Source organism: Strongylocentrotus purpuratus, unplaced genomic scaffold, assembly GCF_000002235.5.
Source record: "Strongylocentrotus purpuratus isolate Spur 01 unplaced genomic scaffold, Spur_5.0 spur5_scaffold_7, whole genome shotgun sequence".
Taxonomy (NCBI): Eukaryota; Metazoa; Echinodermata; class Echinoidea; order Camarodonta; family Strongylocentrotidae; genus Strongylocentrotus; species Strongylocentrotus purpuratus.
In genome coordinates, this window is record NW_022145613.1 from 4,526,031 (window position 1) to 4,598,119 (window position 72,089).

At 37.6% G+C, this 72,089-nt stretch overlaps 1 protein-coding gene across 1 annotated transcript; it reads right to left on the bottom strand.

The window, feature by feature from the left end:
• Nucleotides 1–23,298: 23,298 nt before the first annotated feature.
• LOC115919774 lies at nucleotides 23,299–40,705 on the bottom strand. The gene is made up of 4 exons (XM_030973946.1): nucleotides 40,319–40,705; nucleotides 38,950–39,183; nucleotides 38,170–38,457; nucleotides 23,299–23,447 (listed from the first exon to the last, which is right to left on the bottom strand). Exons 2-4 carry the CDS (start codon nucleotides 39,179–39,181, stop codon nucleotides 23,299–23,301), a joined length of 669 nt encoding a protein of 222 aa, XP_030829806.1. The 5' UTR covers nucleotides 39,182–39,183; nucleotides 40,319–40,705.
• Between the last annotated feature and the right edge of the window lie 31,384 nt (nucleotides 40,706–72,089).

Below are 72,089 nucleotides of genomic sequence, written 5' to 3' on the forward strand. Positions count from 1 at the left end.
GATGACTTTCTGAAGATCCTACTAGTATGCATAACAGTTCAGTTGTTTGCCCATAAAACGGCTTAACGGGGGAAACAGTGTTTTTAATGTTATACGGTAGATGTACTCCTCTGGTGGTGTGTCATAGTATGACAATACCCTAAATGTTTCTGTCCTTGTCAGATTTAAAAAAAAAAAAACGATTTACTGTGTGTAGGACGAGGCTTAAATTTGAACTATGGCAATGTAGGTCATAATGCATTCATATACCGCCGACTCAGTCGGAATAATTTAAAATCAAACCTACAAATATTGCTTAATATCAAGCTCTGCCCACTAACATTGTTAACTCAAGTCCTCCCACTCACAGACACACAAGCACAGGGGTGTCGATTTGTATCCGTGGTTGGGGGGGATGATAGGTGCCAAAATATTTTCGGCAATGGATCAAAGCACCCAAGAGGTAGAAGCGTGTAGCAGGTTGCACCCCTCCCTTCCAAGTTATTAACTTTTTCAATTCACCCTCAATAAAGATAAAATTTCAGAGAATATAAGAGTGGTAATAAAATTAATAACATGCTAAATGTTAGTCCAGACTCTTGCCTGCAGTGTATATAGGCCTACCCAGGGGCGTCGCTAGACTTTTTTTCAGTGGGGGGAGGGGGGGTGGAGGGGGTGTAGAGCCCAACGATTACCGACAAAATTAAATGTCCCAAAATCTACAAATTTAACCCTATAAACCCGGGGCCGAAGGCTAAATTGTATTTCGAATGGACTATCTATAGTACTTGCGTATGCGCAAATTGCCATTTTCCTCGACGACATAAAAATATACGATGTATTTCGTTAACTTAGTCAGCCTCATAGCTATATATTTTAATGCAGGCGCGGAGCTAGGATCTTATATTAGGGAGTGGCGGTGGTGAGCAAGCGAATCACTTAAACATACATGCCAACTGTTCAGATTAAAGAGGAACATTCCTCTTTTTGGGAGAAGATAATTATCATTTTAATGCAGGTGTTCCTCTTCCTGTACAAATTTGTCTGTAGTATTGAATAGGAGAGTTAGGATTGTTCCTCTTTTTTTTGAAAATATCATAATTTGTACAGATTTCTGATTTTCAAATGTTGGCATGTATGCTTAAAGAACGCGCGAAGCGTGCTCATTAGGGGGTGTGAGTGATAGGCCTCCCGCGCGAAGCGCGGAAGCTTATAGACGTTTCCTTAACCCTAATAAGGCCGGGCTATTTGGGGTCTTAGTAGGGCCGGGGGGGGCCATTATGGCCCCCCCTTAAGATCTCGGCCGCGAAGCGGCCGATCACCGCGAAAATTTGCACGCATGTCAAGTGAAGTGTATAGAATAATATGATAATTTCAACTTTTTGAAAAATTCACTCATTTGCATATTTATGGTAATTTATGCAAATAAAGTCATAAAAATCACATTTTTACCCATAAATCACATATTACTCATATTTAAACATTCTTTTTCACTACATATATTCATTAGACCATTCTGAATAATAATATGCCAAAAAAATTTGGAAGAGCCAGCTTATTTCTTATGTTATCCCTTGTTTTGATAATTTCTTATGTATTTCATTGTTTTTTTAACTTATGTATTTTATTGTTTTTGTTGTTTTATTTCATTTCTTATTACAATTCAACTATATTGACTCCAAAACAACTACCTAAACTTTAAACAAGACCCAATAACCCATTTTTGATCTGTTTTTAGGAAAAATGACTTTTTCATATGTTTTGTACACAAATCACGAAAATGAGCGATTTTCGGGCTGACATGCAATGACAAAAGGTCACGTGACCTTGTAACCGTAGGTCCGATTTTCAAAAAAATTCTTTTAAAAGTTGCGCAAGACTCGAAAGAAAAAAGTCAGCGAGCGGCGGGGCGCCATCCATATGCGTTCCCGAGAAATTGGAAAAATCGTGGAGGGGGGGCCATAATGGCCCCCCCGGCCTTATTAGGGTTAAATTATTAAGAAAAGAAGACGATTTGCTATACCGTTCTCGACTGTTAATCCTTGTCTGAATTCAGTTTCTCCCCCTCCCGCGCAAAGCGTGGAAGCTTAGACGTTTCCTTAAATTATTAAGAAAAGAAGACGATTTATTGTACCGTTCTCGACTATTAATCCTTGTCTGAATGAAGTTTCCCTCCTCCCGCGGATTGCGCGAAAGCTTTGACGTTTCATTAAATTATGAGAAAAAGCAGACGATTCGGTGAACTGTTCTCGACTCTTACTAAGCCCTATTTATCTGAATTCAGTTTCCCCCTCTCGCGCGAAGCGCGGAAGCTTCGACGTTTCATTAAATTATGAGAGAAAGCAGACGATTCGTTGTACCGTTCGCGACTATTAACCCTAATTTGTCTGAATTCAGTTTACCTCCTCCCGCGCGAAGCGCGGAAGCTTTGACGTTTCCTTAAATTATTAGAGAAAGCAGACGATTCGTTGTACCCTTCTCGACTCTTAATCCTTATCTGAATTCAGTTTTCCCCCCTTCCTCGCAAAGCGCGGAATTTTCCGGCGTTTTATCGAAATATAGAGAAAGGAAAACGATTCTTCGTACCGTCGTTGACTCTTAATCTTTGTTTGAATCTAGTTTCCCCGAAAATGTTAAACCTCTGATTTCTTTAGCTGATATTATAGGAAAGTGAAACTTCGAGAAATACAAGTATTGTAGTTGTTGGGTAGAATATGAATATGCCCATATGGGTAACACATGGGGAAAATCTGGGTTAATCCACATGGGATATTATCTGGGTTAATCAATCTGGGTACCAGATGGGATTAAGCTGGGCATACCCATTTAGGCCCAGTTTGGTATGGGTCCCATCTGGGTCCCATCTGGGTCCCATCTGGGTCCCATCTGGGTCCCATCTGGGTCCCATCTGGGTCCCATCTGTCTTATATGGGTTTACCCATATGGGTCCCATATGGGTCCCATATGGTTCTTGGGTGCAGATGCCTTAAGGCCCCAGATGGTTTTCCATATGGGGCCCATGTTTCAGAGAATATGGGACCCATGTGGGTCCCACATGGGCTTGCTACCTGGGTTATTATCCTCTGTCTCTCTACTTCTTTTTTTGCACTTTTGCGCTTCGCGCTTAACATTTAGCTCGTTGCTTTTTAAGGATGCGGCTTTGCATTTGGCGCACTGCATTTCGATGATGCTGTTGATTAAATAAATTTAATAACTTCATTAATTCCTGATGAAGCCGTATGAGCGAGAATTTAATTTATTCTTGTCTCATATACTTCGTTTTCTATTTATATATGTATGTATTATGAAAATGAGATAGCAAAGTGTGTATATTGATGGTCAACTTGCGAGTAATAACCATTAACTACTCTCATCGGGCTCTCATCATTATTATTTTTTTTTTTTGATGGTGAATTATTGGGGGGGGGATGATTGTACAGGCCATCCCCCCCACCTGAAATATTGGGGGGGGGGGGATATATCCCCCCCCCATCCCCCCGGGATCGACACCCATGCACAAGCATGACAACAAATATATATTGATCCTAGTGTGTACGTTCCATCTAACTTGTAAACATCAAAAGTTACTTTATGTTAAGATAGGCTATAAAATGTGCAAGTTATTTCAAAGTGAAAAACCCAATCTGCGACGAATCGAATTGTGAAAGCTGTTATGATGAGCTACCTGCCTGCCATGTGTAGCGTGTCTCTCCTCAATAATGATATTTCTCATTGCAATCTAAAGCTTATTACCAGTATCTCCTCTCTCTCTCTTCTCAATACACCCTCCATCTCCATCTCTTTCTCAACATTTTTTTTCTTTGAATACCCGTTTTTTTCACTCCCTATCCTTTCATATTATTCTTTTCATTTCGGAATAATGTTGAAGATGCAAAAACTGCCTGTTTTTATCCTCAAATAATTATGCATGCACTAAAGAATGACAAATTCGGGATTTATATACCGCCTACGGGATTTAGTCTCCTTTAGTATTTATTCCAGCCTGTACTCTCGCTATATATTATCTTGCCGGCCCTATTCTATCTTCCATCTATTTCACCTTTTATATTTCATGTCATCCATCTCTGACTCGCCCACGTTAATTCGAGCCACCGACAAGATAGGTCGACTCTCACCCCCTCACATAAGCCTATCTTTGCTCTTATTATTATTATGAACGCTGAAAAACATACACACCCCTGTTCATTTTTTTCACGCGAAACTTGCACGTACTGTCTGAAAAACGACCTTATGATGCAAATCTTCTCTTCATAAACGAAAATGTCACGCTAATTACGTTTTCAACTTTACAATACACGCAGAGCGAAAAGTACAAAACATCTATTTTCAAATGAATCATCATCTATACCGATTAAAATTTGCACAATGGAAGGATGTACTTGTATTTAATAAAGGAGAGTTCGAATTATTTTGGGTTATCTACTAACACTGCATAAGAAATTATATTGCTATGCAATTGTTGTTGAAAAATTGCGTAACATCAACAGGTTTTACAACTTACTCTGTTAAGAGCCTTGAGAATCCCATTTAATACACGTAAGTGAGTCATCTAACACCCACTTGTTTGTGTGTTATTCCTACAGACAACACATCTAAATGAAAATATTTTGTCAAAGGCATTCAAAGAATATGAGGTGTTTAAATTATATATTATCTATTCTCTCAAACCCGTCACCCCCCCCCCCCCCATTTTCAATTATGCTCTTTTTTATGAAGACAAAAAACAATATAATAAATACTAATGGATCAATTAACTGACTGATTTAAGGAAGGGATGTGGCAAAATGAAATATAAAGTATAGCGCAGTCGGAGGCGATGAAATTAAATGAAAATGTTATCAAAATAAGTATGACTTGATCACAGTTGGTTACTTTGCCTACCAACGTTATTCTTATTTCATTAAATGCTATGATTAATTTGTCAAAATTAATAGATGTAAAATTGTATAAATAAAAGCTATCGAAGGCCGTGAAGCAGGGTTCAATTATGAACACTGTGTTAATCGTGATAATAAGAAAACGTCCCGTAATTCGGCAACTGATTATAACCATGTGTTTGCGTTGTGCATGAGGAAAGAAAGAAACATTTATATTTAAAATAAAGATGATGAGAAGGAAGAAAGTATTAATCGCCCGATACATCTAGATAATCTATACCGGCGGCAAAAAGATATCTGCTGCAAATCAACACTTCCAAGATTTCAGAGGGATGTCAAATCACAAAAATGTCACTGCCAAAGAGAAATTTCAGGATTTCATCCGACCAGTTCTCGGAATCGGTATTTGGTAGGATTGTATTTCTACTTTTGTTGGAAACTACACTGTAAACAAATAATAGTCGAAATAACTCAATAAAATTGAGGAAAAGAATTGCCTTATTCTTATTAAGTAAATATTACCTACGGCATCTTAAGTAGAATTTACTTATTTTGCTGAATAAATTTTTACTCAGTTAAATCGAGTTACATTAACGTAAATAATTTAAGTATTGTAATCATTTTAGATAATTAAAAAAAAAAAGCTATGATAGGATTACATATTGCACGATTTGGTACCCATCTAATCTAACAAGTAACATCCACTAATCATTCACTACTTCTATTTAAGATTAATCCCTAATCACTAACACTACCTTCTATTTAAGATTTAACTGTATATATATATATATATATATATATCTACCACCATCACAAACTATTACATACGCTTCAATTCGACACATATTGAAAGGCTCCAAATTTTATATATACTTGATCGTAAAATTGGTTGACAATTTCCTGAAATATCAAGTTTTGATTTGTTTTGAACTGGGTAACAATTAAAAATTGTCTTGTCTTTGCTTAGCCATGTTAAATGAATTAGTAAATGTTTTAAAATCCTTAAATTTTCATTCAACCACAAAAAAAGAATTGTTTTATTTAAAAAAGAGTTTAATTTGGTCTTAATGAATATTCATAAATTATGTAAATATTTCTATTACGCACTGCATCGGTCCTTACTTTAAAAAGATAAGAATAATCAACATAAATTGTTTGAGTAATACGTATAATTTCTGATATTGAGTTAAAATTACTAAATTAATACAAGCTGAAATTACTTAAAGTTCTTATGTATTTGATTTTACTTAAATATTCCACGTATGTTTTACTAAATTGAAAGTTTGAGTTAGCAAGACTTAAATTTAGTGCGTAAGTGGCAAAACTAATGTTTTCAAGTAAATTCTACATGGAAAAAATACGTAAAAATTACCAATGAACAAATTCTTTTTTTACAGTGTATGGAGGACAATATATCTGTTTACTAATATCTTGTTTGGAAATATACGCAACATATCAAAATAGGTCGAAATATTCATTATTATTCGGTAAATACAGGTGCAATAAAGGTTATTCCAACCTTTTATTTTTTTTAAAGGTTTTAAAATGTTACTCAAACAAACAAACAGAAGGAAACTTGTGTCTCAGTCAAATATATAGCATGCGTGACCAAGAAAAGACGTATAAAAGGGTGGTCTTTATTTTTAGATTGGACGTCCGTTTTCAAGAAAAAAGGTTCCCTATAACTTTCGGTTACGTAAGCTTGCTAATTTAAAAATGCATAAAGAAGCCCCTATATACTTCGCTTATACCAGCATGTGAATTGCTTCTTTACGACAGGGGTTAACGACGACGATGAAAGTTCATTATATATTCTTTTTCAAAGAAAGGACTCATGAACCCATTTGGAAGTGTACAGGTCGATGTTATTGCTTCTCTATTGAAATACATTTTTTACACTGTGAATTTTACATCAGAAGTGCAAATAAATTTATTTTACATTGTCAACAACTCAACTGATAATCCCTATTGCACTTCAAAATGCTCAAGGGGTTGCAATTCTACAATACTTGTTTAGGAGTACACTTTTGTGAAATACCCGTTTAGGGTGTGAATTCGGGATAAAACCACGCAAAATCCTCATTTAGGGTGTATTTTGGCTCCAGAAGATATCCTTGTTTAGGGGGTGTCTAGAAAACCTGTGGTCACGCAAACAGTATTTTTACATGATTTAGATACTTGGGACGAATCCGCACAAATAATGAAACAAATAATGAATGCTTGAATTGAGAGATAGAGTATTAAAAGTACTTGAAAGCATGAATGAATTATATTAATCAATCATATGTAAAAACAACAACAACAGCCTTATTAATGACGGTTGAGTTTCGGTTTAAGTACTCGAATATTTCATTTGCTTCTCCCTCCAACACAGACACCACCCATGCTACACTGTCTAAACCTTCTTAACATGCACGTTCTCTTCAGCTCATTGAATATCCATGTGCTCTTAATCTTCATCAATCACAAGTTCAACATTCACGTAAAAAGGCATCTTTGGAAATGCGTATTCGAAATCAATAGATAAATTATTCATCTGGAGTAGACGACGCTCGTTCGATCAGTTACAACACCCTTTTGAAGAAGAAAAGTAGAGATGGATAGAATGATTTTTCTTTAGGAACGTAAGGAGATAGCATCGAATTCGGCAAATTATTCCGAAGCGATGGCGGAGATAACAATGTGAATAAATAGAGCACGTCGGGTAGTATCTCTTTGGTTTAACCCCTCCCGTGTGAGTCTGTGGATGTTGCGCATGTTTTAATTCTCCATCAGCGTGAATAATGATCAATATTCAGAATTTGATTGTAAGTGGGGCTTAACTTTCTAGTTTAATAGTGAAGATATTCATTTTTTACAATCTGTATTATTAACGACCCTCACCCCTGGTCCCTTAAAATGCTCGTTTTGTTGGGGGGATTTATTTCAATACCTTGATTTAAACCAAAAAAAAACATGAAAGTGGCAAATGGGTGTTTACCTGTCTGCGTGATGTTTCATGTGTCAAATTTTTAAGGGGTGAAATAAATATGCGTAAGAAATAGAGAAAGAAGGGTGCACAGACATGATGTATTGATGATGTATAAATGATTAACGGAAATTGCTATCATTTAGTATCATCATTATTACCGTACGGCTATATTCAGAACTTTACCCTTTGGTCGTTTTGAGATTATGCACACTTTGTCATTGTCACCAGTCTATGCCCTTATTTATTATCCAAAAAACTACATTGAACGGATATTGTCTTGAATTTGAAGCAAAGTAGTGATGATTCGAGTGAATGAATGCAACTTCACAAAAACGTCTGGACTAAAACTAAGCAAAATAGGTCATACACAAATTGTGTCCTCGATGCTGGATCACAATGCTAATAACATTCCTCCAATAACGCCAATAGGCATTTTCCCTTTTTTAGGTCTCTCTATGAATAATTCAAATCATCTTCGCTTATTTGGGTGTCTAATACCATCTGTCTCGAGTGTTTTTCAGCAAGCAACCTCTATCCACGTTCCGTGTCATTTGCTCTGATTGAATTTCTCTTCCTTTCTTTCTGATTGATGTGAGAGGATACGGAGAGAGTGACATTTATTCTGACCTCTTCTATATTACTTCTAATACTTGCATCATCAGCCAAGATAAAGTATGCGCATTAAAGACACCATAGCTTATAATGGCTTTCCTATTTTTTTCTTGACTGAAACGTGACTGATGGATCGTCGAGCTGCATCACTATTTATTCGAAATATAGGACGAGGAAAATAAGGGATATTGTTCTAAAGGTGCTCGCATACAGTCAGCAATTGCACTCAGAATGGTCCCGAGTATTCCCGAATTTTGCGTGTGAACAAATCAGGATAAAGTTCGGGAACATTCTGGACCATTTTGGGTGTGATTCGGGACCTTGCTGGGGGGGGGGGGGGGGGGGATTCAGAAACATGTTTTTAAAAATCCCGATTTCTGTCCAGTAGGTGACGACACACCGGGACGATTCGTAACGGTACGGGACTTTACGCGAATTCTTCGGACCATTCTCTGCCATTCCCGACCATTCTCGACCGTTCGGGAATTTTCGGGACGATTCGGGAATAACTACCGAATGGTCCAGAATATTCCCTGAAATATACGAATGGTCCCGAATAGTCCCAAATAGTCCCGTATTGCATCCCTAATGATCCCCAAATGGCCCAAGGAATTATTCGAGACTATATAGGAACAATTGCTTAATGAATGCGAGGCCCTTAAGGGGAAAAGTTCCTATACGGAAAATCTCGATCGCATATCCAGTATGATGTACTGGATCTTATACAAATCGGCATTTTCATAAATACCATGTGAGAATCTAACATATTATAAATCTTGGGTTTCCTTTACAAGTTTTAAAAACAACATTAAAAAACAAAAAAGCATCATACCGAGGATAGCATCATATTCCGCATAACTGTCTATTGCATGCAAATTGTACGGGAAATATGATATAAAAACACCATTAAAGTTGTTTTATTTTATTACGATTTTTTGTTTGTTGTTCCTGCCCATTCAATTGAAAATGAAAATGTGGGCACCATATCGATTATAAATCATATGCTATAAATTCAATAATTATGGAATTCGTACTTAGAACAGAATGCAAATTATTTTGTTTATGCAGCGCTTATGCCTAAAGAATAAACCGAAAACCCATTTGGGAGCGTGAATTTTATTCTTGTTTGAAACATTTGAATGTATCTTCCTTTCATGGACCTTTTCCGCAGTTTCTATCGAATCCTCTTATATGATCACTAATTTGACTTGTCATAACGTTAGCTGAAATCCAACGCTCCGATTAAAGTTGCGGTTTCTATGACTATTAGTATTTCTATGAAAGACTAGAAAGTGAATACGTACAGCAAATGATTCGGGGAAGAAAAAAATACTTTCTAGAAATGTATTTGGACTTGAAGTCTTCTAGCAACTGCAACAGTAGCAAAACATCGAACAGTATTCTGGGGGGGGGGGGGGGTTATTATTATTCAAAAGGGTGAAGAAAAAATAACGCGCAGTCTCTCGCTAGATGTGTGCCCCCAGGCGTTATGATTAGCCGAGATGGAAATATTCAAGTCTGTATTCTAATTCGATGGAACGCGGCGTATCTATTCTCCTAGTAGCCGCTGGGTAAAGAAGGCTACACGTGCTCTCCGAACTCACAAATAAATCTCAAGTGTCATCTGCCGACAGGCTCGGTGTTATTAACCTCATCAAGGGAAACGGATGACATGGAGTAGAAAATAAAATGGTGTGCCTATCCATAAAGGACCCTTCCATTCTTTATCCGCTGTAGTTCTGTTCTTATCTACTGTAAAACATGAAATATTGGATCTCATGAAGGGGCCGTGGTTTAATGCATTCATGATATACACACACATACACAATCATATATACATCATGTATACATCATATGAAAGTAGAAACTTTTCTATTTAATTGTTACGTCATCATCTTGTTGCGCCTGCGCCAACACGTAGACTTGATAGCGTAAATTAAAGATATGCATTTCAGAATATGTATATAGTCCGAATGAAAAGTAATATGAAAATAAAAGTGATAAATAAGGTTACATGGAAGTTATTCTTGAAGAATGGAACCAGAAAATTCATTTTACGAGAACCTGTCGTTTTTTTAAATCATGCTCGCTTTCTTTTTCTTCTGAAAGCATAAGTCAGATTTCCACATAAGATACGGCATGTTTTCTATCGGTCAGATTCACAAGTTCCATTTCTCATTATCAAGCTATTGTTTTCTAGCATATCATAATTGTGGATGTCAATGTAGCATTAAAGATGCATTTCATTTTTATTTGATTTTATGAGAATATATTTCCCTTCATTATAAGAACTCATTTATTGAAAATAAACTTTAAGATTAACACTTATACTATATAAAGAGCTTTGGAAGGTGCGTTTGTTCCACAAACATTTGTAGCTTTCAACAAACATTTGTTGAAAGCTTTTACCATCCTCTGCAAATGAACATCGCAGGAAGGTAAAACAAAACTATAAAATATCATCGATGTGTGGCATTCCCTTCAGTTACAGACAATAAAGAAAAAGAAGAACAATCAAGGCAAAAAGCACGTCAACGTAATGTAAAACATAACTATGTTCAGCGATCACTTCGCTCTGAGTCAATAATGAGCAAAGAAGAGATACATGTTCAAGCCAATAGCATGTGCAGACATGGAGAGTCATGACAAGAGAAAAAACCACAGCTACATCAAGAAATTATTCATTCCAAAGCACTTTACCTGCTCTTACTTGCCGCCATGCAAGTCGCTCGATAGCACGCGGGGTCGCGTTTTTGAGTGTTTGTTCGCAGACGTGATGTTTTCATTTCATTTATCTTGCAACATCCACACAAAAAGCGAGCAGGAAATATAATGAGATGGATTCATCGAGGAAAAGAAATGAAGACGGATGTGCAAGTACGAAGAAAATGGCGCATCTGAATAAATTAATTCAAAGTCAATGCTATAAATGTATGGTGGTTTGTATGAAGCCGGGCAGCTATGGTGAAGACGGGACGCTCACGATTTTTTTTCGTCTGTCGCGGGACAGTTTTCATCATAATCTTGAATCAACAGAACCGTGACTGATAAAAATAGCGTCAGACGAACGAAAGCTTGGCTTCTGCATAAAAACAGAGGAGCGTGAGCTACTCGATTTCCTTGCACTCAAGTTTAATACCTCGAGGATCGAATTGGCATTGAATTATCATGAAGATGCTCGGTGAAGAAAGAACAAGAGCGCAAAAAAAAAATGAACCGTACCTATATACTCCGCCATGAAATTCTATTACAAAAGATGAAATATGACTAACAAAACGTAAAAAATAAAATATTACAATTTCCTTTGAAGGATATCAATAGCCCTTTCTGTCTAAAAATAGATGAATACATAAAGTCAAATTATGTATTCTAGCAGAACCTACGGGAAGCATTTTGCCTGAAACTCTCCAAAAAGTTTTATTTATCAAGCATTTTAAGAGATGTAAGTTATGTTTTAATATCCATCACTTAAACAATTTATCACTGCACTATAGAAAGTTTTAATGATATCCAAAATTATGATGCATTTTACTTACGGTGTAAATTGGTAAGGTATCTACAAAAGCATTACTGAGATTTCTTATCTGGCAGAAAATTCAGCTCCAAAATATAATACTAACATTTGCCATCTGGTAACGGAATGTCAGTGACATTGCATTCCGTTTGAATCAAATCAAATTTAGTATGTTATCTACCGTTCAGCACACAAACCACTTTTGACATTTCATCAGCATAATCCTTGACATTCAAACGAAAAACCGATTTTGATTACACATCATTACCGCCTCTTTACTCCTGTCCTTATCGACGACAACGGCGTAAATCTCGCATTCGGCATTACGCTACACATTGATCTGAAATGCGATTCGATTTACGAGGACATACTTCAACACCATGCCGAGATTTCTTCCTCTACGTTATTTCTAATAAATTATAAACGAGGTGAGGGTGTCGACTTGATTTCGACACACGGGTTGTCGTGGTTGTTGGGTACACATTTTGAGGGATTTAGTGAGCTATAATTGAAAACTTGAAAGGTTGTTCAAGTTTAGTCGTTACATTTGATGACTGACTTGTAAACGACACCTGACTGCGGTGTATGCGTGGGTATGCGGATATAGACGTGAGAGAGAAAGGTGACTACAGGCAAGTCAAGTTTATTTTCAAGCAATGGCGTATCCAGCAAAGGGCGTAGCACCCCATTCTGTTGGCGCCCAGGGAAACAATATCTTGAATAGCAATGGGTATCTCAGATTGCATGAAATTATTCATAAGGGTGGGGCTGGGGGGGGGGGGGGCTCAAGTCTTGATAGTTTTATCACGGGCATGCTACATCTCCACTCCCCATGTATGTCATTACTGGAAACGTTAATGAAAGTGTTTTTCTGATTTACAGAAACATACATTTCGAGACAGATTCAAATTGTTTTTATCTCCAATCGAATGTGAAATGTATTTTCTGTTAAGAAGAACTACTCTGGTGCAAGTCCATTAGTTCTGAGTTCGTTTAGAAATTAAAGCTCTTAAAAAATAAATATGTAAGGTATCACCATGATTACTATGTTGGCTGTAGTGTCAGGGAGTGAGAAACACACACGCTTACGCATCAAAATAGACGCAAAACCCAGGGTCTTATTTATGGAAAGTGACTCTCTTGCAACCCTTTAAATGCCACAGGGTTCAGCCACACCGTAAATTCAAGGGTATTAAGTAGCCATTTATTATGTGGACATTGTCATTTAATGGAAACATTAGATCCCCGTACAACAGGTCTTGGGAATATGATTACAGTTTCGGTGAGGCGAGAGCCGGTGTTATTTTCCAAATTATGCGGCTAGCGTGAAGTGTAAATTTAGACGTCCCGTTTTGCCGGTCATGTCACCTTGTGCCATGTTCAACGCAATGTGGTGTCTAGGGTGCTGACGACTTTGTGATGCGTTTTTGTTCATATTTTCTCGTTTTTCTTTTGTTAGATATATCATTTACGTTCTTGACTTATCCATTTTTGCGTAAAACCAACGGGACTCGGTAAATTAAGCATGGTGTTCCGATTTCGATAGATTTGTGAAAGTTTGCTCGAGGTTTCGTAAAGTACAGAAGTTGGTTCAGGCATCAAGTTTCAACTTCTGCTCTTCTTAATGACAGCACAAACTGCCAGTGTCCTAATGCCTCATTAATATCCTTCAAATCAATGAATTATGTTGATCTTCTCTGCTAGCGACACTTCTAATCGATAGAGAATTCCGCACGTTTCCCTATTATGATTAAATTCACGAGAAACGAGTTGTTGTAGTCAGATTACTTATACATGAGGTGTTGTAATGTCGAAAAGCAGAACGCAAATAAAAGACAATGTACACTATAACATTTTCATTTCTATCGAATTTCATAAATAGAAAAGCTACGTATGAATTCAATGTAGTCATCCAGTGTAATTAAACAAAGAAGCAAATCAATGAATTAAAATGCATTCAAACAAACAAACATTTAAATGAAAAATACAAATTTAAAAAAAACGTGTGACGCCAGCTTTTTTTTACCGAGCCAATGTGGTTTGTATACTTGTGGTGTTTCTTCAACAATTCCTTTGACAATCTGCGATAAAAAAACACAAGTAGGCATTTCTACGTCGCCTGTAAAGCACTTTGATCATGTTAATCGATGTTTTGGCAGTATACATGTATTCAAATAACACTTGAAGTCCGTCCATGACTGTGCAAATTTCAAGAGAATGAATAAACCAAATATTAAGTGTGTTTCCTCAAATTCTCAAAACACTCCATGCAATATCAATATCATTACCAGGGCACTTTGAAATACTCGTAAAATGATCACATTGTATTTGGATAACTAACTACAGTACAAGACCAAACAGAGCAATATTTTCTGTACAGGCACGCCATGCAGACGCGCCTATAGAATGTGGACGGAAATATGGACAGCGTTTCATTTGCATTTCACAAAGCTTTAGGGGTATATGACGCAGCTGAACGTCTTCAGCTAGAATAATGCTACAGTGGGCATTCTTGAATGTTGGTGAGAGATTCCTGAAAATGACTCATCTTTTTCCATTTAGCCCTTGGTGTCTGAAGTATGAGCATGTCACACCAACGACACTGATACCAGACCGACGACAGGCCGAACCAAATCTATAACAAAATGTATTGATAAATAAATGAAGAACGGAGTGAATGAGTGAATAAGCAAATAGGTAAATAGATGGATAAAAATAAAGATAAACGAATAAATGAATACATATATTCCATTGAATGGCATTAGGTCAGTTGTTTCAGAGCAGTTGGTCGATTTGACTGGGTGTCCAGTATTACAATATGAATCTATTCTCTAACTAAAGTTTGTAAACACCATGTCGACATTGTGATAATTTGCTAATCGTCTTTGTAATTTTTTCTATACTACATTTTATAACAATTACCCATGTTGCATTTATTGACGTAGGTCTGCATCGGTGAGTGACGCGGCCTATGACTCAACACGTGAGAGGAACTTTGTAAATGCAAAATTAACGTTGAGTTGAATTAATGGCGCATGATCTGATTCCGGTCATAAGCTTAAATGGCCGAGGTTAGAAAGCGATCAAAATAACGCCTAAGTGTGCGACGGAGATCATTGGCTCTTTCTTCCATTTGACCAACCGATTCCTCGAAATGGCGGGAAGAAGTATCGCACAAACAAGCAACTGTACCCTCGCATCTACCGCATGCAGGGATCGTACTTTCTGACTGGACTGTCTTCACAAAGCCATATTTATTACGACCTGGATTGGTGGCGTTCTACCTATGAAATTTAACAAATTGAAATTGATTGTTTGAAACGAATACGTGCGTCAGTAAGGGTTCATCCAGGCTGGTCCTTGAGAGAGAAATGTGTCGGTCAGGGACAACAGGGATCAATAAAAGAGAGTTAAGAGAGAGGTAGACAGATACGACTGAAAGAGAATGAGAGGGGAGAGGTGGCAGAGAAAGAGAGAAAAAGGAAAGAAGGGGAGAGGGAAGAGAGAGAGAGAGAGAGGGAGTGAGAGAGAGAGAGAGAGAGAGAGAGAGAGGGGGGGGGGGAGAGACACACAGGCAGCACAAATGAGAGGGGGTCAGTAAGGTAAAAAAAGGAGGAAGAAAGAGAGACTATCCTGATAAATATGGGACAGAAACGATGAAGGAAACAAGAAAAGGGTAGCTGCGAAGGGGAGAGAAAATGGCAAGAGAGAGAGAGAGAAAGAAAATATATACAAATAAAGTAACATAAGCTAATATATAAATGGCTGATAAATATTGAATGGAATGAATAAAAATATTTACCAAACATTGACAAATGCCAAGTTCTTTGTTGATATAAGTCCATGTTAAGAAGTCAATAAACAGTGACTATGATTGTGTTAGACGTACATGCATTTCATCAATGGAATTAAACATCTCGGCCACTTTAAAATCAGCATCATCTATTCGGTCAAATGAATTCCCTCAAGATATTTCGGTAAGATCGAGTTAATCTAGGTGACTCACAACCACTTGATGACTGTCTTCATGGCTGTTTTCACACAAGGCGTCATTTCGATTGCGTTATTAGAGGTGTTGTGGTCGAGTGGATACGTCGCCGGACTGTCGATCACAAGGTCTGCGGTTCGATTCCCGCCGCCGCACTAATGTCCTTTGGCAAGACATTGATCTACATTTGCCACACTCCACCCAGGTGAAGTAAATGGAAACCTGGTAGGAATTTATTCCTTGAAGTGCTATGCAGTAATTAGGTATTTGCAGTGTTCATTTACTCTTCGATAGAAGTCACTTTCAATACATGACGCATCACAGATCGCGCCAGGTGCTGACGCAGTCATGTGTCAAGCAAAAGACGCCTCGAGAGAACATACGTTAATAAGCTCCAGGCTTTCCAGCCTGTGAGTTTCTAAACTGCTTATTACGTCATACTACATTCCTATCTAGACTTCAGAAAACTAGTAGCTCTGATGGGCACAACTCGATCAGCATTGCTCGATTGAGTTGAACAAAATGTGTTCTATATAAATCTTGATCTTGATCGGACGACTGCCTAATATTTGCCCTGGATAAGTTTTGGATTTCACGATGTTTATTTCTCAATAATTTGTCTAAAGAATCATGCTCATCCCCATCAATCGAAGCAACAATTCTATGCGACAATTTAGGTTTTGGGCTAAGTAGGGGACCTGGGGAAGGGTCGAGATTTTCAAAACAATCCGGATATACGTTTTTAAAGCGGAGTCCTATGATGCAAGGACTCATCACGAAGCATCTATTTACTGTCTATGACCTGATTGTATGACATTTAATGGAATTGAGTCTCCAAATTGTCTCGAAGTATCCGCAGTAGACATGCAATGATACAAATTGGGCTTTTATGGCAATGGGGGAAGGAAGAGCAGCGATATTTATGATTAGGCATTACAAGGACTTGAATGCTTTCTACAGCGGTAACAAGTAATCCCTCCTAGGGATAGAATTGGATCGCATGGGGATGTTTTATTCATGGGTTTTGACGGAAGGCGGTATGGCAGCTGATTTTTGAAAGGGAGGTCATGTGCATTTTCTGGAAGTTGGCAAGAGGCGATTGAAGATACCAGATGGTAATTGGGATGACGGGTAAGATGGTTGCAATGAGTAATACGATAAGGTACCGTCGTGGATGAAGCAATAATGCGCGCGAATGTTACCATGCTGGGATCGTACTGAAATTGATACACTAATAGTAGCGTCTTTCTTTTCATTTCAGGGCAACCGAAGCACATTCCAATACACTCTTCTCGTCAAGAACAAAGGAGAACGGTGAAACCGGCTGGTGAATGGACACGGCATATCATATTCATTAGCAAAGTGGAAATTTTAGTTAAAGAAAAGAATTCTGTCTTTGATGCTCAGCGTATATGGAACATCGAGGACACTATATTTGAATAATTGGAATAACAGATAATAGAGTAACATTACTAATATTAGTAATGAATTGTATCAACTTTTACAAAGGAAGTGACGGAACGGAGTATTTGATTCTCTCTCAGAAATAGTTACAGACTCCTAAATGACGTTCATTCGTAAGAAAACGGATAAATAAATTATTATTATTGTCGTTTTTACTAATCTAGACGCATTAATCTATATTAAATTATGATCAAATTACATCAACATCAAAACCCGACGCCAGTTACGACTCCCAGTTTTCAATCTGTCTTCTTTTCGTCTTTGATATATAGCGGCAGCTTCTTATTTTCTATTGGTTTGTAAGAGGTAATCCATAGCATCACTAAGCCAAAGCATGACATATTTTCTCCTGTAGGGTTGTAACAGGACCGGGCCATGCTAAGTGATTGTGACAGGGTCATATTTTGGGACAAGTTTCTTGTCTGTAATCGTTTGAGAGTATCGATGTAAAGCTTGTTTTAACATGGCGCCTCTATGACCTCGTACCGTAGGAAAGCAATGCATTCACTGGCGGTAACGTTACGTGCCTAAAAGCTAAATACCCAATTCTAGCACTCATTATTCGGATTCACTATGAAAATGTATATTGACTGAAAGAGAGCGCAATGGATTTAGCTTTATGAATTCCTGCTATGTTTCTTTATTGATAGAAGACGTTAAACTTTATAACGTTTGCATGATTATTGGCATGATGTGGTTATACTTTGGATGATGATGAGGGACTATTTTGATTGTATTAGATACATAAGTGAATGTTAATAATCAGTGTTTTTTCTTTCTTCATGTAGATACCATACGCTTTGAAACAAGACGACTAAGCCTAAATAAATAGCTTAAAGCAGATGATCTATAAGATTGGTTTAATCACCGACATACGTAACACGTGTATGGTCTTTGCCTGAATGAATGAATTAATTAATTCGAACAAATGTTGTTATACCTTCAATATTTGTAACAAGAATAAATGATGATATTCTTCTAAATGAAAGAATGCAATTGAAGCACACATCTTTTATTTTGCTCCTAGGTACTGTCATCAATTTTGATTGTCCAGATTTTACCATCAAGGCACTTAAGTTGATTAAAGAGATAGTCGTTATATGAAAGCAACCATCTTACTTGAATTAGGCAAGCATAATTACTGGCTGCTCGCGTCATTTGAGGGAATAAGTTAGTGGTATGATATATAAAATGGTTTGTCTTTTGAGCGCAAAATGCATTCTTAATGGAGGAAGTGCTTTCGCGTTTACCTTTTGCCTTGGGTGATTTCATTAATGTTGCCTGCATACGTACTTTCCAGTAATTACAATAAGCCCCGGTTCCAACAGCCCGATAATGATAACTTGCGTATTTAAATTAAAGGTAGGCCCTTCTATTGAAATATTAACAATTGCATTAGAAACCGAAATTAATTGAACTGTGCATACATCTACATTATTTAAACTACTCGAAAATAGAAGATGCATCAAAAGGAAATAATCTTGCAATCAGAATTGTGCTTGTATTGTTTTACCCTGGTTTCTGACGTTTGGTAAACAGGGTATCCACTTCCTACACCTGGGGTCGAGTGCGACAAATATAGATGAATATCTTGCCAAAGGACGTTAGCGCCATTCAAACTCCGTACCTCTAGATCCACAGTGTCGCGAGTTAGATCACAACATATATTGTAATCTGTGAAGGCTTCCATGGTGATGATACATTTTAGCGAGTTTTGCGGATACAAGACGTATTCTTTAGACAGGGTTGCTTGGTTGGCCCTGAAAAGAGCCCATTTATATGACTTGATATCAACAAGATGGATATTCCTTGAGGTAAATAGTATCTTTAATCATGGATCTAAGTTATTACTACCATGCAGGTGGGACAGGGCCACTTCGTTAATGTTGCTATTATAGCTTCCTATAATGCTTCATCGCATACCGAGGCTAAGCTAATGAGCGTAGATGATGAGCTTTCATAATTAGGACTTCATAATGGCATTTTCTGTAACATTATCATGAATGGAATTTTTACCGAAGTATAGTGGTATCAATAACAAAAAGAAAGGTTACAATAGTTTTAAACATCATGTCCTGCCAAGTACTGTTTCAATCGTAGGTGGGCGTGAAGTTTAAAAAGTAAAAGATAGATGACCACTATAGACAGGTGGTCTTTATAGTAGGATGGCCACTAGAAAGGTTTGACTGTATGTAATTTGTGTGTAAAAATGGGCCCCAAGTAACTAAATTCAACAGTAACCGTACTTTTGTCGAAACATGTGGGCTGTTTTCTCCCACAAGGTCTATGGACAAATTATGCGGACATATTCTTCGGTGATGTTGTCTCTTGTTTAGGGCCAAATCCCAGGAAATCGGAGAGACAGTACTGATTCATCAAGGCAATACTCTAATACACCTAATTCGCTTGCAATCATTCTAAAAGCCCCTCATACTAGCTGCCATTAACAAGCCATCCACCGGTAGAGTGCCCGGGGAGAGGAGATGGAGGGTTTTTGCAAACCTTTCGGATTTGTAGGGGACATGCATCTCTCGCTTCTATTTCTTATTCTGTATATGACAGCACTCTTCGTTTATATATAAATCTACAGATTCGAATCGAATTGAATGATTGCTTTGCAAAGTTCGTTTGAGGCGGAGTTGGATGTTTCCATTCATTACCATGTATTCGTTCAATCTTTATTAATCTGTATCTAGCTGGGCATTGCCCGCAAACCATAGTATACCATGCAGTATATTATGTGCTCTCGCTACCACCATGTTTAAATTCATTATGTCTTTTTACTTATCTTACAAGTGATATAAACATGTTATTCGTCTTTCTTCAACCGTAAGTGATTAAGAGTATAATTACGATTGCTCAACCATAATGGTGGCTGGAGCACACCACATAATGAAGTAAATGAAATTAAATGAAATGAAAACATCGCAAACATGATCATGATTTAATTAAACTAATTGAGGCAGCATTTCTCAAACCAATTTTGTGAACATTCTGCATCGCTGCATTTTTGTGGAATGAAGAATTTTATTATCCGCAAACAGTCTCGTGTATCTATCCAAGGAGATGCCCACTAAACGCTCATAGTACAGTGCAGATATATGTTTGTATCTTTAATTTCAAGACACAATCGACAACTGTCAATTGAAAATCAAATGTCGACAATACGTCCATTAAATACCATATCAACCTTTCATACTAGTCATATTAAAATTCATACTATTCATATTATTCATTTTAAAAATCCCTTCATGGCATGTTTCATTATACGACAGCATTGATTAATTTCAAGGGTGGACTTGGGGATCTTTTGATGGATATAAAATCAATATCACTGACGCAAAGCTAATGATTTTCGTTATGAATAGTGGCTTTATTATGAACCATGTCGAACAATGAATGCTACAGGTTCACATGTATGATATGGATCTCCATCAGGTTTGAAAATTCTGCTTTTTGTCATATCATCAGCTTTTCTTGATGAGAAAAAGAATGTTGGGGTCAAAGTAGCTATAGTGATGTTCCATGAAGAAAACAATTATAAAACGTTTCGATGAAAAAGAAAGAAAAGAAAATGGCTTCAATTGATGACTTGAGAAAGGGAAAATGCACTTTTCAGAGAGGTAAACATAATGGAAATTTGATATGAGAGATAATTACGAGAAAATCCAACATAGGCACTTCGATTCCCTCTAGTGTGTGGAATGTTGAGTAAATGTGCGTGATGGTGAGTGTGAGTGCGTGTGGGTGCGTGTGTGCGGGGGAGGCGCAAGAGTTGTCCATAGGCCCCAGCGGGGGAGGGCAGGGGTGGCCCATGGGCTCCAATACAAGGTACAAAGCGAGATTAAAAATATCATTTATAAGGATCGCACATCGGATGTTGCTGACGTTGCTTTTAATAGTGTGTCACGTGATCCGTCTGCTAATTTAATACGCCATTATCTCCGCTTGAGGCGCTGCTCATTTAAACTTAATTAAAACACAGAAAATCAATACAGAGTACCATTTAAACAATCCAACCGTAAAACTGTGTAACGCATGAATTGCCCGGGTAGACGAATTAATTACTTATTTAAAAATGCACATAAAAAGACACCAAGGGATGAGAAGCAGTTAGATGCGTATAATTGCAATTAAGCCTACCTGTATAATAGGTCACAGTATAATAATAACAAGTCTTTCTGAAAATAACATGTAATGAACCTACACTGTTATATTCGTTCCTGTATTCAAAAGTATTCCCCGTACACTGAGCATTATTTCGGAATTAACAAGATTCTTCTGCACGCTTACATGCATTCTCAAAATAAATAAAACACAGAAACACACTTCTTTGACTTTGCTTTAGTTTAAAAGCCCGGACATGATGACAAGCCCCCCCCCCCCCCCCCCATATATTATGAATATAATAGTATATGCGGATTAACGAACCTATTTATATTTTCATGTGTAATGTGAAATAAATCGTTCTTTCTAGTAAGGAAACTGTTGCATTCACCTGTTACACGTTATTGAAATGACATTATTTCGAATGCAAATTGCATATATATGGTAAGTTTTGGAGGCTTTTGTGAGAAAATCTTACCACACTAGATAAAGAAAAAGATAAAATCTAGTTCTAGTCATTTATGAGCATTGGGAAGAACATGCCTCGAAGCGATTGCGAAACGTTGATTATGTAGTACAAAATAATTGCTGTATATAATCTGATCAAAACGAAAAGACTTGATTCAGTCGTGCCGAAAGTGACATGCACTATGATACGTAGAAATGTGTGTATGGGACACAAAACCAACACGTGACATGAAAATTTAATATAAAATGTACTATACACAAAAATCTGTGTATGGGACAAAACAAACATGTGTCATTAAAGTTTATGTTATTTAAATAGACACAATGAAGAAGATGCAAACATAGATATTACCAACTTGGGTACGAAATATGGCAATTTTTCCGGTCGCCATTAATCATGTTAATTGCCAATTGATACACATGATTTTGTTCTCAGCTTTTTTGAGTAAACAAAGTAAACTGACGTTTCTATGACATCGTCAGTTTCTAATCATTGCTGAACGAACGGGAGTCCTTTGTCATTGACAATAAAATCATCAACGATGGCTGAGGCTATTTCCAATTAATTACAGTTTATATAACTAATTACGTTGTCCGGGTAATATCATATGCATCATCTGTATATCTCTTCTTCTATCTTAAAAAATGAAATATTCTTAAAATTCTGAAGTTGGAACTACAACACGTGTGTTCAGTGGCGTAGACACTAACTGTGTCTATGTTAAGTGGGGGTGATTTATTCACCAACCCCTTCTTAAGAATAGACTATTGTATGCGCACTGACGTAACTGACATGATAGCAGGCCTGCATGATAGCATGTATTAGTTTAAATAAAAGGGTATTAACTCTTTTGTTTAAAGACAGCGAAAATGAACGAATAGAAACACATCATTACAAAAATCTACATTGTAAATACAGAACATAAAAGTGTCGGGGTATTTCTGCGATTGTCACTAAAAGAGAAACCAAGGATTTTGGATTCCATGAAAACGCAATTCAGGTTGATTTTGTTTTAAATGTAGTTAGGGATACCCCCACCCTCCCGTTGCGATGTCAGAGGATAACCCTTAAAAAGCTTGTATCAACTCACCTATTGTGTAACTGTATCCATCGATGTTGAAGGTGGCACTTTTGCATTTTCGAATCTGTCGATATTCCTTTTGTTTTTCCGCCTGACCGGGAATGGGCGTCCCATCTTGAACGGGAGCTTTTTCTGGGACAGGCCCTTTTTCTGGGACAGGAGCTTTTTCTGGGGCAGGCCCTTTTTCTGGGACAGGCCCTTTCTCAGGTTCTTTCTCAGCCGCTGGCGGTGGAGGATCTCCTGCCCTCATCTTCCCCGTCAGCAGGCACGATATCCCGCACCAAGACAAAGTTACGGATTGTCGCACAACCTCCCTTTAGAAAATGAACTAAGACTGTGGTCAGCCGCCAAAGAGCGCCAAAACCTACAGGAAATCCACTAAAGATGTGTCTTACGACTCCCGTCGTCTGCTAAAGTCTGTCAGATGATGTAAATAGCGAAGGTAGCCTCCCAAGTATTAATCCCGGTATAAGTTTCCGTTTAGAGGTGCCCCGTTCGTCTCCTTCTCTCCCTGCAGCATCACATTATAAACGTGTGCTTCGATGATGAGGACTCTGCAGATAACACCGGAGTGTATTTATTCCGTAAGCATTGCGAAGTTTATGAAAGAGGAAAACCCGTGCTGATACAGGTGTACACATCCTTCAAATGAAGCTAACAAATCACTAAAGCCTATCCTCGGACTCCATTGAGACAGTCTGTTGCACTGTTTGCACAGCAGTGGAGCTAGGTACACAACACGTCTGCACGAGTGCAAGTGAGAGCACTGAAATAAAATGTTTTGTGTCGGTTGTCGTATGCGGGCAGGTGAACGATTGCAATGCTCCACTGCAAAAAGCGTCGTAGAATACGCTACGTGATCAAGCGTGCGGACTGTACGTCGTAGAGAGTAACCCTCTTTAACAGTTTAGAGTCTCTCTCCCTCCCTCTCTCTCTCTCGCCCTCCCTCTCTCTCTTTCTCTCTCCCTACCCCCTCTCTCTGTCTCTTCTCTTTCTCTCTTCCTCTATTTCTCTCGTCTCATTTCTCTTCATAAATATCTTCCTTTTTATCCAACTTTCTACCACTCTACATTTAACATTTCCCAACCATGTCAGCTCTCATTTCATACCGTAAACGTTGCAACCTCTTCATGAGAAATATCTGTCTCTCTCCATACTATCATAATATATCATTTCTTATCTGAGACAGTGATAATTCACAGAAAAATTAATAATACATCTGCGAAAAGTATTTAAAACTTCAGTTTAAGCACCTGTAGATTATCTGTCTAACCATTTACAAAAATATCATTTGCATACTCATTGTTGTTGCGAATTAATCAATAGCAATTAAATACATGTATGTGCGTGTTATATTATAGTATCATTATTGCTCTTTTCTCACAAATCGATGTCTATGTTACCATTTATCTTACATTTATTGAACAATAAGGCTGATGTATAAAAGAGTTTTACCATTTTGTTATGCCCTAGGGCAACATGCCTTTCCTAATCCATTTTGCATTGAATTCAATATACTTCTCCTATATTACATTCGCTTCATGTACGGCTGAAAATTCACTTGTCCTTTACATGCTTCACAAAATGTTTCTGAAACAAAGTATGCATTCCTCCCTATCCACACTGCTTCCTCATACTGCCCACAAACACACATATGGTATGTTGTACATCAATGTGCAATTATTCAGCTAAAATGATTCAATAGCGCATTAGTCACCCACCATACGAGCAGAACAAAAATCACACGCACAAAAAAGGAACAAACAACATGGATAGCAAATGACTTTTCCCGCGAGGGACCCGACTCTTCACAAATGCATAAATCAGGAGCGACCATGGCGACGCCGCTCACATCATCACCATTTATTCTCAACGCGAGCTTTAGCAAGGAGCTTTGAACAGATCGGTTGAATACATCGCGGATGATAATCACTGCAAGAATATTCAAAATTACATTATTCGAGATAGGCTTTTATAGCGCGGAAATATACTGTGCGAGCTACGCTAAAGGTTGGCAAATGTAAATATTAAAGGTCTACTTTAATGTAAAATAATGTTGACTTTTGATGATGGGTATTGACTAAAACACCAACAAATCAGTGACTGTTTGATCTAATCATTTAAAACAAGTTTTATCATGTTTATGAAGCCTGCTAAAATGTAGTCATTAAAGCTATTGGCTGCAGGAATATTCAAAATGATATTTTTCGAGATAAGATGGTATAGTGCGGCAGTTTACCGTGCAAGCAATCGTTAAAAGTTGCTGTCAATGTAAACATCAAAGGTCTAAATTTAATGTATATTAATGTTGACTTCAATCTATTGAGCGGCATTGACCTAAAAACCAATACATCATTGATTGTTTGAACTAATGATTATAAATAGTTTATGAAGCCTCCTCAAACGAGGTCAGTATAAAAGATACCGAGAGTTCTTAGAGGGCTACAGCCCCCCCCCCCCCCAACCCAACCCCTAGTATATTGCGTCTATATGGTAGCGTCCTCTTTTCTTTAAAGGGACTCCAGCCTACATCAGTGACATTGATTAGGAGAGTTTGGCCAGCCCGGTTCGAGTTGGACACAATATGGCGACTACTGCTTTGTTTGGCAAGCACAAAACAAAAGGATATACGCCATGTTGTGACCGAGTGAGACCAAGTTGGCCTAACTCTGTGTTTAGATGGCTCTGGCCTACAGATTCATAAGGCGCCACCTCGGGTTGGCTAGAGTATCTTTACTTAAAACAAAAATGATGGTGTATTTCTTGGGTATACATATACTATTACACACCTATTAAAGGGTTTTATGTGAACAAAGAATACTTCAGACAACTGGTTTGTCAAGCGCATATTTTGATATGATTATCAGAAAAATAAGAAACAGGTACACCGCATCTTATATAATCGCGTCGTTAAAAAATGTGTGGGTATGGCGGGAAAAGTATGCCGCGCGTTTTTTATTTTTTTAAAGAAAGGATGGTTTATAATTATTGTGGCATTAAAGGTCACATAGCGACACGGGAATGTTCGATACCGGATGCGGGACATTATTTATTGGAAATGTGAGACGATCCATTAAATATACCTGTAGAACGTCTAGGCACCCTCATTTCTTGTCAAGTAGATATATTAAATGTTGAACTTGTGCTTTATGCTTATCAGTGCGATTGAAATCAACCGTCAGTAATGCAATGAACAATCAATTAAAGCTGATGCTGTGTATATTTCATTTTGCACAAAAAGATTGGAATAATTCCAAGTTGGCACAAAGTAAGCAAAGTGTATTACGCGGTAAAGGATTTCCAACGGATCGATCAAGTATTAAAGGGTACTATCTTGTAATTGAGCGTTAAAGAGACTTTCCTTATCACAGCTGTGAAAGCTTCCACATTAATCTCTACTTTAACGTATACTTCATCCACATGAGGCATCATCTGTTTGACGTAGGACTGCGTCAACGGCTAGTGCGGCCTTTGATTGATGCGCCATTTAAAGAGTGATGCTTTACAGACAGTAAATGCGAATTGCAAGGTGTAAAAGTTGTTTAATTAGCGCATGTAACGTAGCGATGGAAGTGGAGCCAAGTGTGCGAGCGGTAAATAGAAAACACAAGAGTTTCAGTCGTTTGTCATGGTAATAGAGTGTACTTACATCATTTTTCTATTTAGATTGTCTGATCAGAGCAGCACCTGCCAAATATCTTCCTTGTACGATCCACGCATCTCAACAACAAACCAAAAACCAAAAGAAAATTGTCCTTCTTGCTGATGACACCTTTATTCTCTATTCTTTTAATAGCACGGACTGCCTCGACAGAACCTTGCGTTTTTATCAGCAGTTTCCCCAAATCATTTTTGTTGATTAACTTTGTATAATTCTGGTATATTTGTAGACATGTTTCCATTTCGTTTGTGACCTATTTTCTATATTGTATGTAAGCTGTATTTTATACTTTCATAAAATTTGATTTGTATGGATTTGAATTGAAACAAAACTTAAAACTGTAAGTCTGCTCACGAAAACAAAATTAATGTCTACATAATATATAGTAGACACTATTTTTATTTCAATTTTGAAGAATACAACCATAGTTTGGATCGTACTCGCTGGGCTGTCTAGAGGAGGCAATGGTTATTGATTGGAAAGGGTAATAAGTAAAAAGGAACCTACAATTCTTCGGGGACAGGTGTGTTAAATCCCTGTTGATTGCACTAAGCAAAGTGAATCCGAGCGCGGTTCAGTACTAATCGATTTTTTTCCCTGCCATGTCCCGAGGAGATTTCAAACGTTTCCTTTAGTCATTGCGGTTGTTTTACTTCGTTCTCAGCAAAACCGGTTAATCCTCACATATAATATTCTGGAGGTATTTGTTATTTTAAAAATAGATTGATAATTTTATAGAAGAGAGGAGACTCTGTTTGCGCAACAAGGCGCTTTATGAACACACACTCACACACGCAAACGCACGCATCATAGTCAAATGAAAATATCAATCCATCAGTTTTCAAGCAAGCATGAACCATACCATTCATAACCATTTTTAATATTCGCCAGATCAATCTCTGTCATTAATGTTTAGTGCTACGTGTTCAATTTGTATCTATTCCTATTTTGGGCCACTCACAAAATTATAACGAAGTGCAATCCAAGGTCACTCAAGTTTTAATCTCGCTTATTCCAGTCTTCAGAGGTCAGTTCTCTATAGCAATAGGCAGATGTGCCACTTTTGACGCGCACATTACTCTGCAACGCAATTTCGATCCGTTTCCAGGGTAACGTCAGTTCAAATTTGTGCATTAATTTGCTTTCATTTTTACCCATCCTTTCGCAGTCCATTTTTTCTTCGTATAGCCATCTCCTTATATGCTGATTGACCTTTGTGCACCGATACACTATGATATTCCTTGTTAATGTTGTTTCTTTTAACGTACATTCTTCTGCGAACAAAATTAATCTCTCGTCCACATCAAATAGCTATTTTGCAATACACGAACTAATGTTGAATCTAGTAACTCTCATAAATGCTGTTTTTTAAATCAAGTACTATACACACCTCAAAACTACATTTATGAATATTTCAACGATTTCAGTGAAAAGTGAATTACAGATAAGTACAAACATATCACCATCAGAACATCTCTCTTAAGTATTGATCGTAGTGAATGTTTCATTTTAAAGACAGAGATTTGATTAATAGTGCGTCGATGGGTGAGCTTCTTGGTTATTCATGTATTATTCTTATTTTTTCTGTCTCATTGTCTCTCTTTCTCGTCCTTTCTTTCTTGAAATATATTTACCAATACATATCTTTAAATCCCCCTTTCTGTTTTTTTCTGTCTGTCTCTACGTCAATCTTTTAATTTCCTTTTCTAATTCATTCTGTCTTCTTCCCTCTCCTCCTTACAATCAATCAACCAACATTTTCACTTTATCTTTCCCTTTTACCATTCTTTTCTGGCTAGTCCCTTAATCCCAAGTATTTTTTATGTCTGTATGCAATGCATGTAAGTCACGGTCTCCCCTGTTTTCCTTCTTCCCCCTTTCTCTCTCTCTCTCTCTCTCTCTCTCCCCCTCTCTCTTTCTCTCTCTCTCTCTCTCTCTTTCTCTCTCTCTCTCTCTCTTCTCTCTCTCTCTCTCTCTCTCTCTCTCTATCTCTCTCTCTCTCTATCATGTCTCTCATCACCACTCACTTCTTGCCCTCGCATCATTTCTCATATTTTCTAATCAGGGCAATCTTCCCTGGCGTTATCCTTTGCGTTCCTGTATCCAAGTATAGAAAAAGGCGCCAAAATCAATGCTGCATCAGCACGTTGCACCGGTTGACTGTATTACTTTCACTTGCTTTATTTCATCGTTCATTGCAGGCAAGACGGTATGATGGTGGGGTTGGTAGGGTCTCCAAATGGACAGCAAGGCCGCTAATATGCGCGCCATGATTTCTCGCGGGAAAACCACCTGTTCACACGAGGACTTGACACTGACGTCACGACAAAACGTAGTCTCAATTCAGTACCACCGTCAGTTTAATATTTGGCAGGTCTGTGTATTCGCGTGTGTTTGATCCAATGGTGACATTACAGCATCGTCGTTGTTTGTAGTCGCTTTTAAAGGAGAGGGTTTACATTAACTTAAATAGTTCCTCTTGTTTACAGCATTGGCGTAGAAAGTGTTCTACTTGAACCCATCCCACCCCAAAAACGCAACTGGCAGATGATGGCAACCTGTTTATCACGTAGTCATATTCCGTAACCTGAAATCAACATGCTAATAAATATACGTACATAATTATCGGATAGTTTTTCTCCCATCTCCCTGGTTTATCCAAATGAAAAGAGAAGAAAATCTTTCTAAAAATCCAAGCAACTTTGGCGGCTGATATGTTTGTGTATTAAAAGAAAAAGATGATCATACACATTCAATAATAATAATATTCAGTTCTTGTATATCGCATAATACGTCAATATATGTAACGTTCCTATGCGCTTCCAAAGAGCTTTAAAAATTATTACCCTAGCTTTAATTGCACGCAGTACGCTTGATATTTGAGATACATCTCTCCTTTTTTTTTTTTTTCTTTCCTATTCACCATATTGCTTATTATCCTGCCCTTCTCTCATCGCCTCTCTCTCCCTCTCTCTCTCTCTCTCTCTCTCTCTCTATTTCTCTCTCTCTCTCTCTCTCTCTCTCTCACTCTCTTGTCGTCTTTCTGGTTTCCCCAACTTCTCACTTTTTGTATCTCTTGCATTTTTCGTTCTCAACTGGTGCGCAAAGTTATACATTGTATTTGAAATAGTAGAACAGCTCATAATGGGTTTCTCTTCTTCCCAACACTCCGTCCCTGGGGACTGATGATTTCAATGAATTCTATTCTGTGAAAAAGGCCAAACAAGAGAAGGAATCAATAGTATTATCCGTTACCATGGTTACGAGGTAAGATACCAGGGATATTAATAACAGATCAGGTAGATGTCATCTATCCGTTAAAGTTTTCTTTCATTTATGCGATAGTCACATCACAATGCTTAGGTCAGGCTAATAGGTTTGTATCCCATTTATTATATTTTGACTTTTGTGACACTTATACTCTTTTCCATCATATCTTGTTCTCCCTCCCCCCCCCCCCCCCCCCCCTCTGTCTCACTTCCTCTTTCTCTTTCTTTCTCTCTCTCTCTCTCTCTCTCTCTCTCTCTCCCTTTTATTTCCTTCATTCCTAATTTATTAACACAAACCTGACCCAGTTTAGTACGAACCTATGACGTGGTATACTATCTTCGAGGCATTATTCCCTATCTTTTATATGGAATATTTCAATGAAATCAATAACTCTTTATTTCTGATGTCTATTTTTGTTTCCCTATAATGTATTCAAATAGTAAAATATATGAGCACAAAAAACAATGTGGGCGTATTTTCGTCGCTATTGGCATCTGCTTGAATCTTGAAAATAACTCACTTTTAGTGGTTATATATTATTACTCTAGGATGTTTTTCGGTTTAATGTTCTACATGGTTGTTGTGTGATGTGAGACAATTCTTTGCCTCATTCCAGCAGAGGCGTGCTGTCTGCATTCAACATAATCACGTACACAGCTAATGTGCGTTGTGGTAGTCATGGCGAGCGCATCTCCGTCCAACCCCCTACACCGGAGAGAGATGAGTCCATGCCCAAACCAACAATATACCCTGCCTGCTAACATTGGTGAATCGATATAGAGTATCCTTCCTATATCCGTCTCCTTCACTCTCTCCTCATCTCATTCTCTACACACGTTCATAGTTCATATATCTACCCCTTTCCATATTGACTATACTCTCAATACGTGCCTTACTCTTTGTCTGTTCCTCATCAAGCATGTCCGCCTTCCCCCCTCTTCACCTGCTGAAGGCTCTCAATGTTCGTCTCTCGTATTAATTTGTTCATTTCTCCTAACTGGTTTCTAACATGAGATTCCTATCAATTCATTATCTCCAGTTTATGCATAATTACTACCTGAAAGTTTTACATTCCTAATACCCATATTGCTGATCATCGTGAGCAGTGGTCTCGTAATCTGGAAGTCCCGGGTTCAAAGATAAATCGGTGCGCTAGCGCCCTTTGATTCCAATACCGAGTCCCTCGGAGAGGACTTGTCGGTACTCTGTTTGCTTACTTACAAGAATACATGTGCTTTCTGGTTTCTTAGCAGCCAGGTAAAATAAAAACATCAAGTAGAAAGTGGTAACTTTAATCAAATGAAATTTTGAAGAGGAGTGCAGTACCCCGATGACATTATCAAAAAGTGAAATGTCAAGCTATTTTCGTAATGTAACCAAATTTAATGCATACGTCTTTGTGAAGTGCCTCGATACAAACTACTCCATTCACCTGCTAAGAAAAACAGTATTTTAATAGACAGAATCCTAACTGCATACAATATTTGTTGTCAGGTAGGATAAAAAGTGTGGCTTGCCCTATCAAGCAACACTTATGCAGTTTGCATTCTGACTATTAAAATACTATTATTGTTATCAGGTGAATGAAATAATTTGTATTGGGGCTCTTCACAAAGACGTATGCATTAAATTTGGTTACATTACGAAAATAGCTTGACATTTCACTTTTTGATAATGTCATCGTGATAGTGTACTCCTCTTCAAAATTTCATTTGTTAAAAGTTACCACTTTCTACTTGATGTTTTTATTTTACCTGGCTGCTGGCCGAAAATGGCCTATTATAATTGTCCACCTTTCCGCGTCTGAATGTGATTTGTATGACGAAGGGTAAAGGTCCTCTTCATTATCTGAATCATCAAAGACCGCCTCTGCTTTTCCTAACACATGGATAACGTGAAATTGACATGTGAACGCCAAAAGTCCTCGACGATCACGGCATGTGTCGAATCGATCTCTATCGTCTGCATCATGGATGCGTGTCGCAAAGTTATTTTTAGCTCTAACATGTTTACAGGTGGCGCCAAAATTCGTGGAACATTCCTCTTACAACATAGCTATTGTTGTTCTACCTTCTTCAATTCAAGGACTTTTTCATTTCTTCTTTTTCTATGTATAACTTTTTTCTTGCGTTCCTTGTTTTAATTTTTATATGTTTTCTGTTGTTACTGTTTTTCCCGTTTGTTGCAGCCCTTCTTTTTTTCTTTCTCTCTTTCCCATTACCCAGCATTATTTCCTCCCTGCTTCTCTCTTTTGTCTATTCTTGTTCCTCCCTTGCCTTTCCTACCTTCTTTCATGCTCTTTCTTAATCCTTTTCATACTCTTATGCTGTTATTTACGTACATCTTAGAGTACTCCCTTGCAGTGGTGGTTATCTTAAAAAGGTCATCACCTCATGATAAAACCTTGTGGGCGAAAATTTACAAATTGCCACTTTTACTCAATTATTCATTCATTTTTATTTTATCATTTGTTTAATCTCTCACGTGTCCATCACTGTAAAATATCATACATTTTTAGCATCTTCTTGCAGGATATCACATATCTTTAATTATAGAAGAACAAAATAATCTTGGTATCTACAGCGTGTCTTTAGCTGTTACACCTGATACTATCTCAAGGCAACTTTTCCCTTTCCTGCACTCTCTCTCTCTCTCCCTCTTTTTATTTCTCTCTCTCACATTTTTTGTTTGGGCCTTCCGCTTTCCACTATGGATAGTTCACAACTTCACGTATACTATGTTTATTGTATGAAGTTGTCTTTATGAGCTCAGGCGGTGCTTATAATAATAATAATAACAATGATAATAATAATAATAATATTGGGTTCTTGTATATCGATCGTATATCTGTCAGACTTGACACTCAAGGTGCTCCTGATTTTTACCCCTTTCTTCTATGTATGATTCTATGTCACCATACGTGTTAATATGTGTTATGTGTAGTGATGTATACTGGGTATATAAACAAAGGTGTACCCATTTCTTGTAGCTTCTAATTACTAATTAATAATCAATGTGACCTTGAATCATATGTTATTGTACAGAACAACTAATACCCTGTCTAATGATACCATTTTTAGATTTGTGCTGCCAAGGATGACTGATTCAACAATATTATTGTCAAAATCCTCTCGAACCAAGTTTGGGCTAAAGCAATGAATGTGGGTCAAAAGCCATTATGTGTGTGTTATCTCATTCCAAAAACAATTACTTATTTATTTACATTGGCTATTAGGCAGTTGAAAATGGGTGTTTATTTCAACTCAAACTCAAGAAAATACTTATTACAAACAAAAGTTGTGATATTCTCTTCGTTTATAATGATGATTACAATCTTGACTTCATTTGCGTCCCTTGTTTAAAGTAACATTCTCATTGAGTGATACAAAATAGGTAAATTTTATTTGGGATGTTGTGTTTTTTATGAAAGACTGCTGTCAATTTCGTCGATATTTATCATGTATGTGTTCTTTCTTGCATTTGGGTTTAATAACCTTTAAGTTTTAATTCGTTATTCGAGATAAGCTCCTTATGCTCCTTACACATGTGAAATGGCGCAGTGGACAAGACAGTGAGCAGAGAGAACTCAGATATAATGAGACAAGAAGTAAGTAGGCTGTTTAAAATAGTTAAAGTATTCTATGGGTTGAAAAAAAAGTTCTTTGAAAGCCTAGATAAATTGCATCATTTTAAACAACGAAGCACTGAAGCAAGAGGCATAATTTAACTATTAAAAGGATTTAAGACCAAAGAAGCACATGCAATGGCCTGACCCACATTGGTGCCATAAGACCAACCTTGGAACAAGGCGATTTTGAAAACACTTTTTAAAGACTCTGGAACTCATTTACCTGTGGCAAAAATATTATGAATAGGGTATCCATGGAAAAAAAAAACAAGTTACTCCTCATCATGAAATGGATTTCAAAGTCATATTGGTTAGATTTAAAGCATCTCATAATAATATTGTAAAAGGGTAATGGGGCCATAAAAAGGAACTCGCAAAAGCCTTACTTTTGTTTCGGCTTTTGATTGTATTTATACATGTATATATTATCATAAATATTGAAATGAATACGCAAACTAAACAAAGAAATGTTCATGTTTTCGAGCGGTTGTTGGATGGGCGTGTACCTGTAGATAATAATGTACAGAACACACTTCCATCGAGTAGAGGAGATGGAGCTCGGAGACTGGGGTATTAATAAGTGATGAGGAAGGGTAGACTAATTTACTCTCACAATGACAAGGAACATCAATAACGGCTTTCCGTTGTTAGTATACGCGGCGAAGTCAAGTTTGATTGAATTTCAAGAGGCCTCGTCACAAAGTCATAATACACATCGGCTGTTTATGCTTTGATGACTTGTACATTTGTCAGAAATAGGACTTTTAGTCAGAGATGTCTTTCTTAAGAAATCAAAACGGATACATCTTTACCATCAATGTTCTTATTGAATTTCTACTCGTTATTGATATGTAGATTTTTATTGTGACAATTAAAGCTACATTCCGTTTCTAGATTATTTTGTAGGGGGAATAGTGAGGATACAGAGGGGAGAAAGTTTTTTGTTTGCAACAGCAAAGAGAGAATGTCCAAATTAATCTTTAAAAGAGGATGGTGGGATTGGTGAGATATGATGAGATACGCATACAAAATGAGAGAGATAGAGAGTTTGAGGGAATGAACTATCCTATATGAAAACAAAGTTATGCCTCGAACTTGGGGCCACTTTTTCACCATCCAATCTCACTGCTGCTCCAGTTTGTACGAAGGCGCTACAATTTCCATGGTGATAATTAAACTTAAATAGCGTGTAGTGTCATTCAGGAGGGAATACATTCTAACGCGGGGCTTGTTTTTTTTACCAGTGCGATCATGGTCTAAAGGAAGCATAAAACATCCCAGGATTCATCTAACTATAGTAAATTCGTCACCAGATGTAGGTTTATTTTCCCCCTAACCCAAGAGGACCGTAATAATTCGTATAATCAGTCTTAAATTGTATTGCAAGCCCGTGCCCGAATGTAGCAGCTCGACGTTCTTATTGAATTTAAATAAGGTCATAAGGAAAACAATTCTAAGACGATGTGATTATAGCGATACACTGCGTTATCAAGCGAGAAAGAGGTGCAAAGTCGCGAAAAACTGTCATTAATTGCGTGGGTTTTTCTTCCACTCAACTTCTCTATCCACACTCCTCTCACACTGCTGCAACCTTTGACACATCCGGAAATAGATTAAGAACTTATTTTCCCTCTTTTTATTCAGTATTATCTAAATGAAATTATCTCAATGAACTTATCTTTCACGTATTGTAACTTTTACTCATTTTCTCTCGTGTTGCTGCTAAAATCATTACAATGACAGGTGATTTACAGTATAATTCTAATGTAGTAATGATTTCGTTTACATGATTCTTTTCGTTTCTAAAATGCATTTATGCTTTGCTTTTAATACTCAAATTAGAAAAATTGATGTCTGGTTTTTGGTGTATTATTAGTCATGTGATATCCGATTTATCATGTACAAGCTAATGGAGACTTTGTTGTAAAATGCAATCCACCGTTAATTACTTTCTTTTCTTTTTTCTTTTTTGAATAATTGATGAGCAATAAGATTAATGGTTACTTCCACGTCTACTGTTTTCCGCCCATCTCGCAACTATCATAGCTACTAACGTATAGATTCATAATAAGCTGAAGTCCCTTTGTTTTTGCAACAACAAAAAATCTATCCTTGGACCGCATATTAATCAAATTCTGTCGTCTAAAGATAGTAGATAAAGTGACGCCACAATACTAAAACGAAATGAGGCCTTTCATACAATAGCGTCTCCGAAATTAAATTCAATCTTACAGCGCATGACGAATGGCGCCTTTCAGAACTCATTTGTATATTCATACGCAAAGTTTCGCCTTACATCTAATATGACAATGGCATACTGAGCTGTGTTTTTAGTACAATGTTAATTAATGAGATTACATGTGTGCTTGATTAACATGTAATAATGGCGTAATTTTGATAAGATTGTACTCGGATAACTTCACATCTTCCCTACATACATGTCAAGAGCTATGCAACACTCTTTCTACTTTTGTACATGATGCGAATTATTCTCAATTCGGCGCATTACCTTTGTGTTTGATCCTAAGTTTTTGCTGCTTTTGTAAAATATCAGACGCGCACAACACACACGTGTAATCATCCACTTCGCTTAAATAAAACAGGGAGATGAACTTTCATCCTCTATTTTGCCTGGAGCAACCATGGAAACTCATTATTCTAGGTAGGTATCACGTGAAAAATGCACTCATACCCATCTATTACTAGCACCCCTGTGTGAGGCCATGAACCTCCATTAAGCAAAGCTCGGCACATCCCTACGAATTATTCATGTGATAGACGTCACAAGGTTTCTCATCTCTTTGTAACTCTTTCTCTCCCTCTCTATTGTATTAATAACATTGCCTGAAAGCTTGGGTTTTGGCAGTATATTTCGTTGTGAAAACTTAGTTTACACATAGCTGTCACATAACTGACTTTTTAGCACCAATTCTGTTGTCGAAACCCATAGATGTTCTTTTATTCCGTTAAAATTTATAATTTAAAATGTGTACCTATGCATGATGTAGTTGAGTGATAATTAATTACACGATTTTCAACTATTTTCGGAAAATCAACACAATTAGGGGAATTTTAATTCCGTATTTCATATCTAATAGATATTATGTTCGCATTACGTGATAAGTCTTTATCGTGTTTGTGCACATTCCAATATGTGACGCATAAGGCTATCGAAAATGCCTAAGGTTGATTTTTCGAAAGTATTTGATATCGTGTTCAATTTGCTCTGTTTCTCGCCTGACGACCATTTAGTTTTAGATAAGTTTACTAATCATGTGAAAAGTTGAACAGGTGAGACTGTACATACATCGGCACTTTGAATGGGGTGAGTTGCATCAGTTTTCTTTGTATAATTCATGTCTTTCGACTGCGTGAGTTTGAGAGACCCACCACATGACCGAAGCATAGCGCATTCTTGGTAAAAGCGCCACGAGAAGTTTGTAAATAGTCAACGACAGATGGCGCTTCAACAGATTTAACTTGGTGTGGAATTGAGCTGGCCTAGTTATTCAGGTACCAGTTTTCTCTTTGGGTATTCCCTAAATCCTGCCCGCGAAAAAAAATACTTGAAGCAAAGTTTAGACAGTTTTGTCTTTTATAGTTTTATAGTTTTTATAGATGAAACTAAACAAAGATAACTACGCTTATTAAAGACTGCAAAATATAGATCTGACCTTCATAATATTTATACGATTGACGTAAACATTTAATGATAAGAGAAACTATACAAACAAATCTCTCGGATGTGTATTTTTCGGGGGAGAGGTTTTCCTAGGGGGTAATTTCCCTGGGTTTCTGGTCCAGTTGGACGGAGAGGGGTTTCTTAAAAATACTTACCTTGCAAACGGTTGGTGCCGCGTCGTATCTGGTAGCGTATTTACACGATGCACACTACAACGATTGTGCAAGTTCTTACAACCATTTTAACGCACACACACGCAAGTCAAGAGCACGCGCAACACAATCATATCCGCACACACACCCACACCTACACCAAACACACATCCATACGGGCGCAGATTTGCAAGCAGTTTTTGACATTTTAAAAATAAGAGGAATAAAACTAAAACCTTGCGTGATAGTTGTGATGAAAAGTCTATATCAAATTTTTCAGGTATTAAACGAATCACTTCAAGGTGTTTTTTAAGAGTAAATTTGAATTCGATTTTTTTTTCTTCTTCTGTTAATGCAAACTAAACATTTCCAATGCTGTAAAAGAGAGTTCCCTTAACTTAATAAGAATGTGCTGTCACGCTCTTTTACATGTTTATACTATGGTAACAGACAGAAAAAATGATGGAATTTTATTTAAAAGATGATTTAATTTACCTGAAAGCTGAGAAAGGAAAACATTATTATGCACCCTGGGGACCTACGGATTTGGAAATGGAGAATTATTGCCCTACCAATGGGCACTAGCGCATCGAATAGGTTTCAAACCCGGGACCTCCCGATTACAAGACCACTGTTCTATCACTATTAAAGTCACAAACCTATAATGAACAAGAGATTTAATGTTCATCTCACCTTTGCCTTTCTTTCCAGTGGTGGTGAGTTTGTGGGCCTGTTTGAATTCTTCCCTCCTCTCGATTCGGCCTGGGGTGCTCTTGATGCGGTTCCGGAACCAGTTGTGGGTTGGAGATGCGAATCGTTTGGCGCCATCGTTCTTTTTCTTGGAGGATGAACTCATGACCTCGTCTGCCCCAGCTTTGAAGAAGTCTTCTCTGACCAGCTCCTCCCAAGCAGCCCCACTGACAGGGCGCGAAGATGGGTGCTTGAACCCTTCCTCGTCCTTCACAGACAACTCTCCCTTTTCTGTAAATAGCAATGTCATGTACAAAGTGACTATCGGTTGTATTCTCGTGCATGTTTAGAACTATAGATACTTAACGTTTTAATTTATTTTATTTTATTAGTTACATTATTAGGCTACATTAAACCTAGTCCAGAATCTGACCTATTTATTTTGTATCTCCACCACACCAACGCCACCACCCCTACTTACTTGCTACCAACCGAACGCGCCTGGCTTCTCAGCCTGGGCTGGTGAGCATAATTATGAGTTTGTTGATAACGCCATCTTCGGCGGCTTGAATGAAGTGTGTAGGGAATTTAAAGAACCGGCCAAATTCTGGACTACATTAAACCTAAAATTTTAACTATTCTACTGAGAAATTATGCCACAGAAAACGAATGTGAAAAAAGGTTGGACACTTTCTAAAATATTTTAGATTGCAGTACGTTTAGAAAACTAATTTTTAAAATCTATAGATGTAAATGATTTGTTGGAGAGGTTATGGTAGTTACCTTGACGCTCCTTGGAGCTGGCCGACCCTTGGGTCTTCTGAGGCGTATCCCCAGAGGTAATATCAATGCTTTCTTGCTGGAATTTGATGGGGGAAGTGGGGTGATGGAAGTTTCTCTGACTGGTCGACTTCTTGTCTCTCTGTTTGATGTCTGGCAATGCCTTGGAATGAGTTTCGTTACAAATTGGTTCAATGGCTGTGGTGGATCTTGGGGTGGAGCACACTGTTCCCATACCTGGAAGATAATACAATATCAAAAGGTAAACTTTGACGATGGTGATGATGGTGGTGATGGTGGTAGTGGTGGTGGTAGTAGTGGTGATGGTGGTGGTAGTGGTAGTGGTGGTAATCGTGGAGGTACTGGTGGTGATTAAGATGGTAGTGATAGGGGAGATGGTGATGATGGTTTTTGATGGTGATGATGGTGGTAACGGCGGTTATGGTGGTAGCATTGGTGGTGGTAATGGTGTTGGTGGTGATTAAGTTGTTGGTGGTGACAGTAGTGATGATGGTGCTGGTAGTGGTGGCATGTTTATGTTGTTGGTAGTGGTGGTATTAGAGGTGGTGATGGTGGTAGGAAAGGTGTTTATGGTGGTGAAGGTGTTGGTGGTGGTGGTAGTGATATTGGTGGATAAAGCCTCAGTGGTGGGTAGCAGTGATTATGGTATTGCGGTGTAAACGGGTGATACATGAAAAGTAACAAAGAAAGAGACATGATTCCATCTCGTGTATGGATACATTCAAACGACACAATCAACAGAGAAGCTGCTGTCATCAGCATACGTTTTCCTTATTGTTTTTAAGAAACAAGTACTATTTCTGTGATGAATAGTACAGATCGATTTCAAGCGGACGAAGAAAATTGCATTGACTATTTACAGAAAGCTTTTGACAACTGTACGAAGGATAGAAAAACTAAGAGCAAAATACTCTTCCATGTAATGTGAAGATACAGAAACTAAAAGTGCTAATCATAGGCCATCGTCTTCAATTAAAACAATATAAGATAAAGAACATTCATTGTAAAAGGGATGACTAATAATAGTGCGATGATCACTTTATGAAAGAAGAAAAAAAGGTGGAAAAGGGTATGACGGGAAGTGAAGTGGAAGAATGTTGAGGAAGGCGAGGAGGAGAGGGGGAATTGAGAAGAGAGAGAACTATGTAATATCAAAAGCATTAGACGGGAAAAGGCATAGGTTCGGAAAGCAGACAGGAGAAATACAGAGAGATAGAGGATAATTGATAAGAAGATTAGATTCGGAGACGGTGAATATGTCTAAATTTAGAATGCATTAGGGGATGTGGGGAGAAAAAGGCAAAAAGTAGGAATGAGATGGAGGTGACTAATAACATTTAATGAGTAATACCTTTAAAGCGGGGATACTTTACAGAGTAGAAGGCATTATCTACGGTCAACGGTTGCGAAAATCTCCGCGACGAAGGCCTATAATACCGGAGTAGGTGCCGTAGAGTATTCTGTCACAAAGAAAGCAACAATGAGGGGGGAAAAAATGTTAATCCATTTTATTCTGGTCCGAGGTCAATTTTATAGAAAGATGCCGTATTGTTATTTCAACCTGAATTGCATATTCGCTGCAAGTTTGTGGTATACTGATCCTAATGTTATTTATATCAAATTCGACACAAAGGCAAACCTGAGATGTAACCAAAGAACTGAAATATTCCCCTGCCCTGTATTTTGGACCCCAAAATTATACTACATATTCAATGCAATTCGATATAAAAATAGTTTATTGACAATATTTTTGCAGTAATAACATAATTGGAATTTCAAAAATATATCTACATTAAAAAATAACATTAAAATTATATAGCAAAATATACATATTGGTAAAACGTTAACGGTGGATGCACAATAAAATTACAACTTGTACATGAAAAGAAAATACCCTTTTTGTGACACGGTAACATTGTTGTAAGTTGATGAGAAAACTGCGTAATTTTGTATGACATGTTACTTATTCTATTCTTTCTACCGTACGAACCCTCTAACATGCAAACAATTAAAAAATTCTCAATCCACAAAGATATTTATGGTTTTCGTTGAAGGCGTCACTGTGCGACAAATTCTCCCAACCAATTTTTTAATTTTCCCAACCGTTTTTACATGAAAATAAGACATAAAACTGGCCTTTTTTTAATCTTTCAACACTGAAATGTCCGGAATGGTATATAGAGCCAATTCATTGCTTTGTGACGATTTACATTCACCTCAAATTTGATTGAATTATAAAAATATAGTTCGGAGAATTCAGGAATCGATCAGATCAGTTTCCCCAATTTGTATCAATAATAATGGTCTGTTTTCACTCAAACTTTCAGATTATCTTTAATTGCACATCTAGCATTGAATTCACTACCTTAGCACCATTTTCTCTCATCTGAACAATGTTACCAAGTCCCTTCAATGCCGCCTCGACTTCTTGGCAGGCTAGAGGGGTATTAGGTGTAATATCATAGATACTTCGACGTCACTTGGGAGGGATTCTTTGGATGAATTGCCTCGCATTTATAACGGCGCAAAAAGTAATCAAGGAATCGTGTAATAGTATACTATTCTGTTGTAATGGTAGGTGATGTGTTAGGTTTAAACAGTTCGGGACAAAGGGCTTAGTTACAATGATGGATCGTTAACATTTCAAATATAGCAAAACTGATGAGTTTGTCTGTGTATTCCGAAAAAATATATAGGCGTAGGTCATGGAAATGAAGCATTTGAGTAACAGAAAACCTCTCCGGAAAAAAAATTGAGGTCCCTATCAATCAACCTGCCTTTAGAGATAAGTTTATTATCACATGTTGTGCACATCATGGATACCTTCAGAAAATAATTTTGAAATGAGAATCCAGGTTTACTTCATAACAACCGCGGTTATTTTATTTGTTAAAGTAATCATTTCACTTTTCTCCTCTGATGTAGAATAAACTCGATCGGGTATGTGGCGTCAAGATAACGTGCGCCACCATCGTTGTAAATACTATAGGCCAGTGGCGGATCCAGGGGGGGCCGAAACGGCCGCGGCCCCCCCCTATTGGCGGCGCAAAAAAAAGGAAGAAAAAAAAAGAGGAAGAAAAGAAGAGAAAAAAAGAAAGGAGAAGAGAAAAAAAAAGGAGAAGAGAAAAGAAAGGAGAAGAGAAAGGAAAAAAGAAGAGAAAAGAAAAAAGAAGAGAAAAGATAAAGAAGAAAGCCTCCCCCCCCCCTCCCCCCACTCCGAGGATTTATGTTCCCAAAATTTCCGATAAAGAGTTACTTTTCACGCAACAAAGTCCGGCCGGTAATACACAAAAATCCGGCCCGTACTGACTTTACCCAGTTAAAGGGCTGCTTTCAAAGAGAGGGAACATACATGTGCGCACCCTAGATAACACTGAGTGGGTGGGGGGGGGGGGGGGGTGGGTAAAGAAAAGTCGGGTGAGAAAGGGGGAAAGACAAGGAAATGTCGCTAAGTGACAGTAACGACGAATAAGGGAAAACTGTAATCGGGAGATTTGGGGTCATTCCAGAAGGCTTGGCAAACGTTATTGAATAGAGGGGGGACGGGCCGGCCGCATAAAATCTCGAGCCGCGGATTCAAAGTTAAACGTTAAAAACAGCCCCTGCGGTCATCACTCTTTAGTGAGAAATTTGAAAAGGGCACAATATTTTGGATGTCTTTTAAATAGAAGTTATATACTCAACAGTCACATTTTGATTAACGGTAGGGCCGCTTCACAACTCTTATTTTGCCCTTCATTTGGATTCAGCTCATACCAACTCGCTTGTGGACAGGGGCGGCAATCCTGGGCCCGATAGGGGGACACGTCCCCCAGGAAATTTAGAAATATAGCTAGAAAGAAATATAGCGGAAAGAACGTACAAATTGGGCTTAGGGATTTTCTAGAATGCATAATTTCAGCATTCAACATTGCAAAATCTCGCTTGGTCGCTACGCCCCGGCCCTCGCTCGATAACACAAAACTATGACGCTCCCGGCCGTGATTTATCCATGGTTAGTGTAATACATCTTTTTTTCCTTTCATGTCTACTAACCTAATTGTGTGCTATCACAATCATGATTGTTTTTTATTTTCCCTTTAAAGCAGACGCGTAGCCAAGGGCGGTAAGGGCAGTAAGAGGACATAGGACGAAAAAGGAGCAGACAAAGAAATATTTTTTTTTTAAATTAAGACAAGTCGAGAACGGTACAACGAATCGTCTTCTTTCTCTAATAATTTAATTAAATGTCAAAGCTTCCGCGCATCGCTCGGAAGGGGGGGGGGCAACTGAATTCAGACAAGGATTGGGAGTCGAGAATGGTAAAACGAATCATCTTCTTTCTCTAATAATTTAATGAAACGTCAAAGCTTCCGCGCTTCGCGCGGGAGGGGGGGGGGGGGGGGTGGCGGGAACTCAATTCAGACAAAGATTAAGAGTACAACGAATCGTCTTCTTTCTCTAATAATTTAATGAACCGTCAAAGCTTACGCGCTATGCGCGGGCAGGGGAAAACTGAATTCAGACAAGGATTAAGAGTCGAGAACGGTACAACGAATCGTCTTCTTTCTCTAATAATTTAATGGAACTTCAAAGCTTCCGCGCTTCGCGCGGGAGGGGGGTAGCGGGAACTCAATTCAGACAAAGATTAAGAGTCGAGAACGGTACAACGAATCGTCTTCTTTCTCTAATAATTTAATGGAACTTCAAAGCTTCCGCGCTTCGCGCGGGGGGGGGGGGGGGGGTAGCGGGAACTCAATTCAGACAAAGATTAAGAGTCGAGAACGGTACAACAAATCGTCTTCTTTCTCTAAGAATTTAATGAAACATCAAAGCTTCTGCGCTTTGCGCGAGAGGGGGGGGGGGAGGGGGGACTCAATTCAGACAAGGATAAAGAGTCGATGACGGTACAACGAATCATCTTCTTTCTCTAATAATTTAATGAAACGTTAAGCTTCCGCGCTAAGCGCAGGAAGGGGGGGGGGCAACTGAATTCAGACAAGGATTAAGAGTCGAGAATGGAGCTACGAATCATCTTCTTTCTCTAATAATTTCATTAACTATGAAAGGCCAAAGCTTCCATGCTTCACGCGGGAGGGGGGGGGCTGAATTCAGTCAAGTAATAAAAGTCGAGAATGGTACAACAAATCTTCTTTCTCTAAAAATTTAATGAAACGTCAACGTTTCCGCGCTTCGCGCGGAAGAGGGAAAACTGAATTCAAACAAGGATTAAGAGACGAGAATGGTACAACGATTCGTCTTCTCCCTCTAATAATTTGATGAACCGTCAAAGCTTACGCGCTATGCGCGGGCAGGGGAAAACTGAATTCAGGCAAGGATTAAAAGTCGAGAACGGCACAACGAATCGTCTTCTTTCTCTAATAATTTAATGAAACGTCAAAGCTTCCGCGCTTCGCGCGGGAGGGGGTGGGTGGCGGGAACTCAATTCAGACAAAGATTAAGAGTACAACGAATCGTCTTCTTTCTCTAATAATTTAATGAACCGTCAAAGCTTACGCGCTATGCGCGGGCAGGGGAAAACTGAATTCAGACAAGGATTGAGAGTCGAGAACGGTACAACGAATCGTCTTCTTTCTCTAATAACTTAATGAAACTTCAAAGCTTCCGCGCTTCGCGCGGGAGGGGGTGGCGGGAATTCAATTTAGACAAAGATTAAGAGTCGCGAACGGTACAACGAATCGTCTTCTTTCTCTAATAATTTAATGAAACATCAAAGCTTCCGCGCTTCGCGCGGGAGGGGGAAGGGGGGAGACTGAATTCAGACAAGGATTAAGAGTCGAGAATGGAACAACGAATCATCTTCTTTCTCTAATAATTTCATTAACTATGAAAGGCCAAAGCTTCCATGCTTCGCGCGGGAGGGGGGGGGGGCTGAATTCAGTCAAGTGATAAAAGTCGAGAATGGTACAACAAATCTTCTTTCTCTAATAATTAATGAAAAGGCAAAGCTTCCGCGCTTCGCGCGGGCGGGAGGAAACTGAATTCAAACAAGGATTAAGAGTCTAGAATGTTACAACGAATCGTCTTCTTTCTCTAATAATTTAATGAAACGTCAAAGCTTCCGCGCTTCGCGCGGGAGGGGAAAAACTGAATTCAGAGAAGGATTAAGAGTCGAGAATGGAACAACGAATCATCTTCTTTCTCTAATAATTTCATTAAACTGTAAAAGGTCAAAGCCTCCGCGCTTTGCGCGGGAGGGGGAAAACTGAATTCAGACAAGGAATACGAGTCGAGAATGGTACAACAAATCGTCTTCCTTCTCTAATAATTTATGAAAGGTCAAAGCTTCCGCGGGCTATAGCCCCCCCCCCCCCCCCGATGAAAATGTCAAAAATTGTACCGGTATGGTGCTTCTAATATGACCTTGAAAAAACGGTCTGCGCAATTTTCAAATTTCCGGCCCCCCCTATTGGAAAATCCTGGATCCGCGCCTGTAGGCAGTGAATGACCAACATATCTCATTATATCTGCCAAATCAGTGATGCACTTGTAAATCCTGCCCAAAATAATGTTGTCCTTTTATTGTCGTGGAAAACTTGTGTAACATGCAGGAGAAATTTCGATAGATTTTGCCATGTAAAAATGCTGCTAACTTTTCATCAAATATTCCTCATTTTAAAACGATGAATCGTACGGCGTAATAACCATATCATGACAGGCAAATGTCTTGCTTGATTGTACCTCCTTCAGTAATTAGTCCTTTGTGTGCCTTGTGGCTTTTTCCCTAAAAATATACTCTTTTCACAATTATATTCCACTTTGAATAAGAATTAGCTATTAACACCTGTTACTATTTCTGATATTACTCTAAAGACCTATTTTACGTACTATTTCACCCATCTTTTTCTTGTATTTTAAATATTTGTCCATCCCAACCTCTTTTCTTATTCGACAAGTGGTGTAGAGTTAACCAACCACACTAAAATAAAGTTGCTGTTGCTGCTAACGATCATCTGTATTTTAATTTATTCTGCAACGTTTTTATATTCATTTTTATATTATGGTGATCACGTGATAGAGAAGGGTTTTTCGAGCACATTGTGGTGTAATTTATCTCTGCTACGAGAGACGTTTACGATAACAGTGTAAATCAGTTTAAAAGACTATTCTATCGTTGCCATGAGATTTTTCTTTCCACCAAGAGGCTTTAAGGCTTAAATAAAATCAAGACCATCGAATTCAGTATATACGTGGAAGCATAGCAATTAAAGGTTACCAGCTAATTTCCGCTAAATTAAATTAAACGCGCCAAAATGGACGCCCTGATTAATCCTCCCGGCCTAATGAAGCACACCGTTATCGTCTGATTGAAGCTACTAATCATCAGGTGACACCACGTGACCATAAATTAGAAATATAGGTGAACCTTTTGAACCGCTAGCTAATGCAAAACTTTCAAATATCAGGAAAATTTCATGCGGGACAAATTAAATAAGCGGTCATAACGTAAAATAACATGAAATGGCAAATTCCACAAGCCAAGGTCCCAATTGTTATGCCAAAATAAACACCGAGTCGTTTCTCTATATCTGAGGCACAATGTGACAAAAAACACTGCTTATATACAGTCGTTTATTATAGTAAATGTAAATTGCTTTCTTTAACACCGATGTGAAGCAAATACAATTAGTGTAATTGAATTTTGTTTTCGTCCACGATGTTGATTACCAAATTATAAATATGGTAAAATTTTAACGCGCCTAAAAATAAATTGCATCATCAAACATTTAAAGGAAAGCAAATATATAAGGTGCCTAGATAAGAATGGGACTTAAGTCGAACCCATCCTTTGTTTAGTGAGAATGACGATTTATTTCGTCAAGAGCGCCAAATGCACCACGACAGATTCAACCGATTGAGCCGTATTTTTCGTCACACTGACTTTTCACATAGCTGGATACGCCGTTGCTTTCTTCATCCCAGGTACCCCATCACAGTCAACGCCATCCTATAGCTGCATCATCGAATACTTTCTCCCTTGTCCCCTACTGATTTGCGGTACGCGCATTTGTCAATTTAAGGATTGATTTCCGCATCAGTGGACTACATAAATAAGTTATCGCGGGAAAATACAATAACCCTAATCCAATCATCACACTAGATGCGCTCTCCGGCTAAATCACGAAAAAGCTAATGGCTGTGGAAATAAAGAACTGTGGTTACCCATAAAATGCTCTCGTCCATAAAGCGTAGAGATGATACATTACGGTGACATTTGATTTTGATATGTGTGGAATTGGAGGGGAAATGGTCTCACTTACTCTGTTCTTTAAAATCTGATAACAAGTTTTTTAGAATAGTAAAAGGTATTTGCATATTAAATCGGGGAGAGCCATCATTTACTCTAAAAACAAAATCCATTATTGCGATACATTATTCCGGAACTGGATTGTTGGTGCAATATCCAACTCGATAGCGGATAGGGTTTCATTCCGATGTCGTTTTTTTTCATTAACAGAGTTCTGATCTCAAATGAAAGCAATGCAGCGAATAGTAGTCACAAGCTTCTACAGTCTAGATGACTCATTTAAAAAACATGATATGGTATGTATGGGGTCATGAATTTGGTTCAAATGAAAATATTGGAAGCATATGCAATCCTACAATCTTCAATGATCGTTGCCGCGGTTGAAACCGAGTCTAAAGTGATGATATAGTGAATAATAAACTCTTTATCTTGTATAGATCCCTTTCAAGATTGATATTGCTTTAGCTTCAAAACTTGACTACAATCGACCGATTTTCTATTTCCGTTCGGAAATTACATATCAGAACTGCATAGGCTATACCGAGACTTTTATGGCCGTAGGCGCTATTTGACAATTTATCGGAAGCACCGATAAATTTGATATTTTAATTTCTTGAAATTCTTAGCGTTTGAGAATTTTTTCAAAGTTGCTTTATTCTGTCACTAGGTTTCACGATGGTAATGCTAAATTCAAAATTTCATAATCCAATCCTGTTGAAATATTACCAAAACTTTATATTACCTTTAAAGTTTAAAAAGCAGCCGATCTGTGTGTTTTTTCACGGTAGAGGAAAACACATATATCTTTTATCCATGCACTCCCGGTGTCGAACATTAATCGAAGAGCAAAGATGTTATGTCATGGCGGCGAAGTTGATTCATCATTAAAGCCGTCACTTGTCATACTGTTCTGGAGATTGAACTTAATTTTAGCTGTCAAGTGCGATACATTTTAATGCAATAAACTGAATTAAAACTGATGCACGGATTTTAACATTAAACATGTCCGTTCGTTATTCGACTTTGTTGTTGTTGTTGTTGTTGTTGTTGCGATATCGTTGACATGCTCCACAGGGATTTTGTTATCAAAACCTTGTCGGCGCCAAATTCGCCTGACATGACCGTATTTTTTTAAAAAGAAGCCGTAAATGTATAGCTAGAATTTGTGACATATATAAGGGGTAGAAATAAAGTGACAACCGTAACGGAAGTGTCATACAGGTGATAGACATATACTTTTGGTACAGAAAATCAAAGCTCTTGGTTTAATGCCACAGTATTTTCCCCTCAAAATCATGTGTACAACTCGGTAATATTACGTCACTGCCCTATAAATGTCGTCGGCTTCTGTAAAATATCGTCTTATATCTAAGTCGATTCAAGCGTTTGATCTGTTTTTCAATTACATGGTTTGCCTGAGGGGCCAAATAAATTCTCGTCCCTGCATTATTTTTCTTACACCAATTCTTAAACATCTCCTTTCTTTGACGTCAGCCATCTCTCTGGAGTCCAAAGACTGAAGTGTTTTTCCATCCTCTCATTTTGTTTCCATCACATCTAATATTTTTCTAGAGCCGTTCTATTAGTTGAGTCGTTGATCGATCTAGGGACCGTGCTCGGACATAGAGGCCGGCTCGAGGTCACGTGTAACAAGGCCACCAATGACTGACTGACTAAATTGCTGTCTCATTGTATTTGAGGAGGGGGTAAAGAACTATAATTGCGACGTATTGCGTTACAATTTGTACACAGTAAAAACGCTGCTTAAAAAAGTGATGTTCACTTACAGTTGTACACTATCTTAAACAACAGTTGAACAAATTGTAAACAATGTTGCTCGAAACGAAAGTAATTTTGTTAAACATTCGCTGTTTAAAATTTAATGACTGCTTTATTTACTATACGAGAGCTTTTAGACAGTGTTGTTTACATATGACGTCATGTGTCACGTGCCAGTAAAGTGCGCGTTGGCTAAAAGATTTGTTTCAAATCATGGCCAACCAAGCTGTAGACGTGTCGTGGATGAGTGGAAACGTCGCCGGACTGTCGATCACAAGGTCCACGGTTCGAGTCCCGCCGCGGAACTAATGTCCCATGGCAGCCTAGCATAGCCGGGTAATGTTGGAGCGCCTTGAGGACCTTGCAAGGTCGATACGTGCGCTATATAAGAATCCAATATTATTATTATTATTTAACAACAGCTCCTTTTTAAACAACTTTCTTTAAACAACCCAGTTGGTGTAAACAACCCCCACTGAACAACAGCTCCTTTTTAAACAACTTTCTTTAAACAACCCAGTTGGTGTAAACAACCCCCACTGAACAACAGCTCCGTTTTAAACAACCGTCTTTAAACAACACCAGTTGTTTAAATTGTGATTTTAAACAAGTTGTTCAAAATGTTGATCAACTAAGTGTTTAAACTTTAAACAACTCGAGTTGCTTAACATTTTAAACAACTCTTAGATCAGGTCACCCGTTAATCAACAGTTGTTTAAACTTTTAAACAACATGTTCACTAAATGTTTAACTGTGTAGGACTGTACTGTATGCATCTTGGTGTCTTTTGTATGCCTGTTTCTCCTATTACACCATATGCTATTCAATTGTTTTGTAGTTAGATGACCGACTGTTACATTTGAATGGGTTCTGTTTTTTCTATTTTTATTTGGTTCACTCATTCTTTTCTTCACTTTCTTTGAGAATGATGCTGATCAGTCATTCCAGGTACCTTGAGAATCGTTTATGGTTTACCAGGTCAGTGATTTAGCTATTGGGGAACAAATCCAATTTTGATTTTGATATAATATCCAACAAATATCATGTGATATAGCTATCCAGCTGAATTCACGCATTTGACAGCCCTAGGACAGTAATATCCGGATGATTAATCCCAGGAGCAGTCACCCATATGTACCCGGACCAAATTCTCCTGGGACTCGTATTTAGCGCGGTCAAGATTACTTCATAGAAGATAGATCATGATTGTGACGTCATCTCGTTGTCTTCCAATGTCTGTTATAATTAGCGGCAAATGTTGATTTTGCTGTTAAAGTGTCTATGTAATGTACATGTATTTAAACTACCATAGACTCGAGCAACACATTTACATACACCTGTATCCCCAAAGACCAAATAGGTAAACGGCAAAGAAACTGTAAACCAAGTTCTTCTGGTTATGCCACCATTTTCTAACATTATCACCTAGATTTTACAATTTAAGTCAAGAAAATTGACCTTTGTTATGGAGATAATGAAGGGCATATATTCGGCAGACTGATTATAAATAGAACGAAGACAAACACTCAAGATGCATCGCTAGCCTTGTCGCCGAGAGGAGAGAAATGATAAAGTAGCGGGAAATGGAAATTTTGTGGAAATGTTTTTATCATCAGTGGAAATCGACATTGAATTGGCGAGCGTGACTCAAGCCAAGTGGCTGGAGGGCCTGGGAATGGGGTTTCCGTATCATGAATATTCATCATGGGTTACTGAACAGAAAATTGACCAAATACAATGAACTCATACTGAGCTCACATGAAAGACGCCCTCAAGAAACCAATCAGAGCCATCTCCAGTGTCAACAGTTTTGGCGTTCAATATAAAACCAAAGAATGTTGTTTACCATTTTTTTTAAAGAATCGGCTATTATGTTCTTAGTGCTAAAATGTTTTCAAAAATGTGAATGTTGGAAAAAAATGCTTGTACATAACACAACTCTTTCGCTCCACTACCCCCTCTCTCTCTCTCTCTCTCTCTCTCTTTCTCTTTCTCTCTATTCCTTTTTCTCTCTCAGCAAATTCTAAAATCTTTTCGTAAAAACAAAACGGAGATAAAAAAGTAGTATAAGACAACAATTTTTTAATTGACATTCACGAAGAACTGCTGGCATAATCTTGCCATTTTATGCGCCAACAATAATGATTGCATTTCATCCGTAAAGTAGCTAGAGAATTCTATAAATCCAATCCATGAATTTGAAAACAAGACAAGCTTTTATAATCCTGCATCATTTTACTAGGTGTATTGTCTGAATTTTGATGAAGGCAGCACATAGGTTCTCGTCATGGCCGCAACTGCCAATTTGAAATAATAGAAGGATGTGTGTATGTCTCCCGTAAGACGTTCCTTTGACGGAAAGTATGATAATTCGAAATAGACTAACCCCAAAGACTGGTATTTTAAAAAACTAATAATAAAGGAAGCATATCAATAACAGTGGACCTGATCATGATCATCAGTGCTATTTCAAAATATGTAAAGACCAAAAAACGTAAGTTAATACTTTGCTGTACTCACCGATGCAGCACCTTACATTTGTAATAATCTACATCTACACGATACACATGACTTGTACATGTATACATCATTTAATGAGAAACTAACATGAGGTGTTCGATCGCTATTTTTAAGTGCATTTGCATTTACCAAATAGAATTTTTTTTTTTAAAGTTATGTGCGATATATAATTAATTTCTCATATTTTATGTCCTTTAAAATTCGCAGAAACCATCCGTATTCCATCCGTTGTATCCCCTACCTCCCCCTCTCTATTTCTCCCTCTCTCTCTCTCTCTCTCTTACTGTCTTGCATCCCCTAGAAATCAACATAACTCCCTTGAGTTGCTTTATGTCTTCTCTTCTTCCCATCCTTCATTTATTCATCCCTATAATTTATCATTACTTTCTCGTCGCCATTTGAGTTTCGGTTGGCCCGAAACAACCAACAAACCCTGGGCGGTTATTTGTTCGTGCATGATTTACAATATGTTTCGCGTCCTCGGCGACTCCAACCTTTTCCTACCCGTTTCCTGCATCTCTCTTGAAATGAATTGAATTAAGAGCGATTCAGGCCATCATTCATATTCAAAAGCAATTTCTGGTTTGCAAGAGTAGAATATACACAAGCAAGTAAATACGTATAGAAAAGAATCAAATACGTTTCCTCGTGATTTCATTTGAAATAATAAAAAAATAATCAAAGAAAATGTATTTGTGTCATATCAGTGTTTATATTTATGTTAAATCTTCATTACTATTGTCCGTTATTATCTTTAAGAGCTAATTTACTCCCGATATTCAACCATAATCTAGTAAAGCTCCCGCCTCTCCCCATCCCTATCTCTCTCTCTCTCTCTCTCTCTCTCTCTTTCTCTCACACACACACACACACACGCACGCACCACGCACACACACATGCACACACACACACACTCCCCCTCTCTATTTCTCTCTCTTACTACCTACCTATCCAACACACCACCCATTCATCCACCCATCCGTCCTTCCGTCCATCTATCTATCTACCGACCTTTCTATCTATCTATATCTACATTACTTTCTATATTATCTATCTATCTATATTTTACACACTTTATGTATGTCTGTATATCTCCTTTTCTCATCCTTCACAGTACTACCAATAACCATAAAAGTCGATAGCTCATCATCATCAAAGTCCAATCCATTTTTTCCCTGATATAACGGGAGGAACCAAAAATAGAAATGTTTAATACAGTATGAACCTTTCTCCAAAGAAATGTCATTACCCAACTGGTCTCTGCTTTTAAGGAGATTGAAGGCGAGGATCTTCAAATATTATTTCCCTCAAATGTCGTTGTGCGCAAACAGCACGAGACCATGCCCCACTTTTTTAATCGACCATCAGATTGCTATAGGGATGGTTCACATTATTTTCTATGCCTCCTTATCAACGTCTGCCACTGTATCAGTGACTGCAAAATATAGACATTAACTATAGCTTGAAGATGCAAATACAAGATATTTTGCAGTGCTGCACAAAAAGCACTATTTCGTGAAGATACCATATCTAAGAAGGCTCAGAGTTGTTGTCTTCTTTTAAAGGCCCACTGCACTACTTGTAGCTACTTGCGCCCTCTATATAACAAACAATGCCTAATCGGTGACCATTGGTCCCCCATGATCCTCTTTTTCTTATGTTAACTGAGAGCTGAGTTGATGAGATAACCACCTGTCCAGTGACCTTGCAGGGCAGTCTAATCCCTCCTGTAAACTATGGCAGATAAGCTTTAAACAGAACTGTGACGAGAGAGTGGACATACTTATCCGACTTTCCAATTACTATTTCCGCCATATTAAATTTTGAAAGACGAAAAAACCGTTGTTTGGATGCATCCTTCATCAGAGCATCTTACCTTTATTTAAAAGGGAATTATTGTTCTCCTTCGAAACGCTTTACATTGTTTTGCATGTAGTAATGTAGAGACGAATATTTTGTTAATGTCTACAAAGTAATACACATATTTATAAACTTGGCAAATGTATCTGCGAAAAAAGAAAAAAAGATCAACGCATCATTCCGTTTGAAATAAAAGTAGACAATTCTTTTCATTACGATGGCCACGTAATTCTACACCGTATAAGTCACTAATTCTAAATATTGATTTATGTAGAGGCTACTTTCAAATAAGTTGCAAGAAGCAAAAGCTTGACCTAAAAAAAAATCTGATTTTTCGGTCGAAAGACACTTTCACCACATTTCTAGAATGCATCTAATTTCATCATCACGATTATTGCATATACGTTCTATCAAATAGTTTTAAGATTGAGTTCCTTTAACATCAATACAAGTATTCCTCATCGTGCCATAATGAATAATGTTTTAATAATGCAAGATTTCGCCTCATGATTCCGCCTTCCCAAAGAGTCATTAGACATCAAATTGCTTTCACTCCATCATGTGTCCATGTCACGATCTTCAAATGGTCTTCCAACGTCAATACATATAAACGACAAGCGGTGTAAACCTACACAAAAGAGGCTTGTTCTTTTTTCTATAATAACAATTACAACAACAACAAAAACAAAAACAATTTGACACCAGTATTCCGGCGATTTGTGATAAAGTGGAGTTTAAAAAACGAGAATGATAGGGAAAAATGTACATGTAGAGTCTAATAAGTAAAGATAAATGGTTTATTAAGAATGCATGAACGTTCTGTTCCCCGCTCCGTTTACCTTGTAGAAAGACGCCATTATTCATGAGGATGGTATACTAATTTGAACACGATATTTGATCACCTCCCTGTGATTGGCATGATTTGATTCAGTTATCACAGTGACAAAATCCCCACGCTTCAATCAATTTCGTGGATAAAACGCCAACCAAATGAAGCAGTTGCTAGGGGCAACCTCTTGCCAATCTAAAGTTCAACTGTCATTTGAAAACATGGGAATTCGATAGGGATCAATACAATTTACCGACTGATGGGGCAATAAGATACGAACGAAAGACACTTAAACAGACACATACTTTCTGTAAATATCACATTCGAATCTTATTAAAAACCCGTGAGAATTGTGAAAACAGTGAGGATAGACTTGGAATGTAAATAGAAGTCCCTTTGGTACTCCGCCTCGATGTGAATTTGCAGAAGTAAAAAACAAATATTTATTTTCCGCTGCAACGCAGATTCAAGTCCTCTGTCACATATCGATTCGTCAGGCAATTATGAAATTTTCAATTATTGGAACGCATGAAGCCCCAAAACTATTATACCAATATGGACAATGTGTAATATTATCTGTGGTAGAGCAAACGAGATGCGGAAAAATGTCCAGATTTTCAGAGTTACATATCAAAAGAAAAACCTTTTCATTGATTTAGTCATTATGAAGAGTTATAAATATAACAAATATGTACATAGTCTTTGTATTTATCTTCATTCTGTTTGTTCATAAAAATAAAATTAAACCTTGAAGCAAAAGTTACAATTTTCTTTAAAAGAAATGTATATGATTTGCTTATGATTGGGCTGCTCCCTAATTCACGTACTCACTCATGCGTGCGTTGTTCCACGAATGTATTATCAATCGTATCAAGACACCTCCCCCTGGACATCCACCACCCGGATAACCATCCCCAGTCAACTACCCCCTAGGACAACTATCCCTAGAGCAACCACCCTCTAGGACGACTTACCTCCATGACAACTACCCCGGACAACTACTCCGTAGGAAAAATACCCCCAGGACAAGTACCCCTCTGACGACTACTCTCCGGACAATAACCCCCCAAGGTAATTGTCAGGGGGGTAGTTGTCCTAGAGGATGGTTGTCGTGGGGAGTAGTTGTCTGGGGGTAGTTGTCCGGGGAGTAGTTGTCTGGGGGTAGTTCACCTTACTATGTAGGAAAAAAAAATGTGAGTATTGATAATGGTTCTAGGACACCTACCCCCTGGACATACCCCTCCGGATAACCACCCCCAGTCAACTGCCCCCCTAGGACAACTACCCCTTAGGACAACTACCCCCTAGGGCAACCACCCTCTAAGACGACTACCCACAGGGACAACTACCACCGAACTACTATCCACTAGACAACTACCCCTGGAAAACTACCCCCTAGGACAACTACCCCCGGACAACTACCCCCAGACGACTACTCTCCAGACAACAACCCCCAAGGTAATTGTCAGGGGGTAGTTGTCCTAGAGGATGGTTGTCGTGGGGAGTAGTTGTCTGGGTGTAGTTGTCCGGGGAGTAGTTGTCTGGTGGTAGTTGTCCGGGGGTAGTTGTCCTAGGGGGTAGTTTTCCAGGGGTAGTTGTCTAGTGGATAGTAGTTCGGTGGTAGTTGTCCCTGTGGGTAGTCGTCTTAGAGGGTGGTTGTCCTAGGGGGTAGTTGTCCTAAGGGGTAGTTGTCCTAGGGGGCAGTTGACTGGGGGTGGTTATCCGGAGGGGTATGTCCAGGGGGTAGGTGTCCTAGAACCATTATCAATACTCACATTTTTTTTTCCTACATAGTAAGGTGAACCCGTTAACGTAATTACACAATAATTCATGTACATATTTGTGAGTCTACTTTTATCCCGTTGTTGAGATAATGAGAAAATGAGATATAAAGATTATCTATCGCTACCGAACCGAGTTCTCGTTCAACAAAGTGTACACTTTCTATGTTTGTGGTGTGCACTCGTAAAAACACACAGGCCGCAGAAAAGGACATTATTAAATAACGAGCTTTTTCACTTTCTTCCGTTTGACAACGCCTTAGATGTAGGAGGTGTTCAAAAAGATTCCCCAAAGTACAATGCAATTACAGCAAATTGAAGAAGATAAAACAAGAGCCATTAGATGTCAAGAAAATGATGTACGCGGTAGACACTAGAGATGATCAGAGATAAACAAAGAGGTTTATTTCGTTCTGTTTGGATGAGAGAAGAATGTTTACATCCCTTAGGAACCCTTGTGTCTGCCTGTAGAAATGATTAGGCAGGTAAGAAGTGGCGTACCGCTTGTCAATTCTAACACCTTACTCGTCAGGGGAGGGACAGTTTGACATCTAAGGCCTGGATTCTTGGCGCTTAGGAGGCATTTTGACAAACGGAGCAAGTTTCCCCCGTGTGTAATTCAGCAGCAAATGCGGAGATAGGCACACGCCTGATGCGGTCTGTATTATTTGCTTTCCGCTTAAAGGGATTGGGTAATTTGCCTCAGATTCTTTAAAAAAAACATGGATTTAGCTCATGCTGCAATCACAAGCCAATCGCCTGCCTGATTATCAAGATATCTATGATTGGAATAAGAAATTTCAGAATTCGTTTTCCTAACGGGGAAAATGAGTATGGTAAAAATGTCACTCAAAGATTTTTTTACTTATGTGAGGCACTTCATGATCATTTTGAATCGCAATGTTATTAAGGCTTCAATATTACACCATACCACATACACTGATGAACAGCAAAACATAATACAATATTATAAATATGCTAAATTACACTCAGTACATTAAAAATATAATAACATAATGTAATAACAAAATAAAATAAGAAAAAGTAACAACAATGATAAATGGTATGATAAGATTATTGAATATAGAGGCTTGTGTAGGTACTATCTTATATACATATTTATGTATGGTGTGTATGTGATATAACAAATAATCTGCACGTACTGTTAAGAAACACTAACAAAGCCCATGAATGTTTTGCTTACGATATTATTTTTCGATACTATCTTAAAAGATAGATAAATATAAAACGCAATAAAAAATTTGTTTAAATACAAAAATGAGAGATATAACACGTGCCGTAAAGTATTTTGGCTACAATAGTCAAATTACTGACTAATCACCAATAAGCAAAAACACACACAACTGATAACACGTAGGTCCATGCATCTCAGATTTAACATTGTGAAACGATGCCTTTAATCTGTTCGTCCTTTATTTTAAAGAGATAATTCAGAAAGATTTCAATTTGGGAAAATCCGAGGAAACTCCGGTGCCATCATGTTCACAAGATGGTACAAGTATTGCAAACAAAATTTGAGAGACATGTGAGATCATCTTTTAATCATTGTACCTTCGTGATCTCCCAGTTCATAAGTGAAACATTCTTATTTTTAAAAAGAAAAGCGAGATTTTTTCCTCAAAATTAAGGATCCTACATGTCCTTCCGTTTTTGTAAGCGGAAGGGACTTCCTAGATAGCTGTGCAAATGTACATAATCTCTTTTATCATTATAATATATCATACGATATACTAATGCTTCAAACAGAGACAAATTAATATGTCTATGCTAAAGGCAGTATTGAATTTAAAAGCAGCAGTTCTCCCAGCTTATATATGCTTACTATAATTGTTTTGAAAAGAGAAGCCTTCTTTCTCCATTTATGAAAATACATGATGAAGCTTTTAACCTAGCGTGCAAGACATTTCTTTCAACGAAGTCGTACTGCTATAGCATATTCATTGTCAATATTGAGTTTATGCACTAGAAGTGCCCTTTCTAGTTCCCTGCAAATTTAATCAAGTTTTGCTATTCAAGCGTCACGGCGATGCAAGATTTTGAGAACGTGGATGTCACGTGATCAGCCCAAAAACTAGCCAATGAGAACACGCATCCTTTAAGTGGTTAGACATGGTTTCATTGCACACTTTTACACATTCAGGGGTATGCTTGGAAAACATACAGAGATTAAACACGTTTTACAAGAGAACACTTGTCATTGATTGTGGTATGTCACTTAAATATTAATGAAGATGTTGTTTTCTTTTATCAGTTACAAAAAATTAACATATTAAACAGCTTGAAGGAACATGTTCCAAATAATATGAAGTCAACGCGGTAACTCATATGTGTTCTACTGAGCAATATGTTTGATAATGTTTCATGATTGTTTTACCTGACTGCTAAGTAAGCATGTATGTGCTTGTAAGCAAGCAACCACGGAACAAACGGCTTTTAGTCCTCTCCGAGGGACTTGTTAATGAGGATTAATGCCTTACCAAAAGGCACGAGCGCATTGACTTGGTTTCGAAACCGAGACCTTCCGCCGGTTACGAGACCACTGCTCTACCACTGAGCCATTGCACCTTCTCCTGAACCATCGCGCCTCATCACACAATATAGTAGACGTCATAGAATTAAGTTTATTCCCACTTTTTCATAGATATCACATCAAAATCGATCGGTTAGGGGATACACAATGACATATTGATGGTATTCTCATATTCCTCACGTGCCATGAATTCTTAATACGAAATGTTTGCGCTTCGCCCGCAAGTAGTTCTACCTTTTTGATAATCAATGTGAGAACACGAATTTTGTTTGAATAAGTATGAGAAAAAGATCAATACTGCGCATGCATGGTTTAAAGTAAGAATTCGTGTTGCCTCTCCATGTAAATCTCCAGTAATTGTGTTTACGATCATCCGTGGGTGACTATGACAAAATGACAATGCGTCATAATTGCAAATCACAAATCGATTCTTATTTATTTGCACTTGAATATAATCATCGGATAATTAGAGGGCCTAGATTAGATGAAATTAAAAAACTATGCTTTTAGACTCTGTGTAAAAAAGACCTTCATACCTCTATCAGCATGAGGGAGAGAGAGAGAGAGAGAGAGAGAGAGAGGGGAGAGAGAGAGGGGAGAGAGAGAGAGAGAGAGAGAGAGAGAGATAGTGAGGATGAGATAGAAAGAGATTTGTGGAAGGCAGAGAGGGAGGGATGAGGGTGATGGGGAGTGAGAGAGACAGTGAGTTAAGAGAAAGAGAAAGTCGATCAATATTTATATACACATTCAAATCGCGACACTACTTTAATGTCCAAGTGATTATAACATCTTTTATTCATCGCAAACAGCACACAGCCATGTGAATGATAAATCACCCTTATTTCCCTTGATCACGGAATTCTCAGTTTGAAACCAGGCCACAGGAAATTTATTGCTTTGATCGAGAAATAAAGTAACCTCTTTTTGTCAATCACTAGCCATATAATACGCCCACAATCCCGTGCGAGTGAGCGAGACAATGAATTAGAAATATCATTCATGTTCTACTTATTCGTTGGTTATTGGTCTATAAATAATCTCGAGAATTGGAGCTGTATATAGCGATGATGAAAGAGTTTGAGAAAGGAACGTAATGAAAAGAGCCTCCATGCGCGAGGTAAAAAGGAAAGATTGTTGTCAAATTAATCTTTGAATATTGATGGAAATATGATCATATAAGAAGATATATATTATACATGGAAGAGTAGTATTTCATTTTAATACTTCGTAATGGCGTTAACCTCACAAATTCTGTACGTGACGTTGGGACAAAAAGAGGCTGTTTGAAGCATTATCTTGTAGAATAATAGATTGGTCTGTTAGAGATAAGTCCTTTTAAATAGTTAGGAGCAAGAAAATTATGATTATACTTATTAATAAGGGGTCATTTTTAATAAGCCACTTAGTGCTTTTCATGATACCGCCACTATTATTTATATGTATCTGTTTATTGATTTGAAAATTGTTTTTAAAGTGGAAATAAATTGAAAAATTGAACTGAATCGAACTAAGTACATATCCTGCCAACGACAATCTTATCTAAATCTGCGTTTCTCCTAATTTTATCAGGACATTCTTTATTTCATTTATTACATCTTCCATCCTCTCCTCCTGCCAGTGGACCAAGTTTGACAGAATGATCTCACTCAAAACAAATGCAGAAAATGAGCAGCTACATTGGTAGTTTGTTTACTGAAATCTATACCCAGATAGTGATCATGCACTCCGATAATCCATTCGAGAAATCCATTTCATAAATCAAAGCAATAAACTCGATCGGCAGTTATTGCTGAATTCCATTTACAATGCAGATACGTTGCTTCACGTTGACGAGTGGCATTTAAATTCTATCCAATATCTAATCATTTATTAATACCCGAGGCAAATATCATCAATCTTATAAATATCGCATGCACTTGTTTCCATGGTAAGTTTTCCCATTCGTCAGCCACTAAGTGATTTCTGTAACATTAGCGGCTACCATCAATGTCAGGTACCGTGTGTTATTTTTCCTCCCATTAAAGGGATTGGGTAAATTTGTGTCAGATTCTGAAACGAAATCCTGGATTTAGCTCATGCTGCAATGATAATTATAAACCTTTAGGTCAGTCAGGAAACCCATGACTTTTACAAGCCGATCGCCTGTCTGATTATCAAGGTATTTATGATTGGAAATCGAAATTTAAAAATCCGTTTTTATAACGGTTTTTATAACACTACAGTCTATTGGGGAAAATGTGTATGGTAAAACCGGTCACTCAAAGATTTTTACTTTTTGAGGCACTACAAGTCATGATCATTTTGAAGCGCAATTTTTGTTTGGGCTTCAATATTACACCATTATATCAAATACACTGATAACACGTAGGGCCATGCATCTCAGATTTAACATTGTTAAACGAAGCCTTTAAACAAAAAGTTTATTCATGATTTACTGACAGAAAAAGAAACAAATACCTCTCTCTCTCTCTCTCTCTTTCACTCGCTATCTCTCTTCTCTGTCTCTCTCACTCACACACACACACACACACACACACACACACACTCTCTCCCTCACTTTAAGATGGGCAACTTTCAATTGTTTTCAATTGGGTTTGTTTTTTCTAATACATATATTGTGTTAGCTTCTAGATTCCTTATACTGATCATTATATGCTGGTTTATTGTAGGTTACACTTGAACTAGATTATATTATATGTATTTAGATGTCATTGCTAAATGAATGAACTTCCATTGCATGAAATTATAAATATATACAAATATCCGACAATAAAACAAATAAAATGAGGAATATTTCCGTTATTTCCATAGCCAAATATATTCTGAAAGACTGAAGACTCTCTCTCTCTCTCTCTCTCTTTCTTTCTTTCTTTCTCTCTCTCTCTCTCTCTCTCTGTTTATCTTTCACATTCTCTTACCCTGTTTGGCCCCAATACATCACATCATTTATTGATTCATACCCTGTCTTATTCCTAATTGATTATCATAGTGCGAAGCTGGTGTATACCCACCATCTAGGAGATGAGATGCTAGCTAATCTAATTCTAATAAGTACAGACTTAATCAATTTTACCAAACATAGTGAACAATTTTAACCATCCCCTTTAGACATAAACAATTTGAGATAAAGAAGAAGAAAAAAAAAGTATTTTCCTATCATGAAATGTAAAACCTTCGTAGAAAAGAATCAGTGGACCAAAAGTGTAACCATAGCATTCAGTAGATAATTATAATCTGGTGCGCGTTATCGGCTCATACTAGGGACTTTTAGATTTGCGTGGACTGATACGTGTGACGTCCATTCACGGCAGTGCATTAAAAGGACGTCGATCGTAGCAATCCCCATTGTCTTCGTGCGAATCTAAAAGTCCCTACTAATGCTGCTAGCTGAGCAGTAATACTTGAATTTCCGTTTCAGCATTGGCGTCGAGGTAACGATTGGGTGATTATAATACTCCTTTTAAAAGAGAGTAATATACCTTGTGATTGTCACAATGCTGTGTTTTAAAGTGTAAATAAAACAAGAGAGCGCTATATCTACAAAATGGAGGGCACTTGACCAAAATTCCTTACAGTTCTACCAACTATATTATCAAATATTTGACCTCCATACTTAAAACAGTAGATATAAATGAAATTCAATACAACATATCAAATATTACCTCTATTTCTAAACTTTGCAAAATGTATAACGGGTGAGGTGAAGAGAATGGCATTTGAGCTAACATAATTCTATTTCTAGCCAAACATACGGGTGCTGTAAACAAAAATGTAACCACTACAAGAACAGAAGTCACCTACTAACAAAAAAAGTTTATTTTGTCGTATTATGTGATCTAACATCAACAGACTATAATCATGACAAAAATCATTACGACATCAAAGGCGAAACTTAATTGTTCAACCCATTTAATATGAAACATCTCGAACAAGCATTGAGCGGAATTGATTTTTGCGTTACAATCATCATAACATGCTCACCTTTCAAATCTACAAGGGAGCCGCAAATAATTGCGGGTTGCCATGGTTACTAAGCAGAGGGATTATAAATAATATGTTTTATCTTGTTAATTGATGTTTGATTGTTTTGTTGGTGGATGTGCATTATTTTGTTGGCGCTTATGCGTGAATTGCGTGTGTAGTGTATGTGTGTGCGACAGTGCATGTTTATGAGGGTCATGATATACAAGTGACTGTATTTGTGCTTCAAAGGGCAATATGATACTATTGAATAGTTTTTATATAGCGTTCCATAAACGGTCAGTGTTCACTTGATATTTGAAATTTGTCAAAATGACCAAGATATGGGAGCACAACAACAGCAACAGCAATAGTAAGAAGGAGAGCATAGTGTTCCCATTGTCTCAATGTAGATGGGGGGGGGGGGGTATGATTGTTTTTCTCGGGCATTGCAAACCAACATAGTTAGATTTTTCTTTTTCTTGTTTCGATTTTCCCCAATAAATCTCGTCTGACTTCAAAAGGAAAGGTCATTTTAGTTAAAACTTTCAGCCGACTGGTCGTTTTTAAAAAAAGGTTTTGAGAGATATGGTCATTGAAATGCCATGATCGGGTTCGTAATGGTATGTCTACATGACATAGACAATCAGTAAAATATCCGATTGTTCCACCCACGTGATCACATGGTCGTAAGACCTGCCAAGGCCACATTACATTATTTCTTCTTTGAGTGTCATCTTACTGAAAGGAGAAACCTACAAGTTTGACACAGTCCATACACACTAGAATTAGGCAAAACAGAAATATTTTTGCTATTGCTTTCATCATCGCCCATTGTATTCAAGCCCATTGTCTTTAATTTCTTTATGCACACTAAAATCAGACAAAACAAAAATATTTGTTTCCAATAACTATTGATTTCATCGTCGCCCAATGTATCCAAGCCCATTGTCTTAAATTTCTTTTGACTAATTAAATGCTTAACCAATCCACGGTTAGGTGTGTCCCTTTTTTATTTGTCTCATATAACACAACAGTTATAGTTTTTCCACTCTCGTTTTCGCTGTTTATTTCTTCCTCCCTCTTTTTTATCCGTCTTTTTTTCCTTCTCCATTGTTTCTTCAATTTTCTCCTTGACATTTTCTTTTCTTGTGTGTGTACTCTTACTTTGCATTATCATAAATTAAAGGTAATTCTGCTTATCTCTCTCTCTCTCTCTCTCTCTCTCTCTCTCATGAGATTGATGAGTAGGGGTTGCTATGAGGGGGACAATGTAACACCCAGGTGATAAGCCCAAGTAAAGCATTTCCGCGGCGCCCTGTCTTTTTGACCAACCCATATTACTTTTACGTATGACATTTTTGTAGGCGCCCCCTTTTTATCTTTTTCCCTGACATCCTTCCATCTACATTTCCATCACCGTCTTTTATTATCATTTTCATTTCCCTCAATATTAAAAATATCTGAGGTTGATCTGGTATAGGGTAGAGATATAATGGGTCATATCATTATTTTTGAGGAAAATTCAAAAATAATCTCCATTTACAAAAAAAGAAGAAGATTTCTTTCGACGATGATTTTGTGTCAAGGGTGATTAATTTATGAGGCAAGATGAATCATCATTATAGTAATTACATTGTAATTTCTTCTTCCATCGCGATTACATACAATATATACGACTGACGGTAAATTTGACTGATGGTTACTTTCATTCATAATCAAGTTGAATATTCAGAAGACGCGAACAAATAGAGCTATTTTGAGATTCATGATATCTTTCATTCCACAAAGAAAAAGCCAATAACACTTCAACGTGAACAGAAATTGAAGATAACGCTCTTCGGTATATTTTCTTAGATACGATGTCTTCATCATGCATGTATATTTAAAAGCTAAGAGCATGTTTGGTTTAGAAAAAAAAAATTTAGGTGAGAAAATGAAAATCCATAATCCTCTCAGCAGTCCCATTTTTACTTTGGTCACAGTTAATCGATAATGATAGTTGTGAATACGTTTTTCAGATAAATGGGAAACAGCGAGCGCATTAAATGATTATACCCATTCCTTTGAAAATGTAATTTTCCTTTTTAATAAATGGTGATATGATTTCACGTGTGTTTAACTTTGTATCTAGATGTTTCATTATCCGTGTGTGTGTCCATTTACATAATTGAAATATTCATCTAGTTTGTCGTAACACAATGCTTTTTAAAAATAAATTTACGCATTCGGCATAGAATTGGCTAGATTATACATTTTAGTAATATACAGCAACATTGTGTTGCAACAACAGTGTTTTAGTATGTGCAGTACCCAGCTCATGATTTATGAAACTTTGTAGAGAAAGAGAGACAAGATGGATACATGGATATATAGACCGATAAATAAGAAAGTTATAAAGGTATCAACTGTGTTCAAGTTACCAGCATATAATATATCACCATTTGTTCAAATAATTTCCTTGACATACATTTTCTTCACCCCAAATTTGCGGCTTTTGGTGTTTCATCCCGTTTTTTCCTTCATATTTCTCTTTTCTTTGATATTTTTGATAAATTTGATGTGATTCAGGAATACCGCATTTCACGTTTGACTAATGGAGTCTGGATATGGTGCTTCGGTTGAAACCAATGATGTGAGTTAGGGAAAGGATTATTAAAAAATGATACAATAAATCTCACATCCAAGAAATTTAGACCGTTGATGATTGATTGCTTTCCCCGATGGATATCTGGTTTATATCGACAAAGGAATATAATGGCCTAGGTGATAGTAATAAATAATTTTTATAAATCGGTGTGGAGCTTTTTAAAATCAAATGATTTAATAAGTTATGCTTCTTCAAGCCAAGTAAAACAAAAAATCGACTTTTATCTTTTAGCCTTTAACAGGCGTTTGAAATGGTACGCTGTGTGAATAATACTGGTATAATGACACACATTATCTGTAATCTCTTTTCCTTTCACTTTTATCCCTGATTTTCTTTCTTTCTCTCTTTCTCTCTCTAGTTGAAGGAAATCGATATTCACCGAGTCATTACTCATTTGACAATCATTAACAACAGCCGATACTGATGTAGTCACAATTGGTCCTCTTTGGAATGAATTGCTTTAAGTAATGATCCCTAAATAGCCACAATCGAATTTTTTTTAGGAGCAACGTCCTGGGCTTTTTCATTAGGGGACCTAAACAGTAAATCTAACTGCGAAAAGTGAAAATGAAAGAAATCAATTTGCGGAACGATGGTTTCTTGGGATCCACGTATTTCATCACAAATGAAGCTAAACGAAGGCGTCGTCAAACGATGCACAACGAAAGAGGAGAGTTCTACTCAATTTCCTTCCGATAGATCAAGTTACAATCGAAATGTTTTCTAACACACGAATCATTATCTTATAAGAGATGATCGTGTTTGAATAACAGTGCACCGGCAAATCTCTATTGTGAAAAGTACATACATTGAACATTTCCGAGTTTAATGCTTATTTGAAGAGGACATTTTTATTTAGAGCTTATCATTAACAAAACCAGTTTTTTAAATAAATATTTAAAGTTTTTTATCATTCCTTTCCAAATGAATGTGTGCATGGGGGATTAACTGTCATATGGATGTGCAATATGAATATGATTGTCACATGAGCTCCATTATACTACTCTGTATTGGAATTAAATCATCATATTCTTCCCTATAGAACATGTCGCAATGAATTAGCTATGACCTACTTAATCCTCTATTCTTCAAAAAATAATCATGTATTGGAATTAAATCATCATAATCATCCCCGATGGAACATGTCGCAATGAATTGATAACCGCTATGACCTAATTAATCCTCAATTTGAATTATACATAACCCCCTCCGACATCCCATCACACCCCAAACGTTATTACAAAGAGGCAAGCTTTATCCAGAGGTGTTGCTAAACTACTTTAAATAGGGGGGGGGGGGGTTGTTTGTGTGTGTAAGTTTGTGTGAGTGCGTGTGTGTAGGGGGAGGAGAGAGGGGTTACAGGTCGAATTTGCAAAAAGGGTTAGCTTACATTTTGCACCAAAAAAAAATTGCCGTCAAGTGTAAAGCCAGTCTTTAATTTAGCGATTCGCCTACAGACTAAGAATTCCTAAGTTTGCAGACAGATAATTTGTTATGGTTGCTGTCACATCTGCCCCCGCTCCTTAAAGACGCCCCTGGTTCTATCTGTATGTCTCCTATGACTAGTATTTTCGATGACAGTTATACCGCTACAGTCCCTCAGGGGACTCATTTCCCACTAGTTTGAAACTCGGATTACCAGGTTCTGGATTACCATGCCAGCTTCAAGACGACATAAATGAACGCGTTTTGGATTACTTCTCATGAAACTGTTCGCTATGGCACATATCTTTTAAGAATGTGGGAAATGAACACATGTGTTTCCTCTTCATCTGCATGTTCTGCTCCACTAATCTTGGAGTTGGAATCGTTTCGCATCTCGCGAAATTGCCTCGTCTTTCTTCGCCCGTTCGGTTTGAATTTTAGTATAGTCCTGTCTTATCGTTTGTAAGAGGAGAGTAAATCATGTACACACATTGGGTTGAAAGGCATAGCTTGCCGTATGCATGGCAAGGTCCTCTTTATCTGTCAGTAAATCTTACTTCACCTACATATTTAATATCATCTTCACCTTCATAATTGTTAATATCATCTTCACCCTAAACGATAAATACATGAATGTCGACTCATAGGAGTTATGTCTTATATTTAACCAGAGTCATGAAAGGTTGAGTTTGATTTTTTTTCAAAACCCTTATTTTGTTTTCTACAGGTGGTATTCATTTTTATACTTCAAACATCTTTATATCGTAAATATTCAATGCTAAGTTCATTTTATTCTCACAACTCGACATTCCTTACAATGTATGTCGGAATATAATGGGACTAGTATTAGTAGTTATGTTTATAGAGTCAATGATAATGTATAGAAACCCACCATCAAAACTTTATTAATAACCACCGTCACAAATGGAAATTAATATCTCGAACGTTATACTTAATGATTGGGTCGGAACATAATATATCTTTGTTAATTTAGCATCAGAAAGTTACCATTAGAAATAATAATAAGGATAAAGAATCGAACGGCAATAGCTTGTCGTCTTGAGTGGAAGACATTGGAGGAGAAGGGTTAATAAGTGATCGAATGCTCGTCTCGGATGAATCAGAAGAGCGTTGTCTCTTAAATTACAAGTCTCTTTACTCGATGTAACGGGCTTTGTTTGCTAACCAATCGTGCTCGTACATAAAGTGATTACGCAAACGCCAGATTGTGTTTCGGTGTTAGGTTTCGCCCGCTTTGCTACAGGAGTGCTTATTACGTGTTCAACATGGGGGCTTTGCTCCATAGACGGGTACGTTAGAAAAGAAAGCGGGGATATTAAAGGGGCACATACGTTTGTATACGCAATTGAAACTATAATTTTGGTTAGAATTATCGGAATTCAAATTGACTGCCAGTGATCAAAAGTTTAAAGTGACGTAAAGCGAGTCTCTCAACTTTCATATGATAAACTAGAAGACTGTTATTCAAAGCATCATCATATACACAATCCTCTTCCTAGAACAACACAACATGATGTTAATTGCATTGCGTATGGCCTCTCGATCACTGTTTCATGATCTTCAACACGATGCATATTAAGCTCTTAATGAAGTTCCTGAAATATCGTATATGCACGTACTAAGTTCGACATTTATCGTGACACTTCCTTGTCACGTCGAGTTTATCAGCGGTCAAATCCCTTGATGGTCTTCACGATATTAAACACAGGGTTAAGAAAACTGAAGAGATTAACATGCCATGACTTCATGTTAAAGCCCCTCTAAAGTGTTGAGAGCCCCCATTCGCCAAAGCTTTGATGGCAACATTTCACTTAAATTGTATCATACTGTGAAAGAGGATGTTATTTTAGGAGATCATGAATGTCGGCGAGAGCCATTAATACAGTATCTATGTGAAGCTTCAATCCATATTCATACTGATTGATTGCACTATTACATAACATATCATGCACATAATCATCCAGGTCGGAGAGCTTTGTATATATATTTTGGAACAGTTGAATCAGTATTTACCATCATCTGAAAATCAAAATGATCGAAATAGATAACCCAGATAATTGAAGATCAATTATGATGCATGGAAAAATCACTTTCGGTTCGTGATAAAGAACAATAACCTCGCTCCAATTTAATAAACTGACAGATAAACCACGCCGCTGTGGTTTGGCTGGAAGCTTGTTGAAATTTGGGTGATAGGTGTTCAAATGGGATCGTATAGATAACGGGAGTCCGAGTATAGTGGTACACCATGGTTGTTTACGATTCACGAATGGAGACTAGCTTACCTCATCATTACCACCAGAAGGGTGTTTTTTACGAAGGGGCACACAGGCCTTCCCCAAAGTGGAAGCCGAACAAAGTGTGAGTGCGTGAGTGAAAGATATATGTATCTATATATATATATATATATATAAAGAGAAAGAGAGAGAGAGACGAGAGAGAGAGAGAGAGAGAGAGAGAGACGGGAGAGAGAGAGAGAGAGGGGGAGGATAGGGAGAGAGAGAGAGAGAGAGAGAGAGAGAGGGAAGGATAGGGAGAGAGAAATTACATCAAGAGAAACAGAGCAAGAGAAAGGATGACAAATTGATCGCCTCCTATTCCCTTGGCTCACTCGATGACCCTCATCCAGTAAGACGGACCCACCCCATTACACCCGTCACTTTAAACAGCCCCCTCCCCCCCCCAAAAAAAACAGATGAGGAAAGGCGCCAAAAGTCAACAATTAATTTACGCACATATTACAAACGCGCGGACTGCCATACAACGCGATATCCCCTATAGATAAGTCTCTCCCAAAAGCTATCATCACAAGGGTTTTAAACTAATTACTTGATATTCTATTTGAGTGGCACCACTTTGTTTATTTATTCGTTTATTCTGATCCATTACGCGATGTTGTCTCATCATCACAAGGGACCCCTTAGGAAATGACCTTAGTATCCTTCGAGAGCTATCCCTGTCAATTTGAAAATTGTTTTTTTATTACAGACGCTGTAATATTTTATGATCCTATATTATTTTATGGTTTGCAGTAATACACAAGTACCTCACGTATACATACAAAGTATGCATTTGTAGTGGGGAAGATTGTTAAAAGCCGCGTACATATATCTAAAGTCATGTTTTCACCGTGAATGATGGTTTAATCTTGAGGTAATCCAGGTTTAGATTGAATATGATGTTGTTCACGCTTTAATCTAGCGCTTATCCCAAGTTAATCTTGAGCTATTCTCACTTTCATTACGATTTAATCCTGAATTAAGCCCGAGTAGTTCATCGTCCGTAGATATGAACGTATCGTCAAGGTTGTGAGAGTAATGTTCGATTAATTCAAGTTAATCTTGGATTATTCTCACTGTAATCACGATTTCATCCTGAATTAAGCTCGAGGGCTTTATCTTCATTAGATATGAACGTATCGTCAAGGTTGTGAGATTAACATTCAACTGGAGTAGCTCTGATGAACAGCTATCAATAATATCTTTGTACGTGTCAAACACTTGAAAAGGAACACAAAGGTGGAATTATTTTTATTTCACTCTCTCTCTCTCTCCCTCACACTCTCTCTCTCTCTCTCTCTCTCTCTCTCTTATACAGAACTCACTGACTCATTTTTCCCCTCAAATCCCATCCTCCGTCATAGATACATAAACAGATAAATGAAACAGATCTACTAGACAAATATCCAACTTTAACACCCCACGCTATCGAGCGACTCTCGAATACTGAAACAGATCTACCAATATTTTCTTGTCAAATCATATTTAATCTCCTGCGAATTTCCTCCTTTTGGAAACCTTTTATTTTCACCCCGAGGTCGGGCGGTTTCATGTCGCACTGAATTCAGACCTCGATGCATTTGAATAGCAGTTACCATGACAACGATGCATTATTGTCGCCGCGACTAAAGCTGGGATTTTGATATTGCTGTGGATCATTTCTGTGGAAGCCTTCAACAGAAAAGGGATCTGTTCTCACCAAGTTATGCGATCCTTCTCTGATGATTACAAACTGGATTATGGACATAAGGGTTCACAGCAAAAGAGGCGGAAGATATTTTGAATTTGTGTGTTGAACACAAAGAAGGAATACGGGGTATATGTACATATTCAGATGCAGTCAAATATGAAATCCCATGTGTATCAGACTCGGTGGATTCACTGTAACCCCCAATAATTTTATATCACTACTACAGTAACAATTTATTTAAAAAAAATGAAGATTCCGTATGACCATTCAAAAGTGACTGCTTTTCTTTATTAAATCAGCGTAAATACATCGAAATAACTATTATCCAGAACCAATCTGATCTCTGGTTGAAGTATACCTACCCTGGTAATAAATAAATAAATAAAAAGGCTATGGGGGGGGGGGGGGACTAAAGAAGGAAAAGAAGAATTATATCGTCCATAATAGGAATCCGGGAATTATTTTCCCCGGACTCCCCCCCCCCCCTCCCTTATTTTGTTATTCATCATAAACAAATATCAGCAAAAGCGCGACATGAAATGTCACTGCTGAACCATGCTGTTGCTATACCCAAAAGTGCATATTCTATTTTACATCGAATAGTGTATAATTCTTTTTCGTTAAATGAATAACTCGCAGCGTCGCGTAATATGATATTCTAAACTATCTTAGAAACTATCTGTCTCAAGTAATTAGGCTCGTCGTAATAAAAATGTAACAATGTATGTCATATTTACCAGACAACAAGAAGTATATCATTGGTTTCCATGCACGTAGAGTATTTACCATGTAGTGGAATGATCTGGCATTTTATTCGTTGACTCGTTACTCACATCTGATTGGTCACCAATCTCACCTTGGCATTCAACCTATACAGTATGCCCTCAATTTATATCTAATATTAGACCACAGTCTCCTCGACAAGTCAGTTTTCATTCCAGAGCATCTATTTCTAGACTACAAAAGCTTCCACGTTCTGCGTCTAAGATACCAACTATGTTGAAGCGAATGTCCTTTGTTCTGTATAAGTGCAGTTTCACTTCATTTTCAAAGTCTATACAGACAGCCATCGCTTCAACGTTGGTTTCGCGTGTCTTACTATCACGTGACCCAGGTTTTTCTGCCTTGTCATTTCTTATACAATCAACACTTCTCTGTAACCATGACAACGCAAAGCATAGCTCGGTTATGTGAATATTATGTAGAGTCAAGTTTCCAGACTTATTAGTTTCAATCGTTTTTTATTACAATAGAGTAGCGCGGAGAGAGTCTGCTCGTGTAATATCGGCAATATTGTTACTCTTCTAATAAAAATGAACACACACTTTTCCTCTCTCCTCCGCTATTATACTTTTTTTTTCTTTAATAACGTCACTTAACCATTTTCTCTCAATCTTAATTACAAACTCCTTTTCCATTGGCACTACTCCATTACGTTATTAAAATAATGTTTAATACTTTATAGCCATGAAAAATGATAGAATTCTGCATTACAAAGATGTATCAACTTGCTTGACAAAATATGAATA

Excerpts from the sequence above, each read along its gene's own strand:
- LOC115919774 (XM_030973946.1), bottom strand. The coding sequence starts at position 39,181 with ATGGGAACAGTGTGCTCCACCCCAAGATCCACCACAGCCATTGAACCA. Across the intron at positions 38,458-38,949 it reads CAGCTCCAAGGAGCGTCAAG|AAAAGGGAGAGTTGTCTGTG; the intron begins GTAACTACCATA and ends TGCTATTTACAG. Across the intron at positions 23,448-38,169 it reads CACTGGAAAGAAAGGCAAAG|GTTTTGGCGCTCTTTGGCGG; the intron begins GTGAGATGAACA and ends GATTTCCTGTAG.